At 46.4% G+C, this 68,592-nt stretch overlaps 7 protein-coding genes across 12 annotated transcripts; 6 read left to right on the top strand and 1 right to left on the bottom strand.

Annotated features, from left to right (window-relative positions):
- The first annotated feature begins 13,465 nt into the window (after positions 1-13,465).
- LOC125538843 (protein STRUBBELIG-RECEPTOR FAMILY 6) lies at positions 13,466-19,349 on the top strand. Of its 2 annotated transcripts, none has more exons than XM_048702147.2 (16): positions 13,466-13,967; positions 14,954-15,086; positions 15,172-15,243; positions 15,332-15,406; positions 15,493-15,564; positions 15,655-15,726; positions 15,881-15,952; positions 16,040-16,105; positions 16,181-16,246; positions 16,318-16,604; positions 16,692-16,978; positions 17,418-17,689; positions 18,157-18,292; positions 18,512-18,642; positions 18,746-18,902; positions 19,001-19,349. In XM_048702147.2, the coding sequence occupies exons 1-16, from the start codon at positions 13,838-13,840 to the stop codon at positions 19,139-19,141; spliced, it is 2,169 nt and encodes a 722-aa protein (XP_048558104.1). In that variant the 5' UTR covers positions 13,466-13,837; the 3' UTR covers positions 19,142-19,349. The 2 variants fall into 2 exon arrangements, with proteins under 2 accessions (XP_048558104.1, XP_087375110.1); XM_087518984.1 differs by lacking the exon at positions 13,466-13,967 and adding an exon at positions 14,027-14,165.
- Positions 19,268-24,796, bottom strand: LOC125538844 (ATPase 10, plasma membrane-type). Of its 4 annotated transcripts, none has more exons than XM_087518982.1 (18): positions 24,355-24,792; positions 24,138-24,257; positions 23,955-24,053; positions 23,671-23,808; positions 23,474-23,608; positions 23,196-23,375; positions 22,890-23,096; positions 22,674-22,793; positions 22,445-22,564; positions 22,241-22,363; positions 21,982-22,086; positions 21,302-21,853; positions 21,162-21,194; positions 20,978-21,059; positions 20,422-20,582; positions 19,985-20,341; positions 19,749-19,912; positions 19,268-19,659 (listed from the first exon to the last, which is right to left on the bottom strand). In XM_087518982.1, exons 1-18 carry the CDS (start codon positions 24,421-24,423, stop codon positions 19,575-19,577), a joined length of 2,850 nt encoding a protein of 949 aa, XP_087375108.1. In that variant the 5' UTR covers positions 24,424-24,792; the 3' UTR covers positions 19,268-19,574. The 4 variants fall into 4 exon arrangements, with proteins under 4 accessions (XP_087375108.1, XP_048558107.1, XP_087375107.1 ...); XM_048702150.2 differs by having other exon boundaries at positions 19,268-19,656; positions 24,355-24,787; XM_087518981.1 differs by having other exon boundaries at positions 19,749-20,341; positions 24,355-24,796.
- An 857-nt stretch (positions 24,797-25,653) lies between these two features.
- On the top strand, positions 25,654-30,988 carry PDS3 (phytoene desaturase 3). The gene is made up of 15 exons (XM_048702146.2): positions 25,654-25,811; positions 26,393-26,645; positions 26,746-26,878; positions 26,997-27,085; positions 27,212-27,269; positions 27,810-27,965; positions 28,173-28,321; positions 28,749-28,868; positions 29,021-29,234; positions 29,305-29,407; positions 29,531-29,578; positions 29,740-29,785; positions 30,155-30,342; positions 30,459-30,621; positions 30,743-30,988. Exons 2-15 carry the CDS (start codon positions 26,454-26,456, stop codon positions 30,812-30,814), a joined length of 1,731 nt encoding a protein of 576 aa, XP_048558103.2. The 5' UTR covers positions 25,654-25,811; positions 26,393-26,453; the 3' UTR covers positions 30,815-30,988.
- A 13,724-nt stretch (positions 30,989-44,712) lies between these two features.
- On the top strand, positions 44,713-46,931 carry LOC147976699 (uncharacterized). Its single transcript, XM_087520949.1, has 4 exons — positions 44,713-45,490; positions 45,686-45,889; positions 45,964-46,099; positions 46,182-46,931. Exons 1-4 carry the CDS (start codon positions 44,769-44,771, stop codon positions 46,929-46,931), a joined length of 1,812 nt encoding a protein of 603 aa, XP_087377075.1. The 5' UTR covers positions 44,713-44,768.
- Positions 46,932-51,809: 4,878 nt separating this feature from the next.
- Positions 51,810-54,251, top strand: LOC125552864 (uncharacterized). The gene is made up of 3 exons (XM_048716563.2): positions 51,810-52,584; positions 53,106-53,538; positions 53,756-54,251. The coding sequence occupies exons 1-3, from the start codon at positions 52,516-52,518 to the stop codon at positions 53,875-53,877; spliced, it is 624 nt and encodes a 207-aa protein (XP_048572520.1). The 5' UTR covers positions 51,810-52,515; the 3' UTR covers positions 53,878-54,251.
- Positions 54,252-56,242: 1,991 nt separating this feature from the next.
- Positions 56,243-59,299, top strand: LOC125552862 (putative pentatricopeptide repeat-containing protein At3g01580). Its single transcript, XM_048716561.2, has one exon. The coding sequence runs from the start codon at positions 56,322-56,324 to the stop codon at positions 59,295-59,297; it is 2,976 nt and encodes a 991-aa protein (XP_048572518.1). The 5' UTR covers positions 56,243-56,321; the 3' UTR covers positions 59,298-59,299.
- A 1,584-nt stretch (positions 59,300-60,883) lies between these two features.
- On the top strand, positions 60,884-64,914 carry LOC125552863 (protein WEAK CHLOROPLAST MOVEMENT UNDER BLUE LIGHT 1). Of its 2 annotated transcripts, XM_048716562.2 has the most exons (3): positions 60,884-61,021; positions 61,714-62,496; positions 62,747-64,914. In XM_048716562.2, exons 2-3 carry the CDS (start codon positions 61,744-61,746, stop codon positions 64,580-64,582), a joined length of 2,589 nt encoding a protein of 862 aa, XP_048572519.2. In that variant the 5' UTR covers positions 60,884-61,021; positions 61,714-61,743; the 3' UTR covers positions 64,583-64,914. The 2 variants fall into 2 exon arrangements, with proteins under 2 accessions (XP_048572519.2, XP_087375111.1); XM_087518985.1 differs by lacking the exon at positions 60,884-61,021 and having other exon boundaries at positions 61,395-62,496.
- Positions 64,915-68,592: the final 3,678 nt, after the last annotated feature.

The raw sequence follows: 68,592 nt of genomic DNA on the forward strand, positions 1-68,592 counted from the left end.
TCTATGGGATTTACATGACCACAAAGAAGGTTGCACACTATTTCTCTGATCACTCTGTTACAGTCGTCAGCGACGCTCCATTGTCAGAGATTCTGCACAACAAAGATGCAGCTGGTCGAGTGGCAAAATGGGCGATTGAACTCCTTCCCTTGGATATCAAGCTTGAGGCAAAGAAAGCTATCAAGTCCCAAGCAATAGCAGATTTCCTCGCCGAGTGGATCGAACAGCAACTGCCGACTCAAGTTCACTCGGAGCACTGGACCATGTTCTTTGACGGATCCAAAATGCTGAATGGTTCTGGTGCTGGGGTAGTACTGGTATCCCCCTAAGGAGACAGACTTAGATATGTCCTCCAAATTCACTTTGATTCCTCCAACAATGAAGCAGAATATGAAGCACTCATGTATGGGTTGCGCATGGCCATCTCACTCGGCGTCCGTCGCCTCATGGTCTATGGCGACTCAGATTTGGTAGTCAATCAAGTGATGAATGAGTGGGACGTCAGAAGCCCAGCCATGACTGGTTACTGCAACGCGGTGAGGAAGCTGGAAAAGAAGTTTGAGGGGTTAAACTCCACCACATACCTTGACTGAAAAATCAGGCAGCCGATGACTTGGCGAAGATAGGTTCCAAGAGAGAAGCCATTCCCAGCAATGTATTTTTGAAGCATATTCACACGCCCACAGTTCAGGAAGATCCTTTTACTGAAGAGCCCCCACAGCCTAAGAGCACCACAGACCCGACTGAAAGTCGAGGTCCCAGCCGTGGTCGACCTGATCATGGAAGTTCTGGCCATTACTCCCAACTGGACAGTGCCCTACATTGCGTACATCCTCAGGAAAGAACTCCCAGAGGATGAGGAAGAGGCTCGACAGATCGTCCGCCGATCCAAGGCCTTTACTGTGATAAGAGGACAACTGTTCAGGGAAAGTGTGACTCGAGTCGGTCAGAAATGCATAACACCAGAAGAAGGTCGAATGATTCTCAATGACATCCACTCGGGGACCTGTGGTCACCATGCGTCCTCTCGGGCCATCGTGGCTAAAGCATACCGAGCTGGATTCTATTGGCCACGAGCAAATGAAATGGCGAAAGATATAGTCAACAGATGTGAAGGCTGCCAGTTTTACTCCGACATGTCTCACAAGTCAGCGTCAGCCCTGAAGACCATCCCCCTCGTCTGGCCCTTTGCTGTCTGGGGACTGGATATGGTTGGACCACTGAGAACTAGCAAGAGCGGCTTCACTCATGTGCTCGTTGCAGTCGACAAGTTTACCAAATGGATCGAAGCTAAGCCTATCAAGAACCTTGATTCCAACACCGCTGTCAGTTTTATCAGAGAATTGACATTCAGATATGGAGTTCCACACAGCATCATCATGGACAACGGGTCGAACTTCGATTCCGATGAGTTCAGAGCTTTCTGTGCTTCTCAAGGCACACGAGTCGACTATGCTTCAGTCGCTCACCCGCAGTCGAACGGACAAGCAGAAAGCGCCAATGGCCTAATTCTCAAAGGACTGAAACCCCGACTGATGCGAGATCTCAAACACGCAGCAGGTGCTTGGGTTGATGAACTTCTGTCAGTTTTGTGGGGTTTAAGGACAACTCCTAATCGGTCGACCGGACGAACTCCTTTCTTCTTAGTCTATGGAGCCGAAGCTGTTCTGCCAAGCGACCTGCTCCACAACGCACCCCGAGTCGAGCTCTTCTCCGAAGAGGAAGCAGAGCAGGCCCGACAAGATTCAGTCGATCTCTTAGAGGAGGAAAGGGAGATGGCCTTGATCCGGTCGACCATTTATCAGCAAGACCTGCATCGATTCCACGCCAGAAATGTGAAGGGTCGAGCCTTTCAAGAAGGAGACCTAGTTCTTCGAGTAGATCAACAGAAACCACACAAGCTTGCCCCGACTTGGGAAGGCCCCTTCATCATCACCAAAGTTCTCCACAACGGAGCATACCATCTTTACAGTATTGAGCATCAGAAAGACGAGCCACGGGCTTGGAACGCGGAGCTGCTCCGCCCCTTTTATACTTAAGCACTCGTTCGAATAAAATGTAATAAGAAACACCTTTGTAATTTGTTTATCAAAGACAAGAGCTTACGGTCCTCTCATACGATTGTTGTTGTTCTTATTTACTTCTGAAATCCCCCAGCGGGTGGGCTTAGTCGCGAATCTGTTTCGCCTAAGTTCGAAAAAATCCTACCGAGTGGAGAGCAATCCTCCCACTCGGGGGCTTAGCTGCAGTCCGATACTCGCCTAAGTTCTCTCACTCGAAGGCTTAGCTGCAGTCCAGTACTCGCCTAAGTTTGAAAAAATCCTACCGAGTGGAGAATAATCCTCCCACTCGGGGGCTTAGCTGCAGTCCAGTACTCGCCTAAGTTCTCTCACTCGGAGGCTTAGCTGCAGTCTAATACTCGCCTAAGTTCGAAAAAATCCTACCGAGTGGAGAGCAATCCTCCCACTCGGGGGCTTAGCTGCAGTCCAGTACTCGCCTAAGTTCTCTCACTCGGAGGCTTAGCTGCAGTCTAATACTCGCCTAAGTTCGAAAAAATCCTACCGAGTGGAGAGCAATCCTCCCACTCGGGGGCTTAGCTTCAGTCCGGTACTCTCCTAAGTTCGCTCACTTGGAAGCTTAGTTGCAGTCCAATACTCGCCTAAGTTTGAAAAAATCCTACCGAGTGGAGAGCAATCCTCCCACTCGGAGGCTTAGTTGCAGTCCAATACTCGCCTAAGTTTGAAAAAATCCTACCGAGTGGAGAGCAATCCTCCCACTCGGAGGCTTAGTTGCAGTCCAGTACTCGCCTAAGTTTGAAAAAAATCCTACCGAGTGGAGAGCAATCCTCCCACTCGGGGGCTTAGCTGTAGTCCAGTACTCGCCTAAGTTCTCTCCCTAAGAGGCTTAGCTGCAGTCCAATACTCGCCTAAGTTTGAAAAAATCCTACCGAGTGGAGAGAAATCCTCCCACTCGGGGGCTTAGCTGCAGTCCAGTACTCGCCTAAGTTCGAAACATACCCCTATCCACAAGGACGACGAGGTGCAGGTCGACTGCAACCTTCTCCTTCGGAGCTACGACACGAGTACAACGTACGCTCCATCCCTATCCGCAAGGACGATGAGCTGCAGGTCGATTGCAACCTTCTCCTTCAGAGCTGCAGCACAAGTACAATGTACGCTCCATCCCTATCCGCAAGGACGGCGAGGTGCAGGTCGACTGCAACCTTCTCCTTCGGAGCTATGGCACAAGTACAACGTGCGCTCCATCCCTATTCCCAAAGACGACGAAGCATGGGTCGACTGGAGCCACCACTTCAGACTATTCCGAGCAGTGAGCAAAGTCTATTCGAAGGCAAACGCAAGCACATTCGGAGATAAACCAAATTCGGATAAATCCTAAAGTTCCAAGCAGCAAATCAAAAAGTATTCGGGCATCAAGCCCGAAGGAGTTCAACGGTTACATCAATCACTTGGCATTCCGAGGCAAATTTAAAGCAGATTCAAGTTTCATAAGTTTGTTCACTCGGCCAGAGGAGGGTTGGCGGGCTCCACGAATGAGTCCAGGTTGATCCCATCAGCGATCCGAGTGGCGGCAGCAATGAAAGTCTCCATGAAGGACTGGAAGTCATGCTTTTTGGTGTTGGCAACTTTGATCGCAGCCAGCTTGTCTTCACGAGCCTCCTTGCAATGGACTCGCACCAAGGACAGCGCCACGTCAGCACCACACCGGGCGGAGGATTTCTTCCATTCTTGCACTTGGTCAGGGATCTCGTTCAGTCGAGCCATCAGGGATTCCAGGTCATTTTGAAGCGTCGCCCTCGGCCAAAGCGATGAGTCGATTCGGGAGACCACCTCCTTCAGGCGCGCGAGGTAGCTTGTGGCGTTGGTGATACGGAACTCCAATCGGAGCACGTTCATTGCAGTTTCGTCACAAACTGGAGAAGCGATAGGGTCCAGACCCGTCTCGGCCCTTCCGGTTTCCTCGTCGAAGTCTTGGCAGAATTCTGCAGCCAAAAACCAGTGAGTCGACCAAGCAAGATCTGATCGCAAGCATCAACACAGTCGGTTTGAAAGAAATACCTTCCAGCACGAGATAGAGCTTCTTGGCAAGAGTCCTCAGATAAGCTTCCGTGTCATTCCTCTTGCGGATCGCGGACTCCAGCTTTTCATTCAGGGCAACCTTGTCCTTCTTCAAACTAGTCACTTCACGGTTAGCTTCATTGAGGCAAGACTTCAGTTTGTTCACCTCCCCCTCCAGTGTTCCGATTGAAGCAAGCTTCTAGTCTGTGAGAGCAGTTTTATCTTGGGCTGCTTTTTGCACGGCGGCGAGGTCAGAGTCCTTTTTCTCCAGAGCCAACCTCATTTTCTCTGCAAAAGAAGCAATCGAATCAAACAAGAAATCAAAGAAATATATTGAAAGTCAGTCGACTGCCAGTTACCTTCCATACCAGCGGCTTCGTCTTGGGCTTTCTTCAGATTCTGCTGGGCCAATTCCAAGTCGAGGTTGAGTTGCCTCTGCTTCTCTTCAAGCTCAGCAAACTTAGAAATAAGAGTACAAGACTTCTGTGAAAGGCAAAAGACGGGTCAGTCGACAAGATCAAAGGTTGTTTACTTCCGAGTGAATAAAACCTAAAGAAATTCGCTTAGACCCCAGCCGACTGCACACAGTCGACTGCAGTCTCGGGGGCTACACCACTTGGCGTGCCCCCGCTGATTAAGACCCAACTCGACCGGTCCACCCGAGCCAAGTCAAAAAAAGAGAAAGGAGCTGTTTAGACCCCAGCCGACTGCCAGCAGTCGACTGCGGTCTCGGGGACTACACCCAGTGGGTGCACTTGGCGTGCCCCCACCGGTTCAGATCTTACTCGACCGGTCCGCCTGAGTCGAGTGTAAGAAAAGAAAAAGAAAGGAAAGTGGAACTCAGACCCCAGCCGACTGCCAGCAGTCGACCGCGGTCTCGGGGACTACACCCAGTGGGTGCACTTAGAGTGCCCCCACCGGTTCAGATCCCACTCGCCCAGACCGAGTGGAAGAACGCAACTACCAAAGACAACAAAACACCCAGTGGGTGCTCTGATTCGACGCAAGCAATAAGAGATTGTGTAGAAGAAGATTTTTCGGGTACCATATCCTCATAGAACAAGAGCAGTCGGGAAGTCTACTCACCTGGACATTGGCCCGAAGAGCAGCGCTGGCGTCGTAGGTAGCCTGGCTATTCTCATGCACCGTCTTCACCCGCTCCATCATCACGTCAGCCTGTCAGGTGGCTTCCGCAGCCGCTTCCGACTGGTTGTCCGGGACGGGGTAGCTGGTGAAAAAGTGAGCAGACGACCCAGGTGCGGCAGCTTGGAGCTCCGTGGCGTGGAGTCGAATGACTGAAGGAATCACAAGTGCAGTCGATGGTGCGGGGCGCTCACTCGACAAGGGTGCAGCGAAGGTCACAGAGACCCTGCCCGCGTCTTCAGGTTGACGGACGGGTGGTTCTTGCCGAGACATCCTGCCAGCTGCTACCTTCTTGCTCTTCCCGGGCTTAAGAGCCACATTTTCATCGTCGTCTGGAAGATCGATGACGTTAGGTGGAGCTGCAAGACAGATCATTCGATCCCAAGTGAACCACTTGAACGCAATCGACCAAGGAATCGAGAACAAAATCATAGGAGTTTCTACCTGGGTTAGAGGTAACCGCATCTTCCATCTCCTCGTCCCGGTACTGGAGAGAAGAGGTTCCTGACGTAGCAGCACTGCAAAGACCCGCATTCAGTCGGTTACGTCCTGTTAATTGAGTCGACCAAAAGGACAAGTCAGATGATTACCCGGAGATAGTAGGGACGGTCACTTTGATCCTGGGCAAAGCCTTTGGCAGTTTGGAAGAGGTGGCTTTCGGTGCTTTCGGCGTTGGAGGCGGCACAACTTTGGGCTGCTTTGGAGCCTTCTCAGTCGGTGTTGGAGAAGATGTCCTGGGACGCTTCGAAGACTGTCCAATCGGCGCGGCCACCAGGTCCGGAGCGCTCGCCGGGTCATGAGCGTGTTTGGATCTCCTCTTCCTATGAGTAGGCGAGTCGACCTCTTCGTCATCAGTCGACTCGTCGCTCTCCTCATCCTCCTCAGCATCCGAGTTCCCTTCGCCGCTCTCGCCCCCGCTCGCTTCTTCCTCGACGTCTTGCTCCTGCACTCCGTTAGGCATTGAGTACATGTCAATGAGGGCCTGAAAAGACAAACGGTCAAAGGAAATTCAGTCGACCATCAACAAGATGTCACACAGTGAATCGAAAAGATACTTGATAAAACAGAATCATACCTGCTCCGTCTGATGCGAGTGGTCGAATGGAATCACCATCCTAGAACCCCGAGGGTTGTCTTTGTTGCCGGTGATCCCCATCAGCCACTTCTCCAAGGTGTCCTCGTTGACGTCCTCCGGGTGGATCCGAGTGGAATCCTCGAGCCCAGAGTACATCCACATCGGATGATCACGTGCCTGAAGCGGTTGGATGCGTCGACCGAGAAAGACCTCCAGCAGGTCCATCCCGGTCACCCCGTCGCGGACGAGTTGGACGACCCGATCGACCAGCACCTTGACCTGCGCCTTCTCTTCTGGAACCACCTTCAGAGGGGCGGGCTTCTCCACTCGAGCCAAAGAAAAGGGAGGAAGTCCAGTCGACTGACCCGGGGTCGGCTGGTCCTTGCAGTAAAACCAAGTCGACTGCCAGCCCCGAACGAGTCGGGAAGGATCATTGCTGGGAAGGTGCTCTTGCTCCTCATCTGGATCCCCATACCCCCGCACATCTGGATCACTTGCGTCCTCTCATCACTCGGATTGGCCTTTTTGACCGACTGCGAGCGGCAAGTGAAGATATGTTTGAAAAGACCCCAGTGCGGCCGACAGTCCAAGAAATTCTCACACATCGACACGAAAGCAGCCAGATAGACTATGGTGTTTGGAGTGAAATGGTGGAGCTAGGCCCCAAAGAAGTTCAAAAAACACCGGAAGAAAGGATGGGGAGGCAGTGAGAATCCGCGATCTATGTGGTGGCGAGGAGAATGCACTCATCCTCCCTTGGCTGCGGCTCGGTCTCGTCCCCCGGGAGCCGCGCCGACTTGTGGGGGATCAGTCCCCCCTCCACCAGGTCGTCGAGGTCGTCCTGGCTGATCGTCGAGCGGATCCAGTCGCCCTGGATCCAGCCCGGCGGCAGGCCGGATCTCGACGAGGATCCGCCCCGGCTGGTCCGCTTGCCCTTCGCCTTCGCAGTCGCCTTCTTCGCGCGCTCCAGCGCCACCGTCTTCTCTTTTCCCATGGCGGCAGATCGAGCTCGAGCGAGGGCCCGGCGACGAGAGCGGAAGCGAGCGTGGCGGGGAGGTCGGAGGGAGAAGAAAAGAGAATGCGAGCGCACATGGCAGAGGCCTGGCCCGACGCCTTTTATAAGGTCTTTCCCCGAGTGACTGACTGGTGGACCCAGACGATCTAAACAAATCCCGCAACAGTCGCGCGCGCAGTACGTGGCGAAAAAGGTGGCACGGAGATCGAGGAGACTTGCCTAATTCGTCCCGATTACCACGGTCTCGCCCGTCTGGCGCGCTTCCCAAAATTCAAATACCGCAAAATCCGCGGAGAGCAGAGCAACTTGCCAGACTTAAGACAAACACCCTCTACATTATCATTCGGAATTCTACCATGAAAATCCACTCGACAAAAACCAAGAATGGACCAAGGCGACTGAAAAAGAAGTCGACGTCGTCCCCTCAATCCATTGTTCCAGAACAAGATATACTCATAGCACAAAGAATGAGTCAGAAGTGTTCCCAACTCCTTCCTCACTCAAACCTTGATCCATTCGGGGGCTAATGATGAAGCTATGTACCTAGGGTAGGGTCATGGATCAGTCCAATATACCCTCCCCAAGGACATCTCTACAAAGAATCAGAAGCAGTCGAAGAGAAACCATCATCCACTCGACCATGAAGATGTGACCACTCGACCACCTTGAAGACACTCGACCACCTTGAAGACACTCGACCACCAGAAGATGAGAAGCCCTTCACTCTGCAACGGTCGGGGTTTAAGCCATAGCTTTATGGGCATTTATAGCACTTTACTTCAGACGTTACCAGTAACACTCCCCCTTTTATGAACATTGAACCCTGTGTAACGGAGGAGAGCTGGGGTCCTGGCGCACTCTATATAAGCCACCTCCTCCTCTGGGACAAGGGTTCACATCTTTTGTAAACTCACACACACATAATCTAGTCGACCGCCTCAGGGCACCGAGACGTAGGGTTGTTACTTCCTCCGAGAAGGGCCTGAACTCGTAAAACTCGTGTGTACAACTACTCCATAGCTAGGATCTTGCCTCCTCATACCTACCCCCATTCTACTGTCAGTCTTAGATCCACGACACGCCTTGTCGGCGAGACGAGCGCCTTTTCCCGCCGTTTCTTCCCGCTTTTTCCCCATTTCCCTCCCATACTCTTCCTTCCTCCCGCCAATCTCCCTCCTGCTCGCCTCCCTCCCAGCCGGCCGCCATGCCACCGAAGAAGTACGTCGCCCCCCGCGCGGCGGCACCCGCGACCGCCTCCGTCGCCCAGCCGAAGCAGGGGAAGCCGAGGGCACCGCCGATCAAGCCATCGGGCATGTCAAACGCCGAGTGGAGGACGGAAGTTCAGTGACAGGAGGCTGTCACCGCCGACCGGCGGAACAGGGCCATCGCCAAGAAGGCCCGCGACAACGCGGCGCCCGCGGCTGCGGCTGCCTCATCGACGGACCAAGCCGAGGCCGATGCGACTCGCGCGGGAATGATGAATCCACCCGGAAGCCACGCCCAGTACGCGCCCTGGGGCCAGCAAGGCGTCGGCTCTCCGCAGCCATGGGGATCGCCCTCGCCGGGCACGCCGACGCCGACGCCAAGCCCGCGTGATGACGCCTCCACGACGCCCAGCTCCACCGAAGCGGCGCTGACACCGCCTAGCGCAGAGGCTGCTCCGACACCGCCAAGCCCGCGCACACCAACTCCGCCGAGTGATGCGTTGCGCACGCGAACTTCTGCCGCTCTATTTTTTTTGTACGCCGAACTATGGTTTGCGATCGCCCGACTTGTGGCGTCTTTTGTGAGCGGGAACGACCAAGTTCAAATTTTTCACGTTCTGGGAGCGGCGCCTGAGGGCGTGACTGGGAGCTAGGTCGCCTCCAGGAGCCGAACTAGCGCCGGTTCGCCCCCAAACCATCCTTTTTTAGCGCCCTGGGGGGCCGAACGGCTGGATATGCTCTTAGGTGGGAAGGTCTGCCTTGGCTTTGCTACCTGGTGGTATGCCTCGTTGGATCCGATCTTCCAACGACAACAGTGTTGTCCCCTGATTTAGAGAAAGGCCTTAGGCGTGGATCTGGTAGCAGTTGATGCCTTGATGTGGATCCTAAGCACAATTGATTATGGTTCTGAAGGAACTACGACACACTTGATGATTGGCTGACCTCCTTTGATGAGTAAGGGAGGCGGTGCTGCTTCGAAGCGGAGTATGAGTTGTGCAAAGTACAAAATCGCGTCGGACCAAGTGCTTCTTCTCCTGGTGCTGGTGAAAATTGGATCGACCGGGGAGCAGTTTGCACCCGATAACGTGTTAATTTTCTATTTGGGTATTTTTCATAAAATTTAGCGGCTTGTTTGCCATGTTCACCGCTTTAACTACTGCAATATTGGGTCCTTCTGAACCATTCCCTTGTTAAAAAAACACTAGCGTGACTGAATTTTTTGTTCTCGTTTCTCGAGCTGAGTTTGATTTGAGATTTAATTTCTTTTTTTTCGGGGGAGATTTAGTTTCTTATGATATAGTAGATATGGAATGTGCTCAACTTATCGGAAAAACAATTAACTTTTATAGTTGTCAAGTTATATTTCTGAGCTTCGTGCATCAGGAGTATCACATACTTGAGCCTTGGGTGCAAAAAATATGCTCTGGGCAAACCTCTTTAGGTGGACTAAAAATATACAGAAACTTGTTACGTGATTGAGCACTAGCAAAGCCTTTAACGTCTGTGCAACTCTTTTCATCAATTTCCACAATTGCCATATGTTTGATATCAAATTTTGCATGTAAAATATGGCTAGATCCTTAGGTCCTTTTATTTGCATGATTGTATAAAATCACATGTCAAATTTTGTGAACGATCAACCACGTGGTATGTGTGGTAAGCAACTTCTGAATGAAAAGTAAGTTGTCATGATTTCGGTTGTTAGCTAGCTCTACTTTCAAAAGGTACATAGTCCATAAAAAAAGAGAATGTGAGCGAGTACGTGCTTGTCATAGTTAACGTACAAATAAAAACTTGAAACTAGATTCAATTGGGAGGGGGGGGGGTGATTTTTCTAATCGGTTTTCAACCCTACAATCAAACATGCTCCATAATATTTGTATGAAAAACAGAGTTCTATACTCTGTATAAAATTATACATACCTCCTCCCTCTCAAAATAAGTGACTCAACTTTGTATTAATTTTAGTACAAACGTATTATGAGAGGAGTATTTTATAAAAGGAGGCAGTTATTCGATCTCGGTTTGTTTTACGGACCTGCCCCCTCTGTGCCAGTGAAATTCGCCAAATGCCCCTGAACCAAAAGGGACGCCAGCGTCAACGATTGACACGTTGTAGCTTCGCAATTTTCCGGACCAGCCGATGGAACGTCTCATCAGGCGATTCTGACTCATCAAAAGTCATTATGTTCCGTTGGTTGAACCAGGCCTATCAAATCCCTGATGCAACATGCTACACTCACTCAAACTTGATCCCACCACATGTCCACACACACACACACACACACACACACACACGCACGCACACGGAGAGTGCCACCAGCCAGCAACCCTACCTCACCTAATCCATGCTACCATGTTCCTTGAAAGCCTGTCTACCAACACATAATCAGCACCAACACGACGGCAGGACAGCACGGGTCACAGGCCGAAGTCCTCATGAACCCGATGCTCCGTCCATCTGCATGCATGCATGCAAGCAAGCACCTACCTGCCTTGGTTGGACTCATCATGCCCAAGAACATCGATCTTTCTTTCGAGTAATAATCCCCAGATCGAACACCGTCGTACAGCAGAGCACGGGCGAGGATGCTGTTATTGAAGAAAACGAAGTGACGAAGGCTGAAGTAGATGTCACTCTAGCCAGTAGTCTTTCACTAGCGCCGTTGGTTGGAGAGTAGCTCTCGTCAAGTCTGAACAGAACTTGAGTTGCGTGCACCCACGGCGTTCCCGGAAGACGAGACGAAGCCATGCGATGCGGTGCAAGCCGACCGACCGACGCCCGTCCTTTCGTCTCGTCGGCTCCCCCGAGTGCTCGCCAAGTGCATGCGCACCAAAGAATATCGCGTGGCGGTCGTGCGTAGCATAGCTACATTAGATGGAAAGGAAATGATGGATCACTGTCGAATTCAGATGGTGGTGCTAACGTCTCTTTGATTGATGAGCTGCATGCCTTGATTGACACAAGTGTGGCCATGTGGGAGGAAGGAGGAGGACGTTGGTGGCTGGAGGTCGTTGTCTCCCAGCCTAGGTAGAGTATTTTGCGGATTAGATTTTGCCATGCCCTCCTGTCCTTGAACTGCTCTTTCTTTGTGTAAGTTCACATGTTGTTGTCTGTAGCTGGGACGATTATAGACTCTCAGGATATGTATATTCATCCATCCGCTTTCAGGATATGTATATTCATCCGTCCACTCATTAGAAGCTGAGCATCTATAGCCGGACTCTTCAAATGCTCTTTCTACGTCCGGGCGGATGGTCCGGTCAATGACTGGGTAGAAAATCACGACCCAACCGCACCCCTTATACCGGCCCAACGTATCCGGACTGACCGGCACCCTTCTCAGGCTGATATGGGCGGTCCTGGACATGCCTGGGCGCATCCGTCATGCCGGATTCTGCCCATGCTGGGCCACCTCGGTTCCACATATATTTGTCCCTATCCACATTTAGGATGAAACCCTAACCACTTCAGTTCACTTTACTCCACCCTAACTCCTTTGCAACAATCTCTGGCCTTCTCCAGAATGGCGGGCAGCGGATCCGACCCCGAGATCTCCTGATCGATCGACTGGGACCTCATCCCATGCGGGGATGAGGAGGGAGATGGACGTTTGCATGGCTCTTCGCCGCTCCCGGGAGGAGGCCGCTCCACCATTGTCAGACTCGATCCGGCGGGAATTCACCGCTTCAGCGTAAAATGGTGCTTGGATCCGTCGGGGCTGGTGCCTCGAAGAGCGTGACCGCGGCCTCGCCAGACGTGGTCACCACCGTCTGGCACCGTAGCTTCGGGATGGCGGCACAACCCCTTTAGCGGCGCCTCGTCGCCACGGCTTCGACCGCTAGTTCCGTGACAAAGATGGCAAGGGCAACAACAAGGGCAAAGGCAATCGTGGATGAACTTTATACGTAGTTTTAATATGTAGGACATGTGCATTTTTAGTAGTCTGATGGCATGTACCATGTTGTTGAGCATGCGAATTTTAGATGGTTCAACGGCATCGTTATGAAGTAGCCCGATGCTATGTATGGGATCGAGATGTGTTGATTTAAGTTTAGTTACATATGATTAAATGAATTTGAGGATTTGCTAATAAGATACCTAATTATAGACACAGACAATAAAAAAAGTGACCGGTCACTCTCCGCAGAACATGCCCAAAAATCCAACTGTGGATGCTCTAATAAATAACATGGCATGATCATTGGCGTGGGCTACGGGTAATGCCGTCTTTGCCGTCTGCCAATCCTACTATTTGTAGTGCCTTCCATGGTACCGGGTGATTTCAGAAATTTTTCCCTCAGAAAAGAGAAAAAGATTGAGAGATTTTTTTATTTTTTTTACTAGTGGGTCCTACCTGTAAGTGATGTATGTAAGACTGTAAGGCAACTCCTTTGTCAGCTACTCAAGGACATTTTTTGAAGGAAAAAAACTATCCAAAAGCACTAAAAATGGGGAGTCGGTCACAGGGCAGTGACCGGGCCGCCCGCCCGGACGTATGAGACGCCTCACTGAAGATGCTGTAAAGCCATGATTACAGTATTTTCTACGGCATTCATAAAGCACCAACAACCTCGTCTGGATTAAACAAAGCGATCAGTCAGTAATAATAATAATATAATTGGCTGAGGACGTTACGCGCAATATGGACCTGCGACCAACCGATGATAATCCCGTTTTATAACCAACAAAAAAAGTCGTTTTTGGCGTGCAATGCAACGCAGGGCGCACGCGGCTTGCTTGACCCTCCTCCCTTGTCACCATGAGCCGCCACGTGTCGGTGATGGGCCGGAACGCCGCACCCGAACCGTCCTCTCCGGCCCAGCCCAGCCCAGCCCAGTCGGTGATTATTTACGAGCAAATCTCTGCTGTTTTCATGCTGAAGACGTGTTTCCATTCCGAAGAGACGAAGAGAAGAAGCTGTCCCGTCCCGGATTCTCTGGCTGAACCGGTCCCTCGCTGGATGCCCAAAATGCCCCCGGTGACCTCATGAGACCCGGGGAGTGAACGGGGTTCCCGTCCATCCGCCCCACTCTCACCTGGTCCGGTGCCAGCTGCTGCCGTGCTGCTTTCCGCTGCCGCTCGGTTCAAGAACACGGGCGCACGGAGGGTTGAAAAAGCGGGGGAGCCACCCAGGGGAGGCCATAAACCAAACCAAATCAATCAATCAGTCAGCCGGACTCGCCTGGAGATCGGAGGAGCCAAAAAGAAAAGAGAGAGCGGAGCTTTTTCTCGGTCAGCATCCAAAGCGCCTCCGCTTCCCCTCTGCATTTTCCTTTCGGGGAGAGGGAGGAGGGAGAGCATTGGTGCGCGCGGGGGATGGGGACGAGGAGGAGGAGGGGCGGCGGAATGCCGGGCGCGGCGTCGCTGCTGCTCCTGGCTAGCTGCTGCTTCTCCGTCTGGCCGCAGAGCCAAATCTTGGTCGCCGCCACCACCGACGCCACTGACCGTGAGTTATCAAGAACCTAGTGCTAACCCACCCTCTCTTGGCTGCTTTCTAGTCTTGTAGTACAGCTCTGGTCGATGGTTTTGGCAAGGGGGAAAGGCGAAGATTTGGGCTGCAATGGGGCGCCTTCCCTTCCTTGTTGTTTGCTCAAGTGCTTCCGCCGCCGGCCAGATGGGGTTTGCTCGTGGGAGCCGCCAACGGGTAGATTCAGCCTTTTCTTTCGGAATGGCGAGATAGATGATGATTGGACTAGCCGAATCTTGGTTTCTCCCCATCCTACTTTCCCCGCATGTTTCTGCTTATTCGCTTTTGATGCGCTGGATGGATTTGCGCAAGAATGCCTAGATTTGGGTTTTCTGGATCCCCTTTACAGTGCGAACAAGATGATGTGTGAATCCGGCAGTTTAGATTAGGCATAGTCCATTATATCACCCCCCCTCCTCCTTTGTTTCTGATAGTTTTGGTTGTGAAAATAGGCTGATTTTAGTTTGGTACTCCAGCTATAATTAGGTGGTGCTAGCACATTCTTTTATAGCTTTGATGAGTAATTTGAGCAAGTGATCCTTTCTCTTACTCTTTGAATCCTGATATAGTTGCGTAGGGGATAAAGGAAGGATTCTGAGAAAAAGAAAGCATTGGATGGGGAAACCTTTTTGTTCTTTCAGAAGAAATAATTTTGGTCTAGATTTCCCTCCGAAAAACTCAAGTCGTTTTCTTCCCACCCACCTTCTAGATGTGACACTTCCTTCTCTCTATATTTTTTGCATTTAGCTGGATCATGGAAATTGCTGTAGTGGGTCCGATTGGTTTGCTCTTCACCAGTAGATTACCTCTCCAGTTTTTGTTTCTGTTCTGTTTACCCCTTTAGTCCTCATGATGTTTGAACATAATCCGTGCATAGGTATATATCCTGCTACTTCAGACTGCAGATGAACCGAGGCTTGTTTAGTGACACGGCCTTTAGTAATTCGTGGCTGTCTTACATGCAGTTACTGCCCTCAACACGCTCTTCACCAGCTTGAATTCTCCGGGGCAGCTCAAAGGCTGGCAAGTGAATGGCGGTGACCCCTGCGGCGAATCATGGCAGGGCATCACTTGCTCAGGATCGTCGGTTACAGCAATGTGAGTCTGATGAAACAAACCAGTCACTAAACCGTGTTCATTTCTTGCTCCCTCTTAGCATATTTTCCTTTGTTTGATGATGCAGCAAACTGCCAAGCTTGGGGCTGTCCGGGAATTTGGGCTACAATATGAATACCATGAGTTCACTGGTCGAGATGTGAGCGCCCAAACTTAAAATCTTATGCTCAACCTTGTTTGCTGTGGGAGTTCAGTTGATAACCATCATCTTAAAAAAAATCATGCAGTGATATGAGCCAAAACAGCCTTGGTGGCGGACAAGCGATACAGTATAATCTCCCCACAGCTAAGCTTGAGAGGCTGTAAGTTCCTCTGATGAATTCACACATTTGATTTTGTTTTCTCAACTTTTGTTGTCTCTAGCTGTTAAATGAATCTTGTTTTGCAGCAATCTCGCAGGAAACCAGTTCGGTGGAAATTTGCCCTACTCGATTTTCTCGATGAATAATCTTAAATATTTGTGAGTATCTTTGCAGCCAGAATTAATAAATCGCCTTGGAGTTTGCATCATGTACTAGGACTAAGTGATTTTTTTTCCTGGTGTATGCAGAAATCTTAACCATAACCAGTTACAAGGAAAGATGACCGACGTATTTTCCAACCTTGGTAGCTTGACAACAGTGTGAGTACATTTGTTACGTGAATTATCAGATGTGTCTTAACTTGTGTTGTAAAATCACTCACTCTCTCTCTCTCTCTCTCTCTCTCTCCCTCTCTTTCGTTCATGTTCTAGATGTTTCGATTCTCTTACTATTTTCATGTGCAATGTGATGCAGGGATCTCTCCTTTAATTCTCTTACTGGTGACCTACCAGAAGGTTTAAGTTCACTGTCAAGTGTTAAGACTCTGTAAGAAATAGAGTCACATTCTCTATCCACATATCCTATTAGAGTGCCATGCATCTAAGTATCTAACCCTGTCTTGGTACTTCTCAGATATTTGCAGAACAATCAGTTGACCGGTTCTATCAATGTCCTAGCTGATCTTCCCCTTTCTGATCTGTAAGTAACCAACATCAAATTTATCGATGATTTATTTACATATGCATTATCATCTCATATCTCGCTTACCTGTAGGAATGTTGCAAATAATCGCTTCACTGGTTGGATTCCTAGTCAGCTTAAGAAGATAAATAGTCTACAGTGAGTCTCTTGATTTCCTAACATGCACTTGTTAGGGGTGTATCCTAAACTAATATGGTGCTTGTGTGTAGGACTGATGGTAATTCTTGGACTTCGGGACCAGCTCCACCGCCACCGCCATTTACAGCTCCACCTTCAAACCGTCGGAAGAGCCCAGCTAAAAAAGACAGTGGTTCATCATCTTCTGATGGAAAGTCTGGAATAAGTGGCGGGGCTGTAGCGGGCATTATCATATCTTTGCTGGTTGTCGGAGCAATTGTTGCATTCTTTGTGATAAGAAAGAAACGCAAATCTAAAAGGGAAGAGCACTTTGAACAGCACCAGCCATTCACTTCATTCCCTTCAAACGAAGTTAAAGGTCCTTTAGCTTGACGTTTATCATACTAGAGAGATGTTTTTTCTAGTTGGCTAATCTTGTGACTGATTGCTTCTACGCTTGCTGCAGACATGAAGCCTTTTGAAGAGTCAACCACAATAGATGTGGACTCTTTGGCTTCCCCTGCTTCAGTTGGTCTGAAGCCACCTGCCAAGATTGAACGCAACAAGTCATTCGATGATGATGATGACTTCTCAAGCAAACCTGTCGCAAGGAAAAGCAACACAAAACCTATAAAGGCAGTTGTTTATTCAGTTGCAGATCTACAAATAGCAACAGATAGCTTCAGCATGGATAACCTTGTTGGAGAGGGTACTTTTGGACGTGTCTACAGGTCACAGTTCAACGATGGAAAGGTATTACATCTGATCGCTGGTCTTGTATATTTCTCAAAGCACAAGAATGTTTTCTTTACTTGTATTCTTAAGGCCTTCAGGACTGTTTTATTGCGGTTCTCGGTTTCAAGTAGTCATGTGGTAACATGTCTGCAATAGGTCCTCCCTATAACATTTTCTCTATGCATGATCTTCACATTAGTGAAAGGGTAGAAATTATACTGATCTAAGACAGGATTTATGTGTTCCAAGCATAATGTATTTAACATCAGTCTTGTTATGGAGAAGAACGAAGGAGCATAGAAGCATCCCTCATAATTTGGATGTTCTTTTGGCGCTTAATGATAGCTTCTCCTGATATTGTATTTTTGCCCTTCTTTAAGTGTGTCTAGATAATGAAAAACAGAAGATTGAGCCATTTAAATATATGGCGCTTACTGTTCTTGTTTACTCTGTTCAGGTTTTGGCCGTGAAGAAACTAGATTGTACTGTAATACCATTCCAATCATCTGAAGACTTTGTTGAACTGGTCTCAAACATTTCGATTCTGCACCATCCGAATCTCAATGAGCTTGTGGGCTATTGCATGGAACATGGACAACACTTGCTTGTGTATGATTTCCACAGGAACGGATCACTTCATGATCTACTTCATCTTTCAGACGAATACAGCAAGCCACTTAGCTGGAACTCCCGCATTAAGATCGCACTAGGCTCTGCCCGCGCACTGGAGTAAGTGGCAGTGAACTATATATGTTGATCTGGTTGGTATGATGATGTGTCTTGTGTGTCCAGATCCAACTGGGCAAGCTGAGTGACTATTGCTAGCTTAAAAATAGGAAAAAACTATTTTGTCATCTTCTAGTTAATGATAGTCAATCAACTAATTAACATGCTTGTCTTGTCCATATCATGCCACCGGAATCTCTCTGAGCTGTAGGTATTTGTTGCAAATGATGTGTGGACTTTTTGATGCATGTCTTCTCTACATGTTTTCTTAGTGTAAAATTTTAGTTTGAACTAAAACCGTGACACTTATTTTGGAACTGAGGGAGTAGTATTGAGTGTTGACTGAATGGTTCAAGAATATTCTTCAACAATGATTTTGTTTGTTACATAATCTATTGTAAGATATATGTTCGTTCCGAAGTATCATTTGCAGATGCCTTACCATTTCCCACTGTAAATATAATTTGCAGGTATCTTCATGAAGTGTGTTCTCCGTCTGTCGTCCATAAGAATTTCAAGTCATCCAACATTCTGCTCGACTCAGAATACAACCCGCACGTTTCAGATGCTGGACTTGCAAGCTTTATTCCTGATGCCGAGTTCCAGGTCTGTTCCATGTACTCCTAGACCCATTTTAGAGGATTGCTTGCATAGTTGCATGCTTTTAGAACTCGTAAACAAATAGCTCTTGGCTTGCTAAGTTATTTTCTATGTATTATAGATTATTTTGATATACATGAACTATATACAATTCTAGCTTAGCATTTTACACATTATGGTGCATAATGATTGCCTAACGGGCCACCATCAAATAAACCTCTGCAGACAGCAGAACAGAGTGCCGGGTGCACTGCCCCAGAGGTGGACATGACTGGCCAGTACACAATGAAGAGTGATGTCTACAGCTTTGGGGTTGTCATGCTAGAGCTTTTGACCGGACGCAAACCATTTGACAGGTAACTTCTTATCAGCCATGACCAGTTTTTGGCTCGGGCATGTTTACAAATTTGACAATTTATGATCCTACGAGAAGTGACCGCGTGACCGTTTGCATTACAGCTCCAAGCCTAGGTCGGAGCAGTCGCTCGTGCGGTGGGCGTCTCCCCAGCTCCACGACATCGATGCCTTGGACAGGATGGTTGATCCTGCGCTCAAGGGCCTGTACCCTGCCAAGTCTCTGTCCCGATTCGCCGACGTGCTCGCCCTGTGTGTCCAGGTAGGACTTCACTCAACTATCTCAAGCAAATTTACCATACAACGCCAAACATGCACGCGTGAGTCAATAATGCCCGAGCCTCGGAACTATTTTTGCAGGCTGAGCCGGAGTTCAGGCCACCGATGTCGGAGGTGGTGCAGGCGTTGGTCCGGCTCGTGCAGAGGGCCAACATGACGAAGAAGATGCTCGACGGCGACGCCTCCCGGCGAGGCGATGACCAGGACCAGGATTTCATATGACGCGAGCACAACCCTTCTAATATATCCCCTGATATCGCGTCCGAGATTATATTTGTTTATTTCTTCTAGCGCCTAGCCGAGAGAAGAGTGGAGGAACAGAGCAGAATTGGTGTCCGGTTCTGTCAGTACATATCACACACAGGTTTCGCTTGATTTATTATACCTACTAAGTATTAGTGCTGTTTGGCTGTGACATGTCCACAAATCAGCATTGGTGCCATCCTGTTAGATTTCACACTTGACTTATATATCTACCAGTGCTCCAAATAACCATGGTATCCATGGCATCAGGTCTGCTGATTATTACCCTAAAAAAGAAGAGGTTTACAGGGAGTTACTGCTTGTATTACTGAGAAATGGTTTGCCTGAATCAGCTGAGAATAAGCTGCTGCTCTCTGCTCTCAACATGTGCAGACCACCTTCAAGCAGATCATCAAACGGAGTGAGCCGACCGGTCGCGCTTGAGCCTCATGACAGAGTCGACGTGCGCCCTCGGTGCGTGTGTTTCTCCCAGCCTGCTAACGAAAACAGAAGGTCTGTTAGTGCCGCTGTTCATTTCTTCAGTGCCCCTTCGATGGAACTGCAATAGCCAACAGTGAAACCTTACCTGGCGATCTCGGCGCGCCGCCTCGCTTGCGCCGCGACGGCGGAGCGCGGCGTCCGGCTGCTGAGGAGATGGTCAGAGAGCGCCCGCCGCGCCGACAGCGCCGCCCCCCGGCGATCCTCCTCGCCGTTGCCGTAGTAGTCTTTCCTCCTCCTTGCAAACGCAGCCTGAAGAGAGTGAGTCAACAGGTGCAGGCATGTAGCCATGAACGGAGGCAGAGCGAAGCGCGCCGGCCGTACCTTCCGGTCGAGGAGCAGGCCCCAGGCCTCGCCGCTGAGGGCGTAGCGGACGGCGACCTTGATGGGGTCGAGCGGGAGGTAGGACGCCAGGCTGTAGAGCCAGATGACGCCGGCCCAGCGCCACCCGACGCCGCTGATCGACGCGAAGCCGGCGGCCGCGTACACCGCCACCAGGGTGGCCACCAGCTGCGCGACGGCGAAGGCGCCGACGAGCAGCGCCCCCGGCCGGTCGAGGAAGGAGAGGCCCCGGCTGCGGGTCACGAATATCAGGGCCTGGCTGGTGATGCTCACCTGCAGGTACACCGCCGACGACACCTCCTCCGCGTCCAGCTTCAGCGACCGCACCCCGAAGTGAGACTGCAGTTTCAGAGATCAGAAAGCATCAGAAGGCTGAAGTGAGACTGCAGCCTTGGATGTTCAGTTTCTGCTCTGCCAACCTCGAAGAATGTGGTTCTGGTGACCGCCCAGTAGAAGAGCACCGTGGCCAGCGCGAGGTAGGCGCCGATGACGACGCCGGTGGCGAATATCTCCTTCAGCTTCCAGCTGTCCGGGCTCCGCGACGGCGTCACCCGGTCCTTGGATATCGCCATGATCGTCCCTGGTCAGGCATTTCGGTCAGGCTATGTGTTTCAGTAAGGCCCTGTTTGGTTCAGCTTTTATCGTCGGATTCCGCTGCCGCGCAGCAGAATCTGAACCAAAGGGCGAACCCAGCAGAATCCGATTCCAGAAATCCGCTGCCAAAATCTGAACCAAAAACGGAAGCAGCCCAGGACGTGCTTTCCAAAATCTGATTCCGCTGCGGGCCAAAATCTGAAAAGGTTGTATCAGCTGGTTTGCCAAATGACCTACATCTTTTTCAAATCAGATTTTCCATAACTGCTTTTTCACAGCAGATTTTTCACAGCTGCTTTTAGAAATTCACAGCCGAACCAAACAGGGCCAAGTATGGTCTGAAACTTGGCATGGTCAAGTTCAGGATGCTACGTTAGTTACCATCGTTGAGTATGGCTATGACGAGCACCATGAACGGCGGGAAGTCGTACTCCCATATCGACGCCAGAAGCACAAACCCAACCTGCAACCATACAAGAACACAGGAAGATCACTGTAATAGTTATATCTCATATGCATCACAGATCATGCTGCAAAACAACTTGATTTGCTGCTGCATTCTTACCACTATCCGTATGGTGATGCACACGGCGTAAATCTGCATCGGCAAGGTAGTAGAAATCATCACAAGCAAATCCCAGTAACTGAACTGAACATTTGTGGTGCTGGCAATGGCGTGGCATGTGTGGAAAACTCAAGATTCACCGTGTAGTTCTTCATGCGCTGGAAGATGGCGCGGCTGGTGAGGACGGCGCAGACGATGACGCCGAGGCCGGGCTCCGTCAGCACGATGTCGGCGGCGGCCCGGGCGGCGTCCGTCGCCTCCGACACCGCGATGCCGATGTCGGCCTTCTTCAGCGCCGGCGCGTCGTTCACGCCGTCGCCCGTCATCCCGCACACGTGGCCGTTGGCCTGCAGGAGCCGCACGATCTCGTGCTTGTGCTCCGGGAACACGCCCGCGAACCCGTCCGCGCCCTCCACCAGCTCCTCCACCGGCATCGCCGCCCCCTCGTCGCCGCCGCCGCGGCTGCCGAACAGCGCCGCCGACGGGTGCATGTTGGTCCCCGTCCCGAGCCGCCGGCCGGTCTCCTTGGCGATCGCCAGGTGGTCGCCGGTGATCATCTTCACGCACACGCCCAGGTCCAGGGCCCTGCGGATGGTGTCCGCGCTGTCGTGCCGCGGCGGGTCGAACAGCGGCAGCACGCCGCAGAAGACCCACGGCCCGCCGTCGCCGTGCCTCGATCTCTCCGGGACCTCCTGATCTCAGGCATCAAGGCGATCCGGCGGAGCGCTTCAGAATTCAGAATGCAGCAGTGTGCATTCACCAGCAGAAACTGAAACTGGCCTTCAGAATTCAGAATGTAGGAGTATGTTACTAGTAGTACCTGGTAAGCAACTGCTAGTGAACGGAGGCCCCTCTCGGCGAAGCTGTCGACGACCCGCTGCGCCTTCTCGGCGATGTCATCCTTGTTGAAGCACAGATTGAGGATCTGTAAGATGATCAATATCAGATCAGATGTTCTGGGTCATGGCTAAAAGCCTAAAACACTGTAGATGATTAAGTCCCATGTTGAAAGATAGATGACAGTCAGCAGCACTGATGAGGTACAGTGATGAACTTCTCCAGCAGGGGAGAGGGAGGACCTGCTCAGGAGCTCCTTTGCTGACCCGGGACCAATTGCCACCAGAATCAATGTATGTTATGGCCGTCCTCTTGTCGACCGGATTGAACGGGAGAAAGTGAACCTCGGTGATGTTCGCGCGTGCCTGAGGAGGAACAGGTAACATTTGTGATATGTGATCCATTATTGATGTGCAGGCTCAAATGAAGTGAAGAGATTCAGAAACCTCTTTGGGATCAGAGAGCATATTTATGATGGCCATGTCGATTGCATCTTGATTATCCACTCTTGATGCTCTTGCAGCCAACAGAATGATCATGTCCCTGTCCATTCCTCCGCTGAAAACCTGAACTTGCCAAAAATGACGGATCAGCTTGCACGCCAAGTGTTGCACTGATGATAAATCTTATAATTTATAGGATGAATATACTCTTTCTTTTAAGGTAAGAAAGTACCTCGATTAGGTTTTTGTCGACGGTAAGGTGGTTGAGAGTGAGGGTTCCGGTTTTGTCGCAGCAGAGAACATCCATTCCTGCCATTTCCTCGATGGCTGTCATTCTTTTGGTGATGGCACCCTGCAAAGTTCAGAACAAATCCAGTGATATTATAGCATTAGGAGTACATCATTTGTTTGTTAACTGAAGAAAGGTGATGGCAATATCCAGACACACCTGCTGAGATAGGCGATGAGAACCTATTGCGAGCGTGACCGACAAAACCGTTGGCATCGCGATCGGTATCCCTCCGATCAGAAGAACAAGCACATTGTTGATCCCCTCCCGGTATGACCGATGCTGGACCGCGAACATGATGATAACCTCAACGATCACCCCCACCGCAATTGAGCAGATACAGAAGTTGCCTATGCAGGTAAGAACCTGAAATTTTCAGTAGGAAAATTCAGCTCACGCCGCAGACATTTCTCTGCAACTAATGCTTAGCACATCTGATCACATTCTGCAGTGATGATGACTCACCTTCTGGAAATGGCCTACAACCTCTGTGGTGTCCACCAAATGAGCCGCCTTCCCGAAGAATGAGCGGGTCCCGGTCGCGATGACGACAGCTTCAATCTCACCATGCTTGCAAGTTGAACCAGTGAACACTAGATCACCGGTCCTTTTGGTCACAGGAAGTGATTCTCCAGTGAGAGCTGACTGCAAGATTGTTTTTAGAAAGATCACTTTGACAGGACAATCAGGCCGTCATGGCATGATCAATATCGGTATACGTTGTAAATGAAATATGATTTTGCCTGGTCAATTTTAAGAGGATCCCCCTCGAGCAGCCGCGCATCCGCAGGGACAATGTCACCAAGCCTGATGCTGATGATGTCCCCGGGTACCAATACAGAGGCATCCAGCTCTTGCCATTGCCCATCTCTAAGAACCTGCAGGCACAGCCATGCATGAACACACAGTAAATCAAGGCATGCACCAAGCTCCTACCAACCTTTGTTCTAGGCGCCAAGTGGGCCATGAGCGAAGCCGCGGCATTGCCGGCATTGTTCTCCTCGACGAAGCTGATTGTCGAGTTGATGATGAGAAGGCAGACGATCCCCACAAAGTCCTCCCAGTCAGGTCCCTGACTCTGAAGAAAGAAAAGGTGGACACCAAATTAATCTACCACTTCTCTTTGTTGTTGTTGAAAACACACACTACTTTTTTCCCGAAACTGCAGAGATTTTCTTGACTGAATCGGTCACAGAACATAGCATAGCATAGTGCTTGACTTACACCCCCATTTGCCAAGACTAATGCCATCACGGCTGCTGCCTCCATCACCCAGGACAGAGGGTTCCACATGAAGCTGATGAACTTGAGAACCTTGTTCTCCTGCCAGAAACAAAAATGAGGACTTCAGACGAGGTGAAATCTTCGAGTTAAACAGCGAGTAAGCAGTAGAGACAGTGAATTTACGCGCTTCTCCTCCAGTCGGTTTGCGCCGAAAAGCTGCAACCGCTCCGCGGCATCCGCCGAGGAGAGACCGCATCGAGACGTGCTCAGCTGCTCAAAAACTTCTTCGAGGGGCAGGTTCCCCTGCAGACACGCTATTGCCATGAACCACATTTCCACAGAACGAAGTTAATGTGCAGTATACTGTACAGTATATCCTAACTGAATGCACCTGACTTACCAGATCAATGTCTTGGGTGCTGAGACTCTCACGTCCAAGCAGAGGCTTTCCCAGCCCGTCATCATCCATGCTTCAGCTCTGAAGCCGGCGGCGGCGCCGAGATCTGCAGTCGGTGATCGGCGGATCAGAGCTAGATCACTCGTGAACGGGTCTGCACATTCGTCTCGATAAGAAGTTTGGGACTCGCCGGTGAAGAATCTGATGGAATGGAGCTGGCTGCCAGCGTTGGGAAGGTTTACTGTGGTTCTTGTCGGTGAGGAGTAAAGTGGGAGAGACGGGGTGGGCTGCTGCCCCTTTTTCCCGCCATTTGGGAGCGTGGTTCGCAACCACCGTTCAAACTCCCACGGCAGTCAGCCGACGGTCGCGTCAAACCAACCGGTCGAGCAGACAAAACACGGCGATGTCATCTACTCGAGTAAGTGTTGTTTTGGTCATTAAAATATGTTGTTGTGCACGGATAAATGCAGGGTGACGGAGGTGTCAGCTGAAAGTAATCATGCAAAACGACGCACGGGTGGTTCCGTCAAAGTGGCATATCTCTGAGGCTGAGGAAACATTATCTTCTCTAAACGCATCCCATAAAACGTGCATGAACCCGTTATCGCCGCATGAGTAGGCTCACTAAACTAAGTCTAACAGCTAGTCTTAATCTAATCCGTTTTGTGTGTGCGCTTAGTAGTTTACATTGAGTGACGGTATACATGCCCCACCGCTGGAACCGTCGCCCCGCACACCATTAATCACAGGGCGGGACGTACCACGGTGGCGTCCGGGGCGGCGAAAATGACGGTGAGGAGTTCTGTGACACGGTGGTGGCAGTTTCAGAGGACCGTCTAGGCCATGATTTCTTGACCAATCATTGATCGGGCGGTCCGCGCGGATGTGTTAGGGCCAATATAGGGGTTTCGGCTGTAGATGCTCCAAGGTACGGGATTGGACGGAAAAAAAAACACTCGGACGCGCTAGTCCGAACGTTCAGGGGCGATTTTGCGACGTGCACTGGAGTTGCCCCAGTAAACGCCCTCGTTGCTTTTTTTTTTTTGAGGGTATAAACGCCCTCGTTGCTACCACGAGAGAATTCTCGTGGACAGCGACCAAACGACCAACCATGTTCGTGCAGCTCCTGGCCAGGCACCCTCAAAAAAAAAAAAAAAAAAAAAGCTCCTGGCCAGGCCAGGCACGGGTGCGTCCGGCAGGCAGGACTGGAACCAGAAAGAAGACGGGCCATGAAAACGTGTGAGGTGGCCGCGGTATATTCCAGGGAAAACGTAGAGCGCACCAGCCGCCAAAAGGCATCCTCCGCCACCACATCTTGATTTGTCCCTTTCGCACCACCCCCAAACCCCCCAGCCGGCGACGAGCCTTATCCCGCGCCGTACATAAAGCTCCCCTCGCGCCTCCCTCCCGTCCCCACCCGCCTCGCCTCGCCGCTGCGTCCCTCTCCTCCCCCGGCGGCGGTAAGTCGCCTCTCCCATCTGTTATTCCCTTCGCCGGCGCGTTTCCAGTCCCGCGGTTCCGCGCGAGCAGAGCTCGGGCGGCGGGGCGGGCGTTGAGGATTTTCCAAGGGTTTAATTATTGTTCTACTTCAGATTAGAGGCGTTGAATTTCCCGATCGACCGCGAAAATCATCACCGTATGCTGCGTGCCCGATTTGCTTACCGTGCAGCCAGACCAGGCCTTATTCGCCCATTTCATGTCCTTGTTCTAACTAATCTAAACGGGCACAACCACTCCTACATGGAAACACACGGGGTCTTAGGAATTTAAAACGAACTCTATGTCAACTGCAGAGTAAATGGATTGCCTGGACCTGTCATATCTTCATGCTTTTATTTATGCTCATTTTCTCTAAATGAAGGCAAGACCACACCACTTTGAGTGGACCGAATTCCGTGTCATTTGGCTTCTAGGCAGATTGTGGCTTTTGTTTACCCAAGTTACTGCAATCTGGATCTATTGAATCGCGACACAACTTGGTTGACTTGATAACAGAGGGCCTCATGAGCTGCGAGTTTAATTGCTCTTCTTGGTTATGCAGTTTTCTTCCGCGCCCATTGGTCAAATAAGGTTGACAAGAATCTCACACTGCGTGCTTCAGTATGGATACCAGCTGCCTATCATCTATCAACATAGCTGGAGCGAAGCAAGTAAGATCTTTTGCCGGACAACTTCATACACAGAGGTGCTTCACAAGCAGCAGTGTCCAGGCACTAAAAACTAGTCACCGTACGACCTCCCTTGGCTTAAGGAATAAAGTAAAAGGATCACGCCGTGGACTTCATGCTCTGCAGGTTAATATTTTGCCTGTGTTTCTATTTTGCGGAAAAGCTTATTGTTTGTTTTATCTCCCCATAGCATTTCTTGTCAAATAATTGCTTGCCTTCTTTGCAGGTTGTTTGCCAAGATTTTCCAAGGCCTCCACTAGAGAATACGATTAACTATTTGGAAGCTGGCCAGCTTTCTTCGTCGTTTAGAAGCAGTGAACGCCCCAGTAAACCATTACAGGTCGTGATTGCTGGTGCAGGTCTGAAGTCTGATGTAACTCCAAAATTTAAACATGTATACTTTTTCGCACACCAGATACCCTTGAGTGAATCACCATTGCCTCTTAGCGTTACTAGTTTTTGGTGTGAACTTTGCAGGATTGGCTGGTCTATCAACTGCAAAGTACCTGGCAGATGCTGGCCATAAACCCATAGTGCTTGAGGCAAGAGATGTGTTGGGCGGAAAGGTCTGATCATTACTTACATACTTGCTTATCTCATCTCTAAAATTGTGCTCCTTATGTGATCTTAATTTTCATTTATTGTCTTCAGCCTTGTTTCTTATTATTTCTATCGTTGTATGCCTTGAACAGTTAGCTGCATGGAAGGATGAAGATGGTGATTGGTACGAGACTGGCCTTCATATTTTTTGTAAGCTCTGGTTCTGGCTCTGGTTCTTCGAGGTTATGTTTGTGCTTCTGTGTGTTATCTAGGTTATTTCCATTACCAGTGTATAGGTAGATGTTTCAGACAAATATGATAAAACACCTTGAGTGAAGTATGAACTGATCTCTGAGGAGTCATGTTCAGGTACTGAAATTGCAAAAAAGAAGGAAAGTGTTTTGTTCTGTCAACTTTTATTGTTGTTTGAATTTCTACCAGATGGGCCTTACTTTTTTTTAATAATATTTTTAGTGGACTTTATGCATGGCCATTATTAAGAAATGAATTCTTCCGGAAGTAAAGATCGGTCCCAAACTCTTTTAAGCCTGGAAGTTTGTACACTAATATCACATACAATAGCTTAGATTTTAATGTTCCATACGGCATGGTTGGCCTGGTTGAATAGTTTCTTTTTATCTATAAATTTTTCTTCTACCAGCCTTCTCTTCCCTTCCAATAGCATGTGTACGATAGTACGATACTTTACATTCTGTGCATATATGTAACCATATGTTTTTTTCTTTTCAGTTGGAGCTTATCCCAATGTACAGAATTTGTTTGCTGAGCTTGGTATTAGTGATCGCTTGCAATGGAAGGAACACTCCATGATATTTGCCATGCCAAACAAACCAGGAGAATACAGCCGTTTTGATTTTCCAGAGACTTTGCCGGCGCCCTTAAATGGTAAGGTTATACATAGCCCTGGTGTTGCTCAATAGAAGAAAGAATGCCAAGAAAACTCAGAAATGCATCCTAGTGTTAGTTCTTTAAGTGCTAATATATGAATCAACTAGTGGGTTTATTAGTAAATATAAACAAGTTTGATCATGGCTGTTGAGCTACTCTGCCAATCAATGTCAGGTTATCGTTGACAATGCATGCATTTAACAGGAGTGTGGGCCATACTGAAAAACAATGAAATGCTTACTTGGCCGGAGAAGGTGAAGTTTGCTATTGGGCTTCTACCTGCAATGCTTGGTGGCCAAGCTTACGTTGAAGCTCAAGATGGCTTAACTGTTTCAGAATGGATGGAAAAGCAGGTATGAGCTCACTGTGTCATTTAGATTCGTCACTGTAGTAAACATATTGCAATCTCTATGAGGCTACATTGTAACGAGAAAATATGTGTTTGCTAATACATTGGTGCCTTTTATTGTCATATTCTTTGGTCCATAAATGCTCAAGCTTCCATCTTTCATCTTCAACCAAGCCCTTTTGTATGCAAATTTAGGCTTAAACAATGCTTGTAGTTTTATGAATCTTTCAAGTTAAATCCCAAGTGTGCAAACGAAGAGAATGCAGGTTCTTCTTTGTTAATTAATACACAGCAGGTTCACCTTTCTTATTTGTACTAAAATGTTGATAACCAGCGTCAATTAATATGAATTGGTGGGAGTATTTTCTTTCTTTTGTTGTCCCAGTAAATGAGTCAATACAGTTTCTGATACAGTTATTTAATCAGCACAGGGTGTTCCTGATCGAGTCAACGACGAGGTTTTTATTGCAATGTCCAAGGCACTCAATTTCATAAACCCTGACGAGTTATCCATGCAGTGCATTCTGATTGCTCTAAACCGATTTCTCCAGGTACAACTTCATTTCCTCTATTCCTACTGTAGACATAGTTGACATATTCTGTCCTTTATTACCTTTAGAAGATACAAACATTCGTTCACACAATCACACCATAATGACAACTTGGGGGTATTACTTAATGAAAAAACTGTGTAAATGTGTAGGAGAAGCATGGCTCGAAAATGGCATTCTTGGATGGTAATCCTCCTGAAAGGCTATGCATGCCTATTGTTAACCACATTCAGTCTTTGGGTGGTGAGGTCCGGCTGAATTCTCGTATTCAGAAAATTGAACTGAACCCGGACGGAACAGTGAAGCACTTTGCACTTACTGATGGGACTCAAATAACTGGAGATGCATATGTTTTTGCAGCACCAGGTGCGATTTATTTTCAAGAATCATGCTTCCTTTGCACCTATTCAGTTTAACTGACTAGCTTGTGATTCAGTTGATATCTTCAAGCTTCTTGTACCACAAGAGTGGAGAGAGATCTCTTATTTCAAAAGGCTGGATAAGTTGGTGGGAGTTCCTGTCATCAATGTTCATATATGGTTAGTTGATTTAAAGGGTTGTAAGTTACGACGTCATTTATGTGCTGTGGTTCTACTTGTGCCCGTGTGCTCCATGAATTTTTGAAATACCTCTTAGTGTTTCTGTTGATTTGAATATTTCAGGTTTGACAGAAAACTGAAAAACACGTATGACCACCTTCTTTTCAGCAGGTATGTCTTTTGGTCATACTGATCTTATTGTTGACGCCTGATGAATTTGTTGTCCAGTATTCAGATTGGGTGCATTCTTTCCTACTCCATGTTTGAATTCTTGGTTGATACTGTACTGAATAACATATGTCCCTTACAATATATTGATCTTTCTGTTTCAGGAGTTCACTTTTAAGCGTTTATGCAGACATGTCTTTAGCGTGCAAGGTACTAACTTGATGATTTAGGCTTAGTTTGCAGTTCACTTCTAAGTATTGCATGCGGGTTAACCTTAATTTATATTTCACTATGACCAAATGCCCCAAAGTCTATACGCCTATGTAAAAAATATGCATGTGCCGCAGAAGGAATTCATTATTAAACTAATAATTACTGCTGGCATTGCAAATTTTAGTTATCTCAAAGAATGAAGTATGGCATCCTTTTGTCATTGCTGACATGTCAGTTGACTGCTGATTTATTAATCGTAATTGCTTTTTTTCCTATAATAATATCGTAATAGCTTAGGACAAAGAACCAAGGACATGAACACATACTCATCGTTTCATTTTCATATTCTTTTCTAACTGTTTACAGGAGTACTATGATCCAAACCGTTCAATGCTGGAGCTGGTCTTTGCTCCAGCAGAGGAATGGATCGGGCGGAGTGACACCGAAATCATCGAAGCAACTATGCTAGAGCTAGCCAAGTTGTTTCCTGATGAAATCGCTGCTGACCAGAGTAAAGCAAAGATTCTTAAATACCATGTTGTGAAGACACCGAGGTCAGGACATTTCCCTAGCACCCTTCCTGATAAAGTGATGGCTAATAAAAGAGGCGGCTTTGATGTGCTCTTCTTCTCTTACATGGTTTATTACACTTCCTGGCTCGCTGTTACAGGTCCGTTTACAAGACTGTCCCGAACTGCGAACCTTGCCGACCTCTGCAACGATCACCGATCGAAGGGTTCTATCTGGCCGGCGATTACACAAAGCAGAAATACCTGGCTTCCATGGAGGGTGCGGTTTTGTCAGGGAAGTTTTGTGCTCAGTCCATAGTGCAGGTAAATGCTCTCTCCATTGTATTGGGTGTTGATAGATGCATAAAACTTGTACGCTGTTGTCTTGGTGCATCACGGCGCGTCATTATCGTAGTCTAATATGTTATCGCGTTTCTGCTCGCAGGATTCTAAGATGCTGTCCCGCAGGAGCCAGGAGAGCCTGCAATCCGAAGCCCCGGTCGCCTCCAAGTTGTAGCTAGTTAGCGCGATTCAAATTTTTTTTGGCGTTTCCTATATGTCATTGTCACATTGTTGTAGAGTCCACCAGTGAATTGAGCTGACATCCATATTGGAACTAAAAGGGAAATTTGTAAAACAAAGAAGACCTTTTGCAGAAGGGCAAAAGTGATAAAAGGAATCTTAGATATCATTATCTTGTTTGCTGTTGGAAACTGAACCGGTAACCGTAACCGATTGCTTTTCATGTTCCCTGGAGTAATCTTCTATATCTAAATAGCTAGCCCCCATTAACATATTTATCTCAACATGCAAACATGCCACCTCATTATTCAACATGCATAAGGAAAGACCCACCTCAACATGCAACTATTCATATTAAAAATCCACTACAACATGCATGCATGTAAAATTTCATTTTATTATGCTATTTACATTTAATTCTTATATACTTTTAAAAACTATTGTTTCAAGAATTCATGTTTCATATAATCAAAATCTCATTGAAATATTGCAAACATTCCCGAAACAATGTGCGGGGCATCATCTAGTAAAACCCAAGGCTTGTGCCAGCAACGGAGAAGAAAAGCATGGACAATATCCTAATGATAACTTCTTTTTTGGGTGCGGAGAGAAATCCTGATGATATCTACTCCTTCCGTTCCATAATGTAAGACGTTTTTTGATACTACACTATATAAAAAAATATCTTATATTATGGGACGGAGGGAGTAAGGTCAGCTGCAATTTTCAAAAGAGGGCGTACAGACTATTAGTCTCTCAAGATATTCCTTGTGGGCCCCTCAATAATTGTACTTGTGAGATATTTCCTGTGGCATATCAACAGGAGATAACCCCTCAATTTTTGTTTTTGAAAAAAATCAACAGGAGATAATAGAGATGGCAGGCTAGTAGGCCATGCATATATCTGACCTGCTAGCAGGCCATATCATTTTTCTTTTCCTTTTTCAAAAAAGGCGGATCATATATCCTGGCATGGGGCTTGGCTAGCTGTATGAGGTTCTCTCGAATGGATGTTCCGTCTGGGCTGTAGCTCAAGCCTTCCTGACGTGGATAACAATAACTGAACAAAAGCATCCAATATTCAAAAATACTTCCTCCGTTTCTAAATATTTGTCTTTCTAGAGATTTCAATAAATGACTACATACGGAGCAAAATGAGTGAATCTAGACTCTAAAATATGTCTATATATATCCGTATGTGATAGTCCATTTAAGATCTCTAAAAAGACAAGTATTTAGAAACAGAGGGAGTAAAAAGTTAAAAAAATCCTACTCCATGATTAGATATTATCAGGAGAATTGTCTGAAGCCTGGATGCTACATCAGGCTTGGCTACGTGATTCATAGCAACGGCGTGGTAATTAAGAGGACATGTTAGAGCACGGGCGCCCGTCAAGACTAGGCCTAGTCGTACACAGACGCAGCTCCATGCTGTGAACAAGGATGTTTACCGGCAAACACAAGATGTCGTGCCGGAAAAGCGTAACGGCTTTGCTAGAACTCATCTAGCTGAGTTTTAGTTATGTCTCATTTACTTTTATAGCCATTGGATTGATATTATAAGATACGTGTGTGTTGACGTGGTTTGTAGTACCATTTTTATCTGTTTTTGTTTTCAGGTGAATGAGACCAAATTATATCTCATCTAGATGAGTCCTAGGCTCTCCCAAAACGTAATGTAAACCGGACCTGGCCGTTGTAGAAGATCCTTTCTTTTTTTCCGAAAAGGAGGGGAAAAGCGTGCAGACAGATTCTTCTATCTACCAGCAATGTGCGCGTGCTTTGTAACAAATTTAAAGTAGGACAATACTTGTGTTGTAAACCAGCAAGAAAATATCTTAGTTTTGATATACATATGTATCACTAAAAATATGTTATGTTTCACTCAAAATATATCCATCGGGTTGTTTTGATGAGGTGAGGAGGGATGTGGTTGGTTTCACGATACTTTTATATAAATTGGAGCAAAGAAGTGCGCTATTGTTGCAAAAGGGCCGGCCACAACTTACCCCACAGTCGTTAGATGTAGATTTAATGGTCAGAAATGATGGATGACGGACACACTATCGTCACATCAAAGCCACGATAAGAGCATCTACAGCCGGACTTGGCAAATCCGTCCCCCTATACTTCCGCGGACGCGCCCGGGCACGCTCGTGGTCACTGGCCGGGCACTCACTACCAGAAACTGAAATATTTCTGTGAGTCTCTTATTTTCCTGTCGGGCCCGCGTTAGCGCACAAGGAAATGGGCTTCTACTGTCGGGCCGCAACTGCACGCCAGGAATATATTTCTTTTCCTGTGCGCTCGTCCATCGACACACAGGAATAATAATATACGTGTCGGTCGGTTCTCGGCCCACAGGAATAGCCCATTTGGCGCCACGGATTCATCTAATTCGCGCCAAAGGTAGCCCATGTCCCGCCGCTTTGCCAATTCGAGCCCGCCGTTCTTCTAAAAAAAAAGAACATATGGGCTCTATCCCAGATCGCTCCCAGACCTAGCTCACTCATGAACATTCTCCCCCAAATCTCAGCCCCCAACCTAGCTCTCTCTCCATCGGCCGGCGGCCGGCTGCGCCCCGAATCCCTCGCCGTCGGCTGCGCCCCCAAATCCCTCGCCTATTCCATTCTCTCGTTCGCCCCCTCCGCCCCCAAATCCCTCGCCTCTTCCATCCTCTCGTCCGCCCCCTCCGCCTGATTCGCTGGTCAGTAGCCCAACGACCCGCTGCCTCCGAAGTGTCGCCGGCAAAGCTTCCCGCGACTTCCGGAAGAGGGTCGTCGTCAACGACCCCATGGCCGCCGTCGCTCGACCACCGCATCCTTCCCTGAGCGGCGCCCTTTCCAATCCAGGTACCACCCTTTCCTGTACAGGTGACGCTCATATGGTATATGAGATTTGTTTGTGGTAAGTGGCGGAGGAGCCCATATGGCTGAATCTTTCATTGTGCTGGTAGTACATGCCTAATCCATCTAGGAATAAGATGGATTTGAAAGAGTTGGGGGTTGTGGTTGTTACCCCCGTTGCTGGTAGTACATGCCTAATCCATGTAGGAATAAGATGGATTTGATAGACCTGGGGATTGTGGTAGTTACCCATCCACGGCATAGTATTAGGCCCTATCAGATTTGTGCTGAAAAAAATACAAATTTGTACGCCTACCCTGATTTGGCACTTGTTTTTTTAGTAGACTATCAAATACTTTTGTCTTGCTGATTAGACTACCAAATACCAAAATCTAAGTCAAATCTTTTGCTTACATCTCCCAGGTTACAGGACTTCTGAAGTTATTTCACTTGTCGACGAGAAAGAAAACATAGTTAAATTGCTGATTGTCTGAAGGAAATATGCCCTAGAGGCAATAATAAAGTTATTATTTATTTCCTTATATATCATGATAAAAGTTTATTATTCATGCTGGAATTGTATTAACCGGAAACATAATACATGTGTGAATACATAGACAAACAGAGTGTCACTAGTATGCCTCTACTAGACTAGCTTGTTAATCAAAGATGGTTATGTTTCCTAACCGTGGACAAAGAGTTGTCATTTGATTAACAGGATCACATCATTAGATGAATGATCTGATTGACATGACCCATTCCTTTAGCTTAGCACCCGATCGTTTAGTATGTTGCTATTGCTTTCTTCATAACTTATACATGTTCCTATGACTATGAGATTATGCAACTCCCGTTTGCCGGAGGAACACTTTGTGTGCTACCAAACGTCACAACGTAACTGGGTGATTATAAAGGAGCACTACAGGTGTCTCCAAAGGTACATGTTGGGTTGACGTATTTTGAGATTAGGATTTGTCACTCCGATTGTCGGAGAGGTATCTCTGGGCCCTCTCGGTAATGCACATCACTTAAGCCTTGCAAGCATTGCAACTAATGAGTTAGTTGCGGAATGATGTATTACAGAACGAGTAAAGAGACTTGCCGGTAACAAGATTGAACTAGGTATGGGATACCGACGATCGAATCTTGGGCCAGTAACATACCGATGACAAAGGGAACAACGTATGTTGTTATGCGGTCTGACCGATAAAAGATTTTCGTAGAATATGTAGGAGCCAATATGAGCATCCAGGTTCCGCTATTGGTTATTGACCGGAGACGTGTCTCGGTCATGTCTACATTATTCTCGAACCCGTAGGGTCCGCACGCTTAAGGTTACGATGACAGTTATATTATGAGTTTATGCATTTTGATGTACCGAAGGTTGTTCGGAGTCCCGGATGTGATCACAGACATGACGAGGAGTCTCGAAATGGTCGATACATAAATATTGATATATTGGAAGCCTATGTTTGGATATCGGAAGTGTTTCGGGTGAAATCGGGATTTTACCGGAGTACCGGGAGGTTACCGGAACCCCCCGGGAGGTATATGGGCCTTAGTGGGCCTTAGTGGAAGAGAGGAGAGGTGGCCAGAGATGGGCGCGCGCCCCTCCCCCCTTGGTCCGAATTGGACAAGGAGAGGGGGCCGGCCCCCCTTCCTCCTCTCTCTCCTCTTTCCCCCCCTCCACGAATCCTATTCCTCCTGGCGCGCCTCTCCTGGCCGGCCGGCCCCCCTCCCTTGAACCTTTATATACGGAGGCAGGGGCACCCCCTAGAGACACAAGTTGATCCACGTGATCATATTCTTAGCCGTGTGCGGTGCCCCCTTCCACCATAGTCCTCGATAATATTGTAGCGGTGCTTAGGCGAAGCCCTGCGACGGTAGTACATCAAGATCGTCACCACGCCGTCGTGCTGACGGAACTCTTCCCCGATACTTTGCTGGATCGGAGTCCGGGGATCGTCATCGAGCTGAACGTGTGCTAGAACTCGGAGGTGCCGTAGTTTCGGTGCTTGATCGGTCGGGCCGTGGAGACGTACGACTACATCAACCAAACGCTTCCGTTGTCGATCTACAAGGGTACGTAGATCATAGTCTCCCTCTCGTTGCTATGCATCACCATGATCTTGCGTGCGCGTAGGAATTTTTTTGAAATTACTACGTTCCCCAACAGTGGCATCAGAGCCTAGGTTTTATATGTTGATGTTATATGCACGAGTAGAACACAAGTGAGTTGTGGGCGATATAAGTCATACTGCTTACCAGCATGTCATACTTTGGTTCGGCGGTATTGTTCGACGAAGCGGCCCGGACCGACATTACGCGTACGCTTACGCGAGACCGGTTCTCCCGACGTGCTTTGCACATAGGTGGCTTGCGGGTGACAGTTTCTCCAAATTTAGTTGAACCGAGTGTGGCTACTCCCAGTCCTTGCGAAGGTTAAAACAGCACCAACTTGACAAACTATCATTGTGGTTTTGATGCGTAGGTAAGATTGGTTCTTGCTTAAAGCCCGTAGCAGCCACGTAAAACATGCAACAACAAAGTAGAGGACGTCTAACTTGTTTTTGCAGGGTATGTTGTGATGTGATATGGTCAAGACATGATGCTAAATTTTATTGTATGAGATGATCATGTTTTGTAACCGAGTTATCGGCAACTGGCAGGAGCCATATGGTTGTCGCTTTATTGTATGCAATGCAATCGCGCTGTAATGCTTTACTTTATCACTAAGCAGTAGCGATAGTCGTGGAAGCATAAGATTGGCGAGACGACAACGATACTACGATGGAGATCAAGGTGTCGCGCCGGTGACGATGGTGATTACGACGGTGCTTCGGAGATGGAGATCACAAGCACAAGATGATGATGGCCATATCATATCACTTATATTGATTGCATGTGATGTTTATCTTTTATGCATCTTATCTTGCTTTGATTGACGGTAGCATTATAAGATGATCTCTCACTAAATTTCAAGATAAAAGTGTTCTCCCTGAGTATGCACCGTTGCCAAAGTTCGTCGTGCCCAGACACCACGTGATGATCGGGTGTGATAAGCTCTACGTCCATCTACAACGGGTGCAAGCCAGTTTTGCACACGCAGAATACTCAGGTTAAACTTGATGAGCCTAGCATATGCAGATATGGCCTCGGAACACTGAGATCGAAAGATCGAGCGTGAATCATATAGTAGATATGATCAACATAGCGATGTTCACCATTGAAAACTACTCCATTTCACGTGATGATCGGTTATGGTTTAGTTGATTTGGATCACGTGATCACTTAGATGATTAGAGGGATGTCTATCTAAGTGGGAGTTTAAGTAATATGATTAATTGAACCTAAATTTATCATGAACTTAGTACCTGATAGTATCTTGCTTGTTTATGTATGATTGTAGATAAATGGCCCGTGCTGTTGTTTCGTTGAATTTTAATGCGTTCCTTGAGAAAGCAAAGTTGAAAGATGATCGTAGCAATTACATGGACTGGGTCCGTAACTTGAGGATTATCCTCATTGCTGCACAGAAGAATTACGTCCTGGAAGCACCGCTAGGTGCCAGGCCTGCTGCTGGAGCAACACCAAATGTTGTGAACGTCTGGCAGAGCAAAGCTGATGACTACTCGATAGTTCAGTGTGCCATGCTTTACGGCTTAGAATCGGGACTTCAACGACGTTTTGAACATCATGGAGCATATGAGATGTTCCAGGAGTTGAAGTTAATATTTCAAGCAAATGCCCGGATTGAGAGATATGAAGTCTCCAATAAATTCTATAGCTGCAAGATGGAGGAGAACAGTTCTGTCAGTGAGCATATACTCAAAATGTCTGGGTATAATAATCATTTGATTTAGATGGGAGTTAATCTTTCAGATGATTGTGTCATTGACAGAATTCTCCAATCACTGCCACCAAGCTACAAGAGCTTTGTGATGAACTATAATATGCAAGGGATGAATAAGACTATTCCCGAGCTCTTCGCAATGCTAAAAGCTGCGGAGGTAGAAATCAAGAAGGAGCATCAAGTGTTGATGATCAACAAGACCACTAGTTTCAAGAAAAGGGGCAAAGGGAAGAAGAAGGGGAACTTCAAGAAGAAAAGCAAGCAAGTTGCTGATCAGGAGAAGAAACCCAAATCTGGACCTAAGCCTGAAACTGAGTGCTTCTACTGCAAGCAGACTGGTCACTGGAAGCGGAACTGCCCCAAGTATTTGGCGGATAAGAAGGATGGCAAGGTGAACAAAGGTATATGTGATATACATGTTATTGATGTGTACCTTACTAGAGCTCGCAGTAGCACCTGGGTATTTGATACTGGTTCTGTTGCTAATATTTGCAACTCGAAACAGGGACCACGGAATAAGCGGGCACTGGCAAAGGACGAGGTGACGATGCGCGTGGGAAACGGTTCCAAAGTCGATGTGATCGCAGTCGGCACGCTACCTCTACATCTACCTTCGGGATTAATATTAGACCTAAATAATTGTTATTTGGTGCCAGCGTTGAGCATGAACATTATATCTGGATCTTGTTTAATGCGAGACGGTTATTCATTTAAATCAGAGAATAATGGCTGTTCTGTTTATATGAGTAATATCTTTTATGGTCATGCACCTTTGAAGAGTGGTCTATTTTTGATGAATCTCGATAGTAGTAACACACATATTCATAATGTTGAAGCCAAAAGATGCAGAGTTGATAATGATAGTGCAACTTATTTGTGGCACTGCCGTTTAGGTCATATCGGTGTAAAGCGCATGAAGAAACTCCATACCGATGGACTTTTGGAACCTCTTGATTATGAATCACTTGGTACTTGCGAACCGTGCCTTATGGGCAAGATGACTAAAACACCGTTCTCCGGTACAATGGAGAGAGCAACAGATTTGTTAGAAATCATACATACAGATGTATGTGGTCCGATGAATGTTGAGGCTCGTGGCGGATATCGTTATTTTCTCACCTTCACAGATGATTTAAGCAGATATGGGTATATCTACTTAATGAAGTATAAGTCTGAAACATTTGAAAAGTTCAAAGAATTTCAGAGTGAAGTTGAAAATCATCGTAACAAGAAAATAAAGTTTCTGCGATCTGATCGTGAAGGAGAATATTTGAGTTACGAGTTTGGTCTACATCTGAAACAATGCAGAATAGTTTCGCAACTCATGCCACCCGGAACACCTCAGCGTAATGTTGTGTCCGAACGTCGTAATCGTACTTTACTTGATATGGTGCGATCTATGATGTCTCTTACAAACTTACCGCTATCATTTTGGGGTTATGCTTTAGAGACGGCCGCATTCACGTTAAATAGGGCACCATCAAAATCCGTTGAGACGACACCTTATGAACTGTGGTTTGGCAAGAAACCAAAGTTGTCGTTTCTTAAAGTTTGGGGCTGCGATGCTTATGTGAAAAAGCTTCAACCTGATAAGCTCAAACCCAAATCGAAGAAATGTGTCTTCATAGGATACCCGAAGGAGACTGTTGGGTACACCTTCTATCACAGATCTGAAGACAAGACATTCGTTGCTAAGAATGGATCCTTTCTAGAGATGGAGTTTCTCTCGAAAGAAGTGAGTGGGAGGAAAGTAGAACTTGATGAGGTAACTGTACCTGCTCCCTTATTGGAAAGTAGTGCATCACAGAAAACTGTTTTTGTGATACCTACACCAATTAGTGAGGAAGCTAATGATAATAATCATGAAACTTCAGAACAAGATACTACTGAACCTCGTAGATCAACCAGAGTGAGATCCGCACCAGAGTGGTACGGTAATCCTGTTCTGGAAATCATGCTACTAGATAATGATGAACCTACGAACTATGAAGAAGCGATGGTGAGCCCAGATTTCGTAAAATGGCTTGAAGCCATGAAATCTGAGATGGGATCCATGTATGAGAACAAAGTATGGACTTTGGTTGACTTGCCTGATGATCGGCAAGCAATTGAGAATAAATGGATCTTCAAGAAGAAGACTGGCGCTGACGGTAATATTACTGTCTACAAAGCTCGACTTGTTGTAAAAGGTTTTCGACAAGTTCAAGGGGTTGACTACGATGAGACCTTCTCACCTGTAGCGATGCTTAAGTCTGTCCGAATCATGTTAGCAATTGCCGCATTTTATGATTATGAAATTTGGCAGATGGATGTCAAAACTGCATTCCTGAATGGATTTCTAGAAGAAGAGTTGTATATGATGCAACCGGAAGGTTTTGTCGATCCAAAGGGAGCTAACAAAGTGTGCAAGCTCCAGCGATCCATTTATGGACTGGTGCAAGCCTCTCGGAGTTGGAATAAACGCTTTGATAGTGTGATCAAAGCATTTGGTTTTGTACAGACTTTTGGAGAAGCCTGTATTTACAAGAAAGTGAGTGGGAGCTCTGTAGCATTTCTGATATTATATGTGGATGACATATTACTGATTGGAAATGATATAGAATTTCTGGATAGCATAAAGGGATATTTGAATAAGAGTTTTTCAATGAAAGACCTCGGTGAAGCTGCTTACATATTAGGCATAAAGATCTATAGAGATAGATCAAGACGCTTAATTGGACTTTCACAAAGCACATACCTTGACAAGATTTTGAAGAAGTTCAAAATGGATCAAGCAAAGAAAGGGTTCTTGCCTGTGTTACAAGGTGTGAAGTTGAGTCAGACTCAATGCCCGACCACTGCAGAAGATAGAGAGAAAATGAAAGATGTTCCCTATGCGTCAGCCATAGACTCTATCATGTATGCAATGCTGTGTACCAGACCTGATGTGTGCCTTGCTATAAGTCTAGCAGGGAGGTACCAAAGTAATCCAGGAGTGGATCACTGGACAGCGGTCAAGAACATCCTGAAGTACCTGAAAAGGACTAAGGATATGTTTCTCGTATATGGAGGTGACAAAGAGATCATCGTAAATGGTTACGTTGATGGAAGCTTTGACACTGATCCGGACGATTCTAAATCGCAAACCGGATACGTGTTTACATTAAACAGTGGAGCTGTCAGTTGGTGCAGTTCTAAACAGAGCGTCGTGGCGGGATCTACGTGTGAAGCGGAATACATAGTTGCTTCGGAAGCCGCAAATGAAGGAGTCTGGATGAAGGAGTTCATATCCGATCTAGGTGTCATACCTAGTGCATCGGGTCCAATGAAAATCTTTTGTGACAATACTGGTGCAATTGCCTTGGCAAAGGAATCCAGATTTCACAAAAGAACCAAGCACATCAAGAGACGCTTCAATTCCATCCGGGATCTAGTCCAGGTGGGAGACATAGAGATTTGCAAGATACATACGGATCTGAATGTACCAGACCCGTTGACTAAGCCTCTTCCACGAGCAAAACATGATCAGCACCAAGGCTCCATGGGTGTTAGAATCATTACTGTGTAATCTAGATTATTGACTCTAGTGCAAGTGGGAGACTGAAGGAAATATGCCCTAGAGGCAATAATAAAGTTATTATTTATTTCCTTATATATCATGATAAAAGTTTATTATTCATGCTAGAATTGTATTAACCGGAAACATAATACATGTTTGAATACATAGACAAACAAAGTGTCACTAGTATGCCTCTACTAGACTAGCTTGTTAATCAAAGATGGTTATGTTTCCTAACCATGGACAAAGAGTTGTCATTTGATTAACAGGATCACATCATTAGATGAATGATCTGATTGACATGACCCATTCCTTTAGCTTAGCACCCGATCGTTTAGTATGTTGCTATTGCTTTCTTCATAACTTATACATGTTACTATGACTATGAGATTATGCAACTCCCGTTTGCCGGAGGAACACTTTGTGTGCTACCAAACGTCACAACGTAACTGGGTGATTATAAAGGAGCACTACAGGTGTCTCCAAAGGTACATGTTGGGTTGACGTATTTTGAGATTAGGATTTGTCACTCCGATTGTCGGAGAGGTATCTCTGGGCCCTCTCGGTAATGCACATCACATAAGCCTTGCAAGCATTACAACTAATGAGTTAGTTGCGAGATGATGTATTACAGAACGAGTAAAGAGACTTGCCGGTAACGAGATTGAACTAGGTATTGGATACCGACGATCGAATCTCGGGCAAGTAACATACCGATGACAAAGGGAACAACGTATGTTGTTATGCGGTCTGACAGATAAAGATCTTTGTTGAATATGTAGGAGCCAATATGGGCATCCAGGTCCCGCTATTGGTTATTGACTGGAGATGTGTCTCAGTCATGTCTACATTATTCTCGAACCCGTAGGGTCCGCACGCTTAAGGTTACGATGACAGTTATATTATGAGTTTATGCATTTTGATGTACCGAAGGTTGTTCGGAGTCCCGGATGTGATCACGGACATGATGAGGAGTCTCGAAATGGTCGAGACATAAAGATTGATATATTGGAAGCCTATGTTTGGATATCGGAAGTGTTCCGGGTGAAATCGGGATTTTACCGGAGTACCGGGAGGTTACCGGAACCCCCCGGGAGGTATATGGGCCTTAGTGGGCCTTAGTGGAAGAGAGGAGAGGTGGCCAGAGATGGGCCGCGCGCCCCTCCCCCCTTGGTCCGAATTGGACAAGGAGAGGGGGCCGGCCCCCCTTCCTCCTCTCTCTCCTCTTTCCCCCCTCCACGAATCCTATTCCAACTAGGAAAGGGGGGGAGTCCTACTCCCAGAGGGAGTAGGACTCCTCCTGGCGCGCCTCTCCTGTCCGGCCGGCCCCCCTCCCTTGAACCTTTATATACGGAGGCAGGGGCACCCCCTAGAGACACAAGTTGATCCACGTGATCATATTCTTAACCGTGTGCGGTGCCCCCTTCCACCATAGTCCTCGATAATATTGTAGCGGTGCTTAGGCGAAGCCCTGCGACGGTAGTACATCAAGATCGTCACAACGCCGTCGTGCTGACGGAACTCTTCCCCGACACTTTGCTGGATCGGAGTCCGGGGATCGTCATCGAGCTGAACGTGTGCTAGAACTCGGAGGTGCCGTAGTTTCGGTGCTTGATCTGTCGGGCCGTGGAGACGTACGACTACATCAACCAAACGCTTCCGTTGTCGATCTACAAGGGTACGTAGATCATACTCTCCCCTCTCGTTGCTATGCATCACCATGATCTTGCGTGCGCGTAGGAATTTTTTTGAAATTATTACGTTCCCCAACATTGTCAAGGTAGTGGTCAGTACTACATGCTTGTTGTCGTTTAATATTGGTTGATTTCTCAAATATATTCTATGCATGTCTTGTTTTCTGGTTTGATAATGCTTACCAAAGGTTTTTATTATTTTGCTGCTGTGATTGTTTTTTAAGCTCTTTCTTTTTCATTTCCTACTATCCTTATGCTAATTATTTTAAATTGTTATGCTGTGTGTAATAGGATTAGATCCTGGATTTGCTAGTGGATTTTGGGAGTTTCTTAGCCAGCTTGGTGACTCCATATTTTTCACTATTTTAGCATGTCTTTGGTAAGCATTAAACTTTCAGCATTACATTTTTTATCTTATGTGTACATCTGTTTGCTTCCAATTGCTATACATGTATTGTTGTTGCTAAAAAACTCATATTAAGTATGATATGTTGAGGTTAAATAAGCAAATAGCTGATCTATTCCATTTTCAACACAGAATTTGTTAAATGGTAGATCGTGCATGGATGTATAATGGTTGGCAGTATGGTCAAATTCCCTCTAACCTATGGCTTGAACAAACCAACCGATTTCTAGAGCATGCATTCTCTTTTCCAGGCGTAGCCGAAGGTGGTAAAATCAAGTGTCCATGTGCCAAGTGTCGTAATTATAATAAGCGCAGTAGGGATGAGGTAGAGAAACACTTGTATAAATACGGGTTCAGGGAAAACTATGAAACATGGATAGAACATGGTGAGAAGTATGTTCCTAGCCAAGAGGGCTCTTCCTCTGCCACAAACTATGCGAGGCATGATGAAATTGACCGAGTGGACAATATGTTAGTTGACCTAGGTGGCAACTACCCTCCACCGATCGATGAAGAACCAACCTCCTCTGCCAAGGCTTTCTATAGGATGGTTAGTAGTGCTGATGAAATTGTCCATGAGAACACAACACACTCGCGTCTTTCTGCAGTAGCTTGTTTGCTAGCACTGAAATCTCAGTACAATATGTCAATTGCAGAATATGAAGATGTGTTACAAATCATCCATGAACTTATGCCTCCGGGTGCTAACTTGTCCAAGGACTTCTACTAATCTAAGAAACTCTTAGAAGGCCTTGGTATGCCTTATGTCAAGATTGATGTGTGTAAAAATAATTGCATGTTGTACTATAAAGATAATGAGCATAAAGACAAGTGTGACATCTGCGGTACATCTCGCTATGAGGAAGGCCAGAATAAAGTCCCACATAAAGTGTTGAGATATCTCCCTCTTAAAGATAGATTACAGAGGTTGTATGCTCACGAGGAAACAACAAAACATATGCAGTCACATAGTCGTTCCAATTCTGGTAAGATGGTCCACCCTATCGATGGTGAAGCTTGGCAAGGGTTTGACAAGGACTTCCCAGAATTTGCAGAAGATCGTAGAAATGTCCGTCTTGTCATAGCCGGTGATGGTTTTACACCATACAAGTTGAATGCTGCTCCATATACTTGCTGGCCTATTTTTGTAGCTCCATTAAACCTTCCACCGGGTATTCTCTTGAAACCAGAGTATATATTCCTTAGCCTTGTTATCCCTGGTCCTGAACATCTTGGAAAAAATTTGAGTGTCCTAATGCAACCTTTAGCTGATGAACTGATGCAATTGTGGACAGGGGTTGAAACATGGGATGCTTATCACAAGGTAAACTTTCCAATGAAAGCGGCATTTCTATGGCCAGTCCACGACTTTCCTGCCTTTGGTATGTTCGCTGGGTGGAGCACCCATGGCAAGCTAGCATTCCCCGAATGCATGAGTGATTCCAAAGCATTTACTCTTCAACACGGGCGGAAGCCTTGCTGGTTTGATTGTCATAGGCGTTTTCTACCTCCAGATCATGAATTCAGATTCTAGGCCAATTCGTTTAGAAAGGATACAATAGTGTTAGAAGGGCCTCCAAGGCATTTAACAGGAGAGGAAGTGGAATCTCACATGTACACACATGTGAATGACACCTTCAATTACAATAAATTGCACAATTGGACTCACATAAGCTGCTTTTGGCAACTTCCATACTTCAAAAAGTTGAAGCTCCGACACAACATCGATGTGATGCACAATGAAAAAAATGTAGCTGAAGCTATATTTAACACATGCTTTGACATTCCTGATAAAACTAAAGATAATGTGAAGGCAAGAAAAGATCTAGCTGAAATTTGCAACCGTCCTTCGATGCACTTTAAATTGAAAGACAATGGGAAGCGGGAGAAGCCAAGAGCACCTTTTGTCATCGATAAGAAGGATGTGATAACCATTCTGAAATGGTTCCAAGAGCTGAAGTTCCCTGATGGGTATGCATCAAGCTTTAGACGGGGAGTTAGCCTACTACACAGAAAGATTTTTGGCCTCAAAAGTCATGATTACCATATCTTCATGGAACGCCTACTTCTTGTTGCATTTCGTGGCTTCCTTCCAGAGGACATATGGAAGTGTCTAGCAGAGCTAAGTTATTTCTATAGGCAGCTATGTGCAAAAGAACTTAGCAAGGATACCATACGTTCACTTGAGGAGAATGTTGTTGTTCTTGTATGCAAATTGGAGAAGATATTCCCTCCTGGTTTCTTCAATCCCATGCAACATTTAATCATACATCTTCCATACCAAGCTCGGCTAGGAGGTCCTGTATTAGCTCGATGGATGTACATCTATGAAAGGTAACATCCATTTTCCTTATGAAGCTCGATTGATAAAACGTTGAGTCCTGATTTTTTCTCATAATTACTTTATCTGCACTAACAGATGTATAGGAAACTTAAATCAAAAGTACGCAATAAGGCTCGAGTTGAGGGTTCCATTGTTGAGGCTTATCTAGTTGAGGAGGCAACCAATTTTCTCTCCTTGTATTTCAAACACAATGCCCGGTCAGTTAGGAACAAGGTGCCTCGCTATGATGACGGCGCCTCTACATTTGTAGCCAAATGCAACCTTGGCATATTTCAATTCCCTGGTCGATGCATGAGTCCTCAAGGAACTTATAAGCTCTCAATAGAAGAGTATAAGGCTGCATTCTTGTACATATTGACAAACATCCCGGAGATGGAGGATTTGTTCGAGTATGTTTTTTCTTTAACTTTTTTATCCATTTAGTAACATCTATGACACAAACTGAACAAACTTTATTATTTAGAGAGTTCGATAAGGAACAATGGAGGAGCCGAGTTGTGCCTACAGAGAAGCAACTTCGTGAGTTAAGATTAAAAGGCTGGAAAGCAGGCCGTTCTAGAAATCATGGTCCTAACTTTTTTGACTGGTTTAAAACTAAAGTAAGGCTCTTGACCACTTGAAACTATATGTAATGCAATTCTGAACTCAACTCAAACTAATATGAGTAACTATATCTTGCAGTGCACGAAGTCATCTAGCATTCACAATGCCTTACGTGAAATGTCATATGGCTTTCGTACACGAGTTAAAACCTATGGAATATATGATGTGAACGGATATCAGTTTCGTTCAGAAAAGTATGAGAAGTCAAAATTAGCTACAGTCAATACTGGAGTGTGTGTGCTTGCGCTTGATGAATATGACAACCCACTTGATTATTATGGTGTAATTGAAGACATAATCAAAATAACTTGGGAATGTAGCCTTGGACTTGAGCTTGTCCTGTTTAAGTGTCGCTGGTTTGATCCAACTCCCGCTGGAGTTAAGCGGACTGAAAACTTGGGATTGGTAGAGATAAATCACACATCCAGGCTCTCTAATTTTGATCCATTTGTGATGGCCTCTCAAGTTACTCAAGTATATTATTTGGAATACCCGTGCAAGTCTAGACCAGATCTACAAGAATGGTCAGTTGTATACCGGGTTTCTCCATTGGGCTACATTCCTCCAAGTGAAACTGACAACCATTCTGAAGGATCATCACATGATGTCTTATTTTATCAAGAGAATGGGCTTGAAGGTGAATTTGTCATTGACTTGGGAGTTGACCTAGAAAGTCTAACTGCACTTGTGTCAGATGAGATCAGCGATCCAAAAGAATTAGAAGTTCTGGAGAAGCTACGTGCTGGAGGTCAACAAGATGGAGACGAAGAGGAGTCGGATGAAGAAGAGGAGTTTGCAGCACCGTCTTATGATGAAAACGATTTCTAGTCTGATGAAATTGTAGTCCTTTTCTGTTAGTATAAATTTGTGTGCTGATTGTAACCAAAACTTGATTGTTTTATGGACTATTTTGTGTTGATTGTAGCCCAAACTTGAGTGCTTTATGGACTATTTTGTACTGATTGTATTATTTGTGGAATATGGCTCAAACTTGCTTCCTAAGCTATTTCATGTGCTAATTTTGTTTTAAGCTGCATTTTTGTGTTTTGTAAACTTGAACTCACATTTGAATTTGTGCAGGAGATGGTTGTGCTTCGTCATAGAAGTACTAGACGCGGTGCCAGCCGTGCTAACCAGAATACTGTTGCTGGTATAGGCAGCCCCAACAATGATAGCTCGCAAATGTCTCGATCTGATGGCGTCAATACTACTGCTCCTTTATCTCAAAACAGTGAAGTGATCCAAAGGCAACCCCCGTCTCGTCAAAAGGGGAGGAAAAGGAGGGCCACGACAGAACTAAGAGTGCCTCCACATGGTCATAAAGTTGGCCTTGAACCGGAAGGTGACAGGTATGGTTGTTTCTTCACATGTGCTTTTATGCTTGACACTTAGTATCATCCTCTCAGTAAATGCTGCTTACCTTGTTGTTTAGGCAATTTAATTATGCTGACCCTAATTCCAAACACTACAAGTATACTATGCAACTTGGAATCATTCTTAAACGAGAACACCCCGGCATAATTGAGAAGAAGGAAGGTGGTGTTGTCATTAAAACCCGTCCAGCTTTGGAGTGGTCTGATTATTATGATGATGATATTCTAGATGATAAGGGGCGGACAGCAGCAGATCGTGTGAAGCAAGTGTTTTGGGTAAGCCCCAAGTACTTGGGAGTTATTTTGAAAATCTGTACTGCACATGCATATTTGACATGAAAATTTGTAAACTTGCAGAACTTGTTTGAGGTTCATGTGAAAGATGGTGAAGACCCGGACAAGGTGGAGGATGATGCTGATCGTGTGTTGGACAACTATGCAACGAAAAAAGTGAGGGACATGATGTATCAAGTTTGTGTGGATGCTGTGAAATTCTACTATGAGAAGAAAGGAGAGCTGCTTGATGACACATTGGCATGTTCAAAAGAACTTGAATATGATCAATACCTGGAAGGCAGAATACCATGGTTTAAGGAACATGCATGGCCTCATCTTTGTGCTTATTGGTGCTCAAAAGAGTTCAAGTCTTTAAGGAAGAGAGGGCAGGAATCTCGCTTCAAGAGTGAAGATATTGCTCAAAATCGGGGAGGTTCACCGCCATTTGTGGAGGCTCGACAAATTCTGGTATGTCACACTTGTATGAGATTTTTCGCAAATTGTTTCTTGTTATTTTGTATTTCATTTAGTTGGTCTTGTAGGCACAGAAATATGGGCCTGAGAAGGCTACCACCCTGAATACGTATGCTGCAATGAAATTTGGATTAAAGAATTGGGATGGCAGTGGCAGCATCAGTTCCACCCTCAGCGAGAAGGTAAAAAAACGCCACGTATGTTCTTGCTCGTCTTCTTAACACCAACTATTTGTTCTATTTGCAAGTTTACAAGTTAAAATTACTATTGTTCTAGGATGATTACTGTCATTTGGCTAGAGCCGCACATCCTGATGATTGGGAGGAGCGAGAGTTAGATGGGCAAATGTTATATGAGTCATCAGGTGGCATTCCTCATGGGCGACTAGCAATAGCGGATGGAGCAATTAAGAAGGCTGATGTTACCTCAATAGCTAGAGAGAAGAAACTGAGGTCGTTATCTTCAGCATCATTTCGACGAACTATTCAAGAAAACGAAGAACTGAAGCGACGAGCTATTCAAGAAAACGAAGAACTGAAGCGACGTAATGAGAACCTTCAAAAGATAGTGGATATGCATGGAAGACTTTTCTTGTTACTTGCAAATTTGTGTACATGTTTCAGATTGATTGTTCAAACCAGCTATTCTAATGTTGCATACTTGTTCATAGGCCCTTTTTAAGGAGATGGGAAAAGAACTACCAGAGGAGCTACGCCAAGGAGAAAGTTTCCAACCACATGTAAGTACATTACTTCCTAAAACTGTTTTCTCAAACTGATGGCCAGCCAACCATTGCAAATAAAGAGTATTATGTTATTTGAGTAGCCATTAGCCACATCATGAATATCTTAGATCTTATTGATTAGTAAGGTACTTTATACAGATTTAGCTTGATAGATGGCACTACTTCCTCTCAACCCCCCCCCCCCCAAATATGTTGAGATATGCTTGTGGGAGTGCATCTTGATTCCTGCATGCACATGTAGTCCCAACTTAAGTGAATTTACACCATGATTCATTCTATTTTTCTAGGATCTCAATTTTTGGTCACTCTCATTTAGTTAAATTTATCATACTTAAGTTCTTGGCCAAATCTGTTCGAAACACCATTTGTGGTAGATGTTCATTGTTTATTCCGACCATCCTCTCTTAGTTAAAATTGCTACTAACATTGTTGGCAAAATCTGTCCAAAATGGATGTGTTGATGGTTTACTCACAAAAGGCCATTTGGTTTTATTATCATTTATATTTTCTACCTGATGGTTTACTGCAACTTTTAATTGAGAAGCCTTTTCTGGTTTGCTTCATAACCTCTCCTGGTTTGTCTAAATAAATAATCCTATGTAGGGGGGCACTAATTCATCTCAAAATGAAACCCAAGCAATTGATGACAACACCGGTGATGGTGATTTGGGTGGAACTGTTGGCGGTGACAACTCCAATGGGAATATTGGCGACATGGCTATTGGTGCAACTAACCTTCACTCCAACAACCTGGAAAGCGAGACTTAGAGTGGTAGTAACCTGGGCAGTGCCTTTGTTGACTTAGAGCAGGGTAACACAACTTTGGAACTAATGGTGGTGTTGGTAATAGAGTAGCATTTTGGAAGTTGCAATAGACACTAGAGGCAGGTTATCTACTTCTGTGAAGTATGTTGTATTTTGTTTGTAATGCACTGAAGCTTATCCTTGCAACCTGCAAGTTGAACAATTTATCTTTTGTTGTCGAGAACTGTTATGTACTTAGATGTGCAAAACTAAATCTTACCAGTCCAATTTATGGTAGTGGTTGACACAAGGATCATCATGGTATAATTTGTGTTGATAGATGCAGTATACAAATTTAAATGGATCATTAAGCTGCACCATCCATTGCTGGCGGTTTTGGGCCGACGGGACTAATAATTCTGGTTGTGACGTGCACAAATTCCTTTCGGGCACGAACTCACAGCGAAATGTAATGAGTATTCCTGTCGGTGACGAACTGACAGCGAAATACTGCGAATTTTCCTGTCGGTTCGGACCGACAGGGAAATAACGTATACTCCTGGCCACCCTATACCTGACGAAATCATATTTTCCTGTCGGTCACCATCAGGAGTGACCGTCAGGGAAATGTTTCCTGTCGGTCGGCCCACAGGCAAAAGAAAGTTTCTCTGTCAAGCTATCTCTGTCGGCTTTCCCTGACGGGTGACCGACAGGAAATACTTTCCCTGTCGGGTTTGGCTCTTTTCCTGTCGGTTTCCAACCCACAGAAATATTGCGGTTTCTGGTAGTGACTCCCTAAATGCGCCCTCCACACCCGCTTATCTCATATTCTGAACCCTATATCCATACAAATTTATGCAACTAGTACGTAGATCACGAAACGATCAAAATCGACAAGAAACAAACATATAAACTGGTATGAAACGGGCATAAGTCACATAAACATCACCAAAAGATTACCAAACGAGCAAGTCACACAATTCAACGATCCGGCACATTGTAACTGCATACTAGAACTAGATTATAAACAAGAGAGAGCGAGCTTCACCACTTCCTCGCCGGCCCTTTGCTCTTTCGGTCGTCGGCGCAACTATAGGAGTCTGCGACAGGAGGTGGATCCACGTCGGAACCGTCGGACCCGTCGAATCGGAGATGACGATGTAGCCTTGCAAGCACCGGAGACGCGGTCTTGCTTGCGCTTGAGCTTGGCCACCCACACCGCCTCTGCCGCCTCCCGCTCGGATTGCTCAATGTCGAGTCGGAGCTGCGTTGATCCTTCGGAGCCGTCGGGCCTAAATTCTCCGCCTTAGTAAGTGGCCGACGGCACACCCAGTCGAGGAGACGGTCCTCCTCGTCAGGCACCGGCATCACACGACGGCGGCAGACAGACTGCGCAGACGCGTCGGACCCGCCCCCATCTCCCTTGCCCTCTGCCTCTCATGGCGGGCGGCACGTGCCTCCGACTCGAAGTACACATCCGCGGCGGGCACTAGAACCCACCGCTGCCCGCATGGAGCAGCGGTCAGAAGTGGAGGAGGCCATCGGGCGGGAGGAGCAGATCGGGCAGGCCCCGTAGATCCGCGCGCGGGGACTGGAATGGCCGGCGCCGACGTCGGCACTGCGGCGGCAGGTGGTATCGCACCGGACCGGTGCCGCCGCTCGCATCGACTCGCGAGCGCTCGAGCGCGATACGGAGCGCCAACTCCTCCTCGTCTCCGGAGCTGCCGCTGGTGCCGAACATGCTCGCCGGCGCTAGGGATTTAACTGATTCGGTTGAGTCGGGTATTTTTTTTTTTGATCGGACGGCCTGCGCGGCCGTTTGAGATGGATAAAAGGCGCCCGGGTGTAGATGCAAGTTAGGAAAGGCTTGGCCGTCGTCGTCGTCCCCCCGGTGCGGCGCACCGTCGCCCACGTCGACCCCGTCCCTCCGCCCGCATGTCGGCTAGCGGAAACACGGCGCGTCCACGTAACCGCACCGGAAAGCACCGTCCTCGCCCGCCCGCCACAGTGTTGCGGATGAGAGTGGCCCACTGGGTAGTAGTAAAGCGCGCGCCGCGCCGACCCCCTCCGCACCGCTCCGGTCGGTCGGTCGGTTCCCCGTGCTCCGCTCCGCCTCCGCAGATCTTTCTGGCGGGCGGGCGGCCGGCCAGCAAATATCTCGCCCCGCGCGGCCGCCAGATATTTCCGCCCCCGCCGCTCCACCTGTCGCCCCGCCACGCTGGAGAAAGCGCCGGCACGTAGGCGCAAAAAGGGCGTCCATTCCCTTGATATTTGCGGGCGGAGGAGAAGTACTTCCTTCCTCCGCCCGTCCGCTTGGCTTGCTCATCCGTTCTTCGCCTGCTTCCTTCCTCCGCTCCGCTCCGCCGCTGCTATTTCTTTCCCCTCCCCTCCGGAGAGACCACGCCGGCCGAATCCACATAAATTTCCTTTCCGTCCCGCCACGGCTCGCTCGCTCGCTCGATCTGTCTTCCGTCGGGGTCGGTTCTTGGCCTGGATCCTGCGGAATCTCTTCTTGATTGTTTTCCGGTCGTTGGGGCTCCAAATCTCCCCCGCGCCCGTCTCCTCCCCGGCCTCCTCCACGCGGGCGGGCTCAATTCAAGGGGATTTGCGTCCCCCTTCCCTCCCGTCCCTTGGATCTCCTTCCTGCCCGCCTCTCCGCGCCACGTCCCGGAAAGGAAATCCGCGGGGAGATCTTTCCTGTTGTCTCAGGCCAGCACAGGCGAATCCCTTCCTCGGGGGCCTCTGCCTGTCCGCCCCCCTTGTCGCCTCCTTCTCCTCCTGACAAGTACGTAAGTATCCGATGGGCGAGGTGTACCTGGGACTGGATCGATCGGCCAAGCCGGAGCCAGCGGACGTCGGCATTGCCCAGGTAACCACTGGTCCGCCACATGCTCCCTCTTCTCCATTCTTATTTTAATCTACGAGTATGTTTTCAGAACGAATATTTCATTTATTTTATCTATGTTTTTGGCTGTGTGATGCATTACTGCCCGGTTTTGCTAGTCATCTCCATGGTCTATTGTTGCTCACCACTCTTTCTCTCAATTCAAGGACCAAGATTGTTTATTTACCGCTTTAACTGCCACTTGTTTGTTTGTCTGCATCGTCGTGCCATTCTTCACAAAGAGGTCTCTTCAAAGCGGACATGGCGACGACACCCTCCTTCCACGAATTGTAAAAAACGGCGCACTGCTCCTGCTCCTTGTGTGCATATGATTGTGAATTGCAAAGCCGTGAAAACTGTGCTGGTCTCGCCAAAATCAATAAAATAAAATTTGGACATCACTATAGTAGCATGAATTTGTGGATCCGTCGTTTACTTTCATGTTGATCGGAAATTCATGCACCCTGGAAATAAACTGATTGGTGGCATCTGTTCTTCTTTGACAGGGCAACCAGGTCACTAACCTGGTGTCGGCGGGATGGACGGATGAGAGGCACACGGATTACATAAGCTCCATGGAAGCCTCTTTCATCAACCGACTCCTCAATCACGGGAACAACGCCAACAGGAAAGATTCAGGTACCAATGGGTTCAAGGTTCTCCAAGGTGGGGCTGGAGTGTGGAAGAAAGTCGAGTTTGCGAGGCCCGGTGCTTGCGCTCAAGTCGGGGCCAAACAAAGCCTGCCTGCAAACCCCTGGATCCAGCATTTCAGATCGCGTGATTGCAGCAGCAGCAGCAGCAGTGCAAGAGGTGACGGGGTACAAACTTTAGTAGGTGATCACGAATCGGGTATTCGGACTACCCCTGGGGGGACTCCCTTGTCCCATGGAAGGGAATTGGGAGCTTGCAAGGGAGAAAACCTTCTCGACCAAAATTCAGGTAGCTACCTCAATCACTACCTCATACAGTGTCTGGTGCATCATCATACACACATATGCTCTTTTAATATTAGCTGATTTTATGGAAGATGCATACCTATGTTATCCGTAAGCTCATAGTAGCAGATAGCTACGGGCGCTGTTGTTTTGTGGTAACCATGTTCTATATCAGCATCCTGCGGCGAGCTAAATGTCTGATGCCATGTTTCTCTCTGCAGAGGTCTCTGATCAGAACTTTGCTGACGACGACGAGGCGGAAGTCGGAGCAGAATCAAGCAGAACATGCAAGAAAAGACGATTGAGCAGTTCTTCCACTTACTGCGCCCAAACGATCCAGTGACTTTACAGGATCGGTTAGCATAGTCTGTTGCAAGCCTTGACAAAAGCAACACGCCCAATTACTCAAAGAGCCTGCTTGCTGCCTCAAAACCTGTTGGAACTTGGAAGCAAGGATGCTCTGAAGTAAAGCATGGAAGAGTATTTATCGGTAAATGCGCCACCGGCAAGCACTGGAGGATTTATTTGACAGATTAGATCCTGGCTATGTATCTCTATTTTGCAGTTAAAGTCGATTGTGTGGTAGTGCCCCATTATGAGGAACAACAGGCTCACTCACTGCTTAGTAGTAGTGTCCTGGTAGATAGTAATATTGTTTTGTTTTACGGATGTAATGAAATGTTGTTGCTTGCAATGTGAATGAAATGTTCATGTTTACCACAAGATAATAACGGTGTCCTAAAATGTTCCTTTTGCATGTAATCCCAGGATGCTACTGATACACACGTGTAGCATGGTATAAAACCACAGATCAAATTGACAGATGATAACATTGATTCAATTGGTACTGACGTGAATGGGAAAATACTTGTAACATGAACCTGTTCTACTCAGATGTGGAAGTACCAACCAAATCTGGAACGAGCGAATCTGTCCCTTTTTTTTTCCTTCTGGCCGCACTGTACGTCTCCTGCTAATGCAGTGAAATAAATCAAAGTGTTTGGCTTTGTGGAAAAAACATCTGGTGTAGTTATCCGCTTGTTGGAATGTGTGGAAGGAACAAAACATGAGGATCTTCATCGGCATTGCCCTAATCCCAGAGGAGCTGGCCTCGACCACACATGAAAGCATCCAAAATATGCTATTTTCTTTGAGAGTGGATTTGCTCCCGAGAGCCCTTTTTAGAAAATATATATATCAAATATCAAATTTTAAAATTCAAAAAAAAATCTGAAAAAATACACTTGAATATAGAGATGTATATTACATTTCTGTAGAATTTCATGATGAAATATGCTATGGTGTGAGCTGCACATGATTTAATTTTTGTGTAGTTTTCACCAAAGCATATACATCCCTAGGTTCTTGTGTATTTTTTTTTCAGTTTTGTTGGGACTTCAAAATATGATTTTGTATTTTTCAAAAATTCGGGCTCCATGGAGCCTGGGATCCAAAATATCAATTTCCGATTGTCTTTGATCATGTAGCCTCATCGTCAACAAGGACTTTTTTTTTAATATCATGATGATTTGATGAGGTGTCACCCATTGCAGCAGTTTGTAACTTTGTATGCCTGTTTGCAAATAGTGCTCGCAACGCTCTTTGGTGGGTTTGGACAGGAAAAAAACATTTCCGTAGGATGACCGTCTACAAACAAATAAAATAAAGTTATCCATTTTTCTCCGTGTATACACAAGTGGCTATAAAAATGATGCAAGTTCATTTTCCCCAGAGAAGAAGATGAAGGGCAGAGCCGCGCGTGGAGCTCGGATGGCGAACCTTGCCACTTGCCCTGCCGTCACATCCGAAGGTGAGGCATGTATGCGAGGGGCTGAAGGAGGAAGATGCTTGGGTTAGCTGGAGGAGGAAGAAAGGAGGGCCACCATTCGACTTGCATGAATTTGTTTTTCAGGCAACTTATGTAGTTAGGTTAGTCCTATTTTTCTCTTTTTTTGATATATTAATATGAAAAATATTTCTCTAAAATGGAAAGAGAGCGCTGCTTATCTTACTTTTTCTTTGGGCGTATTCGTTTTCTTTGCTTCGGCTGCCAGGGCAAAACTCTTCCCTCCAGGCTTCGCCAACGAGCCTAGATTCGCCTCTCCTATGCTGGCGGTCGGGGGGGGGGGGGGGGGGGGGGAATCTCGATGCCTCCGATTCGACTAATAGTTATTTTTTATTCCTCAGTAGTGCGACTCTTGGGCAGATGACGACGCTTCTTTTTTGAGTTTTTCTTTCGGGCTCTGATCCTCTTCGAGTTCGGGCACCTGAACATAGTCGGTGAAACTCTGGCATAGATTCTGCCATCTTCTTGGGGGCGGCGAGGTTAGGCCTTCTCGTCGTACATGTACGATGATGAGATTTAGTATCAATTGCTTCGGATCTATTCAAGGTTTCAACATTGACGACTGCAACTTCAGGACGTTGGTCCTTAGGGGCACATGCACAAAGACTTCTTTGTTGTCACCGATAAGGTCAAGCCGGTTCGGCGGTTCCGGTAGAGAAATGGCGACAACGACACAACGGCGGCTCGGTGGTCTAGAGACATTGATGTATTTTTTTTTATCATGTTTGATGTGCCTTATACTTCTAAAAACTTTTTATAATAGATCTGATTTTTTTTGGAAAAAAAGAGAGTGAAAGTCGTTTGAATATTTCCAACTTTTTATACTCCAAAACAGGCGCACTATTGGCACTCGACAGTTAACCGAACCCCTCCACACAGCAGCTGACAGAAGAGCAATCGCTCCATTGCGCCGTCCACGTCCAGAGTCGAGACGCCGGAGCATGAACCCGCGCTACAAAACCCTCCCAAAATCCCACAAAGCCGGAAGCTTCCTCCGCAGATCCAACCAAACCCTCGCCAAATCCTTCGCCTCCTCGGCCCCGGCCCCGTCGAGCGCGCTGCCACGCACCGACTCGTTCGCGGAGCTCGCGCACGCCACCCGTTCGGCGAAATGCCTCCGCAGGCTCCACGCGCTGCTGGCCGTCACGGGCGCGATCAACCGGGACACCTCCGCCGTCACGGCCGCCGTCGAGGGCTACCTCTCCCTCGGCATGCCGGGCGCCGCGGCGTCGGTGTTCGCCGGGTCCCACCGCCGCCGCCCCACGGTGTACTCGCTCAACCTCGCCGTCCGCTGCTTCTCGGCCCACGGGTTCCACCAGGAGCTCCTTGAAATGTACAGGAGGGCGTGCGCCTACGGCGGCGGCTCAGACAACTTCACGTTCCCACCAGTCATCAAGGCATGCACGGCCGTCGGCTGCCTTCGGCTGGGGAGGGAGGCGCACGGCAGGGTCCTGCGGGACGGGCACGGGGACAATGTCGGCGTGCAGACCGCGCTTCTTGACATGTACGCCAAGGCTGGCTGGGTTGGCGCGTCCAGGGCGGTGTTTGACTGCATGGCGCAGAGGGACCTGATTTCCTGGAACGCGCTGATCTCGGGGTATTCTCTGAATGGGTGCTTCAGAGAAGCTGTCGAGGCTATGCGGGAGATGCAGGAGGGCGGCATGAGGCCGAACGCTAGCACTTTTGTTGCTGCTGTCGGTGTGTGCAGTGCGGTCGGAGATTCAGATGCGGGTGATTCGCTGCATGCGTTTGCACTGAAATGTGGGGTGCTTGCTGATGAATCCGTTACACCTGCATTCCTCTCAATGTACGCTGGGTTTGATGATCTTTCCTCGTCGCGGTTGCTCTTTGATCTGCAGCCTGTTAAGGATTTGGTGTCTTACAATTCCATGATCTCAGCGTACATGCAGCATGATAAATGGAAGGAATCATTCGAGGTCTTCAGGTTGATGCGTTGCGCAGGACTAGGGCCTAATCTGGTAACAGTGGTATCTGTCCTTCCAACCTGCAGTGACTTTTTTGGTGTACACATCGGCGAATCTGTGCATGGTATGGTTATCAAGTTTGGCCTAGCAGAGCAGATTTCTGTTGTCAGCGCTCTTGTTTCTATGTATTCTAAACTTGGGGAGTTGGATTCAGCTGTGCAGCTTTTCTGTAGTTGTACCGGAAAGAACCATCTTCTGTGGAACTCCATCATTTCTGGGTACATTTTGAACAACAAATGGCACACTGCTCTCGATACATTCCGCAGGATGCAAACCGAAGGTGTTGCACCCGATGCAACAACTGTCATTAAGGTGATCTCTGGATGCAGGCACATGAAAGATTTACGCATGGCAAAGTCCATCCACGGATATGCTGTGAGAAACAGTTTTGAATTGAACCAAAGCGTGATGAATGCACTCCTGGCTATGTACGGTGACTGTGGAGAACTCTCAGATTCCTACAAGTTATTTCAGAAAATGGAAGTACCTATGTTGATATCTTGGAACACGATAATATCTGGCTATGCTGAAGCTGGAGATGCAGAGGCTTCTGTAAGACTCTTCCGCCAGATGCGCCAAGCAGACTTGCAGTTTGATGTAGTAACCCTGATTGGCCTTACCAGCAGTATTTCGGTGGCTGAGGACGCCACAATTGGAGAATCACTTCATTCTTTGGCAGTTAAAAGTGGATGCAGTACGGATGTTTCTCTTACACACACCCTCATTACCATGTACAGCAACTGTGGTTCTGTTGAGGCATGCCAGCGACTCTTTGACAGCTTGCCTTCTGTGAACACAGTCTCTTACAATGTTCTGATGACTGGATACCGTAAAAACAACCTATCTGAAGAGATCTTACCTCTGTTTTATGAAATGGTGAAGAATGAAAAGGAGCCAAATCATATTACGTTACTGAATGTATTGCCTGTTTGTCAGAACCAATTGCAAGGAAAGTCTGTCCACTGTTATGCAGTTCGAAATTTCTTCAGGCTAGAAACATCTATGCTCACATCAGCCATTTGTATGTACAGTAGGTTCAACAATTTTGATTACAGTTGCAAACTCTTTAATTCGGTTGGTGAGAAAAACATCATAGTATGGAATTGCATCTTATCTGCCTGTGTTCAGTGCAAGCTGGCTGATATTGCATTTGATTTCTTCAGGCAGATGTGCTTCCTTAATGTGAATCCTGATGCAGTAACCATGTTGGCACTCATCTCAGCATGTTCGCAGATTGGAAAAGCAGATTTGGCAGAATGTGTTACAGCTCTCCTACTAAAGAATGGCTTTGGTGGAAGCCTTTTTGTTGTCAATGCTCTCATTGACATGCATTCAAGGTGTGGAAGCATTTCATTTGCAAGAGAGCTCTTTGATAGCTCAGGGGCAAAAGATTCTGTTACTTGGAGTGCAATGATCAACTCATATGGTTTACATGGGGATAGCAAGTCTGCCCTTGACCTTTTCTCCATGATGATAGCCTCAGAAGTGGAGCCAGATGACGTAACTTTTGTTAGTATCTTGTCAGCTTGCAGTCATAGTGGCCTTGTAGAGCAAGCAAGATCCTTGTTTAAATCACTACAGATAGACTATGGCATCACACCGAGGATGGAGCATTATGCATGCATGGTGGATCTGCTAGGTCGAACTGGCCACTTGGATGAAGCCTATGATGTTGTCGGGTCAATGCCATTCAGACCATCAGAAAGTTTGCTTGAGTCATTGCTTGGAGCCTGTAGATTCCATGGAAATTCCAAAATTGGTGAGGCTGTGGGGAAATTGCTCATTGAGTCTGACCACAGTAATCCACGGTCTTATGTCATGCTTTCTAACATCTATGCTTCAGTTGGTAAATGGAATGACTATGAGTGGCTGCGGTTAGATATGGAAGCAAAAGGGTTGAGGAAAGATGTGGGAATCAGTTTGATTGAGTAGCCCTGATCCTACAACAAGCTCCATTAGCTAGAGAACTTTTTTTGTCAGAATGTGTTGAAACCCTGCTCAAGCCTAAGTTGATGTTTGTTTACTGACAGCTGGTAGAGCATTTGTTAACACAAGAAAACATGCAAAATCATTCTTCTGCGAGATTGACAATTGTTAGAGCATTTTTTTAACGCAAGAAAATAGTCTAAATCATTCATCCATGGATTAATTTCTTGGAGTAGCTAGTTGTTACACAAAGTTTGAAATATCTCCATCTCAGTGCAACCAGGATTGTTTGCTTTTAAAATGCTAAATGCATTGTTATCCTTAAAGGAAGATTGTGGTCATTTAAATGGTAAGCGCTTCACAGCTGTTGCATTGCTGTTATGGTGATACCTTAAAGAATTGCTTGGTCTGATTTGGAGAAGATTGTGGACAAGCTAGGTCAACAGAATCTCAATGAGATATCCATTCTATCATATTCGAGTATCAGGTACATGAACACAACAAGATCTCCTGACGATTGGGCAGTCAGTTATAGATGTTATACTGTTGACACCTCGTAATGTTGGTATAAGGGTATGTGGCCTTGCCATTTTCTTGTTATATATCGTCTTAGCAGTTGTTTTTGTGGTGCAGATGCCCATTCTGTTGGGAAGACTTCAGTTCTACCAAACAGGCAACACAAATCTTTCTACCTGCAAAGGTGTCTCGTTTTAATTATGAAAGAAACTACACGCGAAATATTTTGTAGCACTGGTGTATTAAGAAAGGGCCAATGTTTCTCGAATCAATTATAGTATCCATTTTTTCTTCAGAAAAGAAAGGAAGAACGTCCAGGGTGGGCTTCCAGACAATCCTCCACATTTACCACTGTAAAGATTATTAGTATCCTGTCCCAGCAATGCTTGACTTACTACTTTCACATATGGTAACTTCCATGTTATCATTGATTAGGTACACACACAGTAAATTGTTACGGTAGAAATCAAGACACAATGATTGACATCATCTGTTCTGCTAGAAAAATACAGGGATACTTTTAGGTAATTGTTTCCGTATGTGCTTCCTTTTTTTTGTTCCTTCTTTTTAATTTTTAACCAATCTGCGCACACAATGATTTACTCTAAAGAAAAAAAAAACAGATCAAACCAGTTTCTTAAAAAATGCTGTGTTACAAAGAAGAAGATCGCGAGATGCTTTCTTATTCTGTTCCTTTTTTTTTAACTTTTAACCAATCTGCGCACTGAATGACATATGAAGAATGATTCAATCAATGAAATGCCAACTAAACTACAGAAAGAGGAACTTGAAGCACTAGCTTTTCTGTTGTTTCCAACTATCATGAGGTTCTAAATGAATATTTCCAATACAGTTGTTCCTGCTTCCTGCTTCATGCTGGCACACAATTTCCTTAACCATCCAGCTTGTGCCAGTAGCTTTGATAAAAGTAAAATAGTGTACAAAAACTACAGGAAGAAATCAAACCAAATATTGCATTAGGGGAATAAGTCCAAGTCTTCCCCACATATGAATATTTTTAAATTGATCCTATTCTCTACTCCCAGGTGGCTCTCCACTGTCCCAATTCTTTCAACCCTTCCTCCAGTGCTGTCTCCCCAATACCTGCAAAAACTTCCCAAACCTTTTTCCCCATCTCCAGTCTCCTCCCCTCGTTTTGAAGATCCTTCATCCTTCAATTACGAAATATACAGGCACGAGGTCTCGACTCTTCAGTAAGTTTCAGCTTTTGCTTACTTTCTGATCACGCACATGGCTTTCAGATACTGTCATCTGTTTGGCTCAGTTGAAATCATGTTTTCCTTTTATTTTTTCATTTCATGAGTTCTTGAGTTTTATTTTTGGATATTTCTAGGATATTTGCTTAGCTTGAAGTTGGATTATTTTGTTTAACCATGTATTTTGCTTACATATGAAGACCTCAGTTCTTGACATAGATAAAGCAATATTGGTTTTACATGGATCAGAAATTAAACCAAAATCTAGAGGTGTCCTGCAACTTGTTTGCATGTCCAGATCGTACTTTTGTTATGTCCAAGAACATTTAGCCAAAATAGTTATGCTAGATGAACCTTTGCCATGACAAATCATCAAGTCAATATTTTGTGGCTTCTCAGATAGTTATGGTTGAGAAAAAGTACTACTTGGTTTGCTCTTATACCATGTATTTATCATCTATAAAATCTTATCAAGTTCAAACTTTTCCTGAATGTTCTTGGATGAGAACATCACATATGAAGATCCCTCCTTCATTAAACAATCTGTATCTCAGGACTTCCCTTTGCTGAGTTTATTGTAGTTGTGTATGTGTTTGCATGTTTTACTTTATTTGGCAAGTAAACTGGTACTCATACTTAGGTTTTGGCTGTTCCAGTCTAATTCCCATCTTCAATGTTTTCTTCCACAGTTAATATAAAATTAAACTGTGACTGGAAGAATGGTAGAGGACAATCTTGAGGTGGGCGACTCTTGTTTGTCTTCACCAAAATCTGTGCAAAATTCTGTAGAGCCTAGCCCAACTGAAGGCACCAATGAAGATGAAAGCAGTAACCTTGAGAAAACAGCATGTGCCAATTTTGAGACACCAATGCACCAAGAACTTCCTGCAAGCTTGATATTGATTGACGAAGAAAGCAATCTGCAAGAGACTTCGGTTGAACAAAAGGCTTCCATTGGTGATTCCATATCATCAGAAGTAGACCACAGTGGGTTGCCATCAATCAAAGAAGATTCTCACAGATTTCCATCTGCCTCTAACGAAGTTGATGAATCAAAGGATGCCATCAGTGACTTGATGACAACGCATTCTTCAGAAGAAAACACACATGCAACACCACAGACTTCAGTTAGCTCAAGAGAAGAGGTCCAATGTGCACCTTTGCATAACGTTCAAGATGGTGCTTCCTGTCCCGATTCTGAGAAAACTGCTTATGAGGCGCCACCTGCTATCTTACAAAAGGTGAAAGAAGATAAACCACGGTTCATGCATAGATTGCCTGATCGCCAAATGAGCCTACGAGACACTAGACAGAAAATGCCTGCGCCCGTGAGGAGATTGAACAGTGGCAATTATTCGAGGACTGATAATTTTTTTGTCGATACAACGAAGCCCATTGAGTCAGTGAAGGTGGCTGCCTCAAGATTTGGTGGGAGCATCAACTGGAAAACGCGCAAAACAGAACCAGTGCAGGTAACTCACAGCATACCTTCTCTTGTTTGTTACATTAATTCTCTCAGCTACAACTTAATAAATTATCTTTCATTTGCATCAGCTACAACTTAATAATTCTCTCTGCTACAACTTAATAAATTATCTTACATTAATTCTCTCAGCTACAACTTAATCCTATCTTTTGTAGTTTTATTGAGACTTACTTGAGCACTCACAGACATTTTTTTTTACTTTCTCTATGTATGATTAACAATCTTGGTATATCCAGGTGGGTGATCATGTCAAACTCGAGGTCAGTCTGCTGAAGAACGAAATTTCAGATTGCAAACAGCAAGCAGAAGCTGCAGAGGCTGCAAAGCTGTCTGTATTCAATGAGATTAAGAGAACAAATAAGCTTATTGAAGACCTGAAACATGACCTGGAGAGGGCAGAACATGAAGAGGCAGATGCCAAGGAGGATTTGGATTTCTTCCAATTTATTGTACCAGAGATGGAGGAAGGAGGAGCTAGCGATGATAGTGTTGCAGGCGAGGAGATTTTGAAAAATATCCAAGAACGGCACAAAGTACTGGTGTCCAAACTGAAGTTGGTCAATGATGAGTTAAAAGGGGTTCAGGAGAATTATGATTCTTTATTGATTGAACAGGACATTTCCATTGGAAAATCTCAGGCAGCCATCATAGTATCCAAAGAGTCTGAGAAGCAAGCAGAGGAGCTCACTGTAGAGCTCAACAAACTGAAGGAAGTGTTGGATTTGGCTCGTGCCACGCGCCATGATGCTGAAAAACACAAGGCGTGTGCATCCTTAGCTCGAGATGAGGACCGTCTTAAATGGGAGAAGGATCTAGGGCAAGCAGAAGAGGAGCTGAGTCAACTCAACAAGAAGCTTTCCTCTGTCGAAGATCTGAAATCAGAGCTCGAAATATCATCCAGCTTGCTGGTGAAGCACAACGAAGAGCTAAATGCATATGTGGAGGAAAAGCTAATTAAAGAAGCACAAGAACAAGGAAACAAAACTGATGAGACCATGCAAGAAGAAACCATTCTATCAAGAGATGAGCTTGAGGAGCAGAAGAAGAGCATTGATAAGGCGAGAGATGAAGTCTGTGCCCTGAAAGTTGCTGCTGCATCACTTCAGTCAGAGTTGAGCAAAGAGAAAGAAACACTTGCCACCATGCAGCAGCTGGAAGCAATGGCATCGATCACCATTACTTCTCTCAAGGCAGAGATTAAGCTGGCAAAACAGGAACTGGAAACAGTTCAGTCCAAGGAGAAGAAATCCTGCGATAGAATGAGCGAGTTGCCTGGGCTTCTGCAAGCTGCAGCCCAGGAAGCTGATGAGGCAAAGTCTCTCGCTGTGAAGGCACAGGAGATGCTAAGAACGAGCAAGGAAGAAATGGAGCAAGCGAAGGCTGATCTGAGTACTATGGAATTCAGGCTCCAAGCAGTCCTGAAGGAGACGGAAGCAGCGAAAGAGTCTGAGAGGCTGTCGCTTGATGCTCTCAGAGCTCTGGAGGAGAGCGAGCTTGCAGCAAGCATTGCAGAACAAGGCTCTCCTGGAATGATCACACTGGACTTTCATGAACATGCGTCTCTCATCGAGAAGTCCCATCAGGCAGAAGAGCTTGTGCACGAGAAGATATCTTTTGCAGTTGCGCAGGTTGAGATGGCCAAGGACTCCGAGTCTCTCGTCTTAGCAAAGCTCAGCGAAATTTACAAGGTTCTGGAAGAACGAAAGCAAGCGCTGCTTGCTGCCCAAAAGCAGGCCGACAGTGCCACGGAAGGCAAGCTGGCCATGGAACAGGAACTGAGGACATGGAGGGAGGAGCATGGGGAGCGTCGTAAGGCTACCGCTGAGGCTTTGAAATCTGAAACTAAACATTCAAACCCGGTGGTGATCGTCGTTGAGCGCGATCGGGACATCAAGGGCACATGCAAAGAAGACAGCTGCGCCTTGGTTCATCCGCTGTCCTCGGATATGTCAGCCAGGAGCAGCCCTGCCGGCCCAGGTTTGCGCGAGAAGGCGAAGAAGGCAAAGAAGCCGCCGTTCCTCCGGCGCATGATGATGTTCCTGGCCAGGAGGAGGCTCACAGCAGCGGCGTAACACGGTGTGCTCTCTTTCTGGCAGACGTGTTAGAACTATTTCCCCACAACAACAACAACAACAACAACAAAAAAGAAGCAAGTGTTAGAAGTGCCTTCTGTTTGCTCAACTGCGATGCTGCAGAACTCTTGGATCACGGGCTGTGAAGTCTTCATGGAATTTTTATATCTACGGAGAAGACACGAACTTGTAAATTTGCGAAGGTGTACAAGAAAAGCTTGTAAATTTGTAATGTTTTGAATACTACTACCGTGTGTTTGTGCCTGTAACTTTGACCGACTCCATTGCTTGATGAACTGGATCTTGAGTTCGATAAGTACTAGTACTTTGGACGAATTTCGTGTGCTGGATAAGATGGGTGGGAGCTGCATGCATCCGGCTCTTGTTCTCGGATCTGATGCTGTTAACATTGTGGATGCTGGGAGTTTCAGTTTACGGTGGTGGGTCTTGCAACGCCCTTTCTTCTGATGCTGAAATTTTCTTCTGAATTTTAGACTGAAGATTCAGCTTGTTCTTACTAGTACATTGGGAGGTACCTGGAGAAGGCACGGGGAAATCATGGTCCCGGCGCCGGCGCTCAACATCTCAATGTTCAGGTTGCGCTCGCCGGCGACGGGCGGATTGTCGGCGGCGTCAGCCGTGTCCGTGGGACGCACGCGCGCGCCAATCGACATGCTCTCCACACACGACGCCTGGCATAGTGGCATACCATGTTCCTTCCGCGGTGGCAGCTGCCATTGTCGGCGCGACATTCCGTGCTCGTTGCTGCTGGCCACCTCAAGCTGGCATAACGGCATAGCATGAAGCTGTCGCGCACGTCGCTGGGCATTTTTTAAAAAGAATTTCCTTTTAAATTTCCATGCCCTCATGAGTGAGAATTGTCATAAGCCATTTCTTTATTCACACTCCGCTGTTTATTTAGTTAAAACCCGCTGTAAGCTAATGTAAGGCATTTTTGAACTGCAAAAGCATCTTATATTGACGTACAGAGGTAGTATTTCCTCAAGAACTGTAGCCACGGCAAAAAAAAGGACGAGCTAGCTCAACAGTGGCTGTCTTTGAAAACTATTGTGACATTTGAGTCGCCATGCACGGAGAAGAATGAAAAAAAGTGACCACCGTGTGTTGCCGTCATAAAACGTCACGCGCGGTGTACCATCACATGTTTAGATTTTTATGTGTGCATTAACTAGTCACAATGGAGAGTAACATACACTAGTAATATACACATATTCCTAGACTATGTTACTACCTTCATAGTGGGTAGTAACATAAATGTGGTGTCATGCAAAGGTTCATTCATTAGGTTATAGACTCATATTGCATTGGGACATGTGATGTTACAGTAACTAGCTAAGTTACTGTAACTATCTCTCTCCTCATTAACTCAATGCCACATAAGCAACTTTGCTGAGTTGGACTCGATGTTACTGCTGAAATTACTCCCAATGTGGCTAGTCTAAATCACTTCATGCAAGGATCAAAAGAAAACTCATCAATGCATGTACAATACAAGTTCTTGGTCATTTAGGCTGCTCGTAACGGGAGTATCATAGTTAGTATCATGCATACCAACCAGACTATCTTGCTAAGGGCATCTTCAATAGATTGTATGTTAGTCTTGTTGGTAAAATGCCCATGTCATCAACCAACAAGCTATCATACAACTACTCCAATGGGTTGTATCTAAGGTATCCAATAGATGATGAGAAAATAAATGTGATTGCTCTCTATTTCATCTTGGAGCTTGTGCAAAGGTTGTTGGTTATTCTACATACAACTTTGCTCTCTCTCCACATTTATTACATGCCACATCATCACTATGTCCTAGGTGGCAAATTTACCAACACCTATCTTACAGCTGTTGGAGATGCCCTAAGGTGGTATGAAATTAAATGAGGAAAGAGAGATTTGAGTATCATATCATGATACTGTATCATAATAAATGCTATACTACTATGTGTCATGCATGACAATAAATAAGGCCACCTAAGATAGTACTAGTACTCCATTCGGTCTTTTTTAGTCTGCATATAAGTTTTGTTTGAAGTCAAAGTATCTCTACTTTGACCAAACTTATGAAAAAATATATCAACAATATTATTAGATTCATCATGAGATGTAGTTTCATAGTATATATATTTGGTGTTGTAGATCTCGATAGTTTTCAATATAAATTTGGTCAAACCTCACAAAGTTTGACTTGGCACAAATCTAATATGCAGAGTAAAAAGGACAGGAGGAAGTATATAATACTATGCATTACGAAGGTATTATCATACCCTAGTGGTCATGCATGCATGCGTTGTAATTAATGCATCGATAACAACAACAAAACGAGTGTACTAATTAAATAATTGTACAAACTACGAAATTTATTTCACCACTCACCATCTACCTTGGTCCAAGAGATTTTCAAATGCGAGCCCTACAGACCGAAAAGGAGTGAGTAAGACTAGCCACAGTGGCAGTAACTTCAGCAGTGAAGGAAATATGCCCTAGAGGCAATAATAAAGTTATTATTTATTTCCTTATATCATGATAAATGTTTATTATTCATGCTAGAATTGTATTAACCGGAAACATAATACATGTGTGAATACATAGACAAACAGAGTGTCACTAGTATGCCTCTACTTGACTAGCTTGTTGATCAAAGATGGTTATGTTTCCTAACCATAGACATGAGTTGTCATTTGATTAACGGGATCACATCATTAGGAGAATGATGTGATTGACTTGACCCATTCCGTTAGCTTAGCACTTGATCGTTTAGTTTGTTGCTATTGCTTTCTTCATGACTTATACATGTTCCTATGACTATGCGATTATGCAACTCCCGTATACCGGAGGAACACTTTGTGTGCCACCAAACGTCACAACGTAACTGGGTGATTATAAAGGTGCTCTACAGGTGTCTCCAAAGGTACTTGTTGGGTTGGCGTATTTTGAGATTAGGATTTGTCACTCCGATTGTCGGAGAGGTATCTCTGGGCCCACTCGGTAATGCACATCACTATAAGCCTTGCAAGCATTGCAACTAATGAGTTAGTTGTGGGATGATGTATTACGGAACGAGTAAAGAGACTTGCCGGTAACGAGATTGAACTAGGTATTGAGATACCGACGATCGAATCTCGGGCAAGTAGCATACCGATGACAAAGGGAACAACGTATGTTGTTATGCGGTCTGACCGATAAAGATCTTCGTAGAATATGTAGGAGCCAATATGGGCATCCAGGTCCCGCTATTGGTTATTGACAAGAGAGGTGTCTCGGTCATGTCTACATAGTTCTTGAACCCGTAGGGTCCGCACGCTTAACGTTCGTTGACGATATAGTACTATGAGTTATGTATGTTGGTGACCGAATGTTGTTCGGAGTTTTGGATGAGATCACAGATATGACGAGGAACTCCGGAATGGTCCGGAAGTAAAGATTGATATGTGGATAGTAGTGTTTGATCTCCGGAAGGGTTCCGGAATTCACCGGAAGGGGTTCCGGATGTTTTCCGAAATGTTTGGGCACGAGAACACTTTATCTGGGCCAAAGGGGAAAGCCCACGAGGCATTTGGAAAGTGCAAAAGGAAGTTTTGCGGAGACTAGAGGCTAGACGCCAGGAACCCTGGCATCTAGGGGGTAGACGCCGGGAACCCTGGCGTCTAGCCCTGGAGTCCGAGAAGGACTCTTGCCTTTCGGGTGAAACCGACTTTGAGGAGGCTTTTACTCCAAGTTTCGACCCCATGGCTCAACATATAAATAGAGGGGTAGGTCTAGCACCAAAGACACATCAAGAAACACCAAGCCGTGTGCCGGCAACCCCGTCCCCTCTAGTTTATCTTCCGTCATAGTTTTCGTAGTGCTTAGGCGAAGCCCTACGGAGATTGTTCTTCATCAACACCGTCACCACGCCGTCGTGCTGCCGGAACTCATCTACTACTTCGCCCCTCTTGCTGGATCGAGAAGGCGAGGACGTCACCTAGCCGAACGTGTGCAGAACTCGGAGGTGC

This window comes from Triticum urartu, chromosome 4A (assembly GCF_056163025.1).
Source record: "Triticum urartu cultivar PI428250 chromosome 4A, HENAU_Tu73, whole genome shotgun sequence".
Classification (NCBI taxonomy): Eukaryota; Viridiplantae; Streptophyta; class Magnoliopsida; order Poales; family Poaceae; genus Triticum; species Triticum urartu.

Excerpts from the sequence above, each read along its gene's own strand:
- LOC125538843 (XM_048702147.2), top strand. The coding sequence starts at position 13,838 with ATGGGGACGAGGAGGAGGAGGGGCGGCGGAATGCCGGGCGCGGCGTCG. Across the intron at positions 15,244-15,331 it reads ATGAGTTCACTGGTCGAGAT|TGATATGAGCCAAAACAGCC; the intron begins GTGAGCGCCCAA and ends AAAATCATGCAG. Across the intron at positions 15,727-15,880 it reads CTTGGTAGCTTGACAACAGT|GGATCTCTCCTTTAATTCTC; the intron begins GTGAGTACATTT and ends AATGTGATGCAG.
- LOC125538844 (XM_087518981.1), bottom strand. The coding sequence starts at position 24,423 with ATGGATGATGACGGGCTGGGAAAGCCTCTGCTTGGACGTGAGAGTCTC. Across the intron at positions 23,809-23,954 it reads TAGTCTTGGCAAATGGGGGT|AGTCAGGGACCTGACTGGGA; the intron begins GTAAGTCAAGCA and ends TTCTTTCTTCAG. Across the intron at positions 20,583-20,977 it reads CATAGCCATACTCAACGATG|GGACGATCATGGCGATATCC; the intron begins GTAACTAACGTA and ends ATGCCTGACCAG.
- PDS3 (XM_048702146.2), top strand. The coding sequence starts at position 26,454 with ATGGATACCAGCTGCCTATCATCTATCAACATAGCTGGAGCGAAGCAA. Across the intron at positions 27,270-27,809 it reads GACTGGCCTTCATATTTTTT|TTGGAGCTTATCCCAATGTA; the intron begins GTAAGCTCTGGT and ends TTTTCTTTTCAG. Across the intron at positions 29,408-29,530 it reads GTCATCAATGTTCATATATG|GTTTGACAGAAAACTGAAAA; the intron begins GTTAGTTGATTT and ends TGAATATTTCAG.
- LOC147976699 (XM_087520949.1), top strand. The coding sequence starts at position 44,769 with ATGTACACACATGTGAATGACACCTTCAATTACAATAAATTGCACAAT. Across the intron at positions 45,491-45,685 it reads TGGATGTACATCTATGAAAG|ACACAATGCCCGGTCAGTTA; the intron begins GTAACATCCATT and ends CTTGTATTTCAA. Across the intron at positions 45,890-45,963 it reads GAGATGGAGGATTTGTTCGA|AGAGTTCGATAAGGAACAAT; the intron begins GTATGTTTTTTC and ends TTTATTATTTAG.
- LOC125552864 (XM_048716563.2), top strand. The coding sequence starts at position 52,516 with ATGGGCGAGGTGTACCTGGGACTGGATCGATCGGCCAAGCCGGAGCCA. Across the intron at positions 52,585-53,105 it reads CGGACGTCGGCATTGCCCAG|GGCAACCAGGTCACTAACCT; the intron begins GTAACCACTGGT and ends CTTCTTTGACAG. Across the intron at positions 53,539-53,755 it reads CCTTCTCGACCAAAATTCAG|AGGTCTCTGATCAGAACTTT; the intron begins GTAGCTACCTCA and ends TTCTCTCTGCAG.
- LOC125552862 (XM_048716561.2), top strand. The coding sequence starts at position 56,322 with ATGAACCCGCGCTACAAAACCCTCCCAAAATCCCACAAAGCCGGAAGC.
- LOC125552863 (XM_048716562.2), top strand. The coding sequence starts at position 61,744 with ATGGTAGAGGACAATCTTGAGGTGGGCGACTCTTGTTTGTCTTCACCA. Across the intron at positions 62,497-62,746 it reads GCAAAACAGAACCAGTGCAG|GTGGGTGATCATGTCAAACT; the intron begins GTAACTCACAGC and ends TGGTATATCCAG.